The following is a 72089-nucleotide window of genomic DNA, read 5'->3' as shown; positions in this document are numbered from 1 at the left end:
CCTTTTCACCATAGTCCTCAATGAGCTCCCAAATATCACTTTGCAGAATCCACGACAACTGTGTTAGCAAACTGTTCCAAGAAGGGAAGGGTGGAACTTTGAGTGATGAAGTCACTCCTCAAAAAGCAATCTCTCAGAAAGGTTCTCTCTACTTATTATCTGAGGATATTTCCTTATTCACAATGGGACCCAATGGGCTCCCAAATATCACTTTGCAGATTCCACGAAAAGAGTGTTAGCAAACTGCTTCATGATGCCTAAGTTGAAACACCGTGATATGAATTCACAGATCACAAAGAAGTTTCTCAGAAAGCTTCTCTCACTTTTCGAACTGATGATATTTCCTTTATGAGCGTAGGTCTCATAGCGATCCAACGTAGCCCTTCTCAGATTCCTCAAAGACAGTGTTATTGGACTGTTCTAGGAAATATAAGTGTAACTCTGTGAGATGAATTCACACATCACCAAGAAGTTTCAAAGAAAGCTTCTTTCTCGTTTTCATCTGAGGATGTTTCCTTGTCACCGTAGGCTTCATTGCACTAAGAAATATGCCATTGCAGATTTCAAGAAAACTGTTAGGAAGCTGATCACTGAAGAGAAAGGTGTACCTCTGTGAGTTGCATTCATACTTCAAAGTGCATTTTCCCAGAAGGCTTCTTTCCAGTTTTCATCTGAAGTTACTTCCTTTTTCTCCAGAGCCCTCAATGAGCTCCCAAATACCACATTTCAGAATCCCGAACAACTGGGTTAGCAAACTGTTTCAAGAAGGGAAGGGTGGAAATCTGTGTGATGAAGTCACACATCAGAAAGCCATCTATCAGAAAGATTCTCTCTAGTTATTATCTGAGGATATTTCCTTTTTCACAATGGGCCCAAATGGGCTCCCAAATATCACTCTGCAGATTCCACGAAAAGAGTGATAGCAAACTGCTGCCTGAGGTGTAAGCTGTAACACTGTGAGATGAATTCACAGGTCACAAAGAATATTCTCACAAAGCTTCACTCACTTTTTGAACTGATGATATTTCCTTTGTCAGCGTAGACCTCAATGTGATCCAAAGTAGCCCTTCTTAGGTTCTTCAAAGACAGTGTTAATGGACTGTTCCAGGAAATATAAGTGTAATTCTGTGAGACAAATTCACACACCACCAAGAAGTTTCTAGTAAAGCTTCTTTCTACTTTTTATCTGAGGATATTTCCTTTGTCACCGTAAGCTTCATTGCGCTAAGAAGTATCCCATGGCAGATTTCAAGAAAACTGTCTTAACAAACTTATCACTGAAGAGGAAAGTGTAACTCTCTGAGTTGCATTCATACATCAAAGTGCATTTTCACAGAAGGCTTCTTTCCTGTTTTTACCTATAGATATTTCCATTTTGAACATAGCCCTCAATGAGCTCCCAATTATCACTTGGCAGAATCTACGACAATAGTGTTAACAAACTGTTCCAAGAAGGGAAGGGTGAAACTCTGTGTGATGAAGTCACACATCAGAGAGCAATCTCTCAGAAAGTTTCTCTCTAGTTATTATCTGAGGATATTTCCTTTTTCACAATGCGCCCCAAACGGCTCCAAAATATCACTGTGCAGATTCCATGAAAAGAGTGTTAGCAAACTGCTTCCTGCAGTCTCAGCTGTAACTCTGTGAGATGAATTCACAGATCACAAAGAAGTTTCTCAGAAAGGTCCTTTCACGTTTCGAACTGATGATATTTCCTTTATAAGCGTTGGCCTCAATGCCATCCACAGTAGCCTTTCTCAGGTTCCTCAAAGACAGTTTTAATGGACTATTCCTTGAAACATAAGTGTAACTCTGTGAGATGAATTCAATCATCTCCAAGAAGTTTCCAGGAAAGATTCTTTCTAGATTTCATTTGAGGAGATTTCCTTTGTCACCATAAGCTTCCTTGCGCAAAGTAGTGTCCCATTGCAGATTTCAAACAAATTGATAGGAAACTGATCAATAAGAGAAAAGTGTAACTCTGTGAGTTGCATTCATACATCGAAGTGCATTTTTCCAGAAGGCTCTTTCCAGTTTTTATCTGAAGATACTTCCTTTATCACCATAGGACTCAATGAATTCCCAAATATCACTTTGCAGAATCCACGACAACAGTGTTAGCAAACTGTTCCATGATTGGAAGGGTGGAAATCTGTGTGATTAAGTCACACATCAGAAAGCAATCTCTCAGAAAGCTTTTCTCTATTTCTTATCTGAGGATAATTCCTTTTTCACAATGGGGCCCAAAGAGCTCACAAATATCACTTTGCAGATTCCACGAAAAGAGTGTTAGGAAACTGCTTACTGAGGTGTAAGCTGTAACCCATTGACATGAATTCACAGATCACAAAGAAGTTTCTCAGAAAGCTTTTTGCACTTTTTGAACTGATGATATTTCCTTTATCAGCGTAGGCCTCAATGCGATCCAAAGTAGCCCTTCTCGGGTTCCTCAAAGACAGTGTTAATGGAGTGTTCCAGGAAACATAAGTGTAACTCTGTGAGATGAATTCACACATCACCAAGAAGTTTCTAAGAAAGCTTCTTTCTAGTTTTTATCTGAGGATATTTCCTTTGTCACCGGAATCTTCATTGCGCTAAGAAGTATCCCATTGCAGATTTCAAGAAAACTCTGTTGGCAAACTGATCACTGAACAGAAACGTTTAACTCTGTGAGTTGCATTCATACATCGAAGTGCAATTTCCCAGAAGGATTCTTTCCAGTTTTTATCTGAAGATATTTCGTTTTTCACAAAACCCCTCAATGAGCTCCCAAATATCACTTTGCAGAATCCACGACAACAGTGTTAGCAAACTGTTCGAAGAAGGGAAGGCTGAAATTCTGTGTGATGAAGTCACATAGAGGAAAGCAATCTCTCAAAAACCGTCTCTCTAGTTATTATCTGAGGATATTTCCTTTTTCACCATGGGCCCCAATGGGCTCCCAAATATCACGTTGCAGATTCCACCAAAAGATTTTTAGCAAAATGCCTCCTGAGGTCTAAGCTGCAACTCGGTGAGATGAACTCACAGATCACAAAGAAGTTTCTCAGAAAGCTTCTTTCACGTTTTGAACTGATGATATTTCCTTTATCAGCGTAGGTCTCCATGTTATCCAAAGTGGCCCATCTAAGATTCCTCAAAGACAGTGTTAATGGACTGCTCCAGGAAACATAAGTGTAACTCTGTGAGATGAATTCACACATCACCAAGATGTTTCAAGGAAAGCTTGTTTCTAGTTTTCATCTGAGGATATTTCCTTTGTCACCGTAAGCTTCATTGCGATAAGAAGTATCCCATTGCAGATTTCAAGAAAACTGTGTTACGAAACTGATCACTGAAGAGAAACGTGGAACTCTGTGAGTTGCATTAATACACCGAAGTGTATTTTCCCAGAAGGCTTCTTTCCAGTTCTTATCTGAAGATATTTCCTTTTTCACCACCGCCCTCAATGAGCTCCCAAATATCACTTTGCAGAATCCACGACCACAGTGTTAGCAAACTGTTCCAAGAAGGGAAGGGTGGAACTCTGTGTGATTAAGTCACACCTCAGAAAGCAATCTCTCCTAAAGCTTCTCTCTAGGTATTATCTGAGGATATTTTCTTTTTCACAATGGGCCCCAATGGGGTCCCAAATATCACTTTGCAGATTCCATGAAAAGAGTGTATGAAAACTGCTTACTGAGGTCTAAGCTGTAACACTGTAGGAAGTATACACAGATCACAAAGAGGTTTCTCAGAAAGTTTCTTTCACGTTTTGAACTGATGATATATCCTGTATCAGCGTAGTCCTCAATGCGTTCCAAAGTAGCCCTGTCAGGTTCCTCAAAACAGTGTTAATGGACTGTTCTAGGAAACATAATGTAACTCTGTGAGATGAATTCACTTATCACCGAGAGTTTTCCAAGAAGAGTCTTTCTAGTTTTCATCTGAGGATATTTCCATTGTCACCGTCAGCTTCATTGTGCTAAGAGGTGTACCATTTCAGATTTCCAGAAAACTGTGTTTGCAAACTGATCACTGAAGAGAAACGTGTAACTCTGTGAGTTGCATTCATATATCAAAGTGAATTTTCAAAGAAGACTTCTTTCCAGTTTTTGTCTGAAGATATTTCCTTTTTCACCATAGCCCTCAATGAGCTCTTAATATCACTTTGCAGAATCCCCGACAACAGTGTTAGGAAACTGTTCCAAGAAGGGAAGGGTGGAACTCTGTGTGATGAAGTCACACCTCAGAAAGCAATCTCTCAGAAAGCCTCTCTCTCGTTATTATCTGAGGATATTTCCTTTTTCACAATGTTCCCCAATGGGCTCCAAAATATCACTTTGCAGATTCCACGAAAAGAGTGTTAGCAAACTGCTTCCTGAGGTCTAAGCTGTAACTCTGTGAGATGAATTCACAGTTCACAAAGAAGATTCTCAGAAAGTTTCTTTCACGTTTTGAACTGATGATATATCCTGTATCAGCATAGGCCTCAATGAGTTCCAAAGTAGACCTTCTCAGGTTCCTTAAAGACAGTGTTAATGGGCTGTCCAGGAAACATAAGTGTAACTCTGTAAGATGAATTCACACATCATGAAGAAGTTTCTAAGAAAGCGTCTTTCTAGTTTTCATGGGAGGATATTTCCTTTGTCACCTTAAGCTTCATTGTGGTAACAAGTATCCCATTGCAGATTTCAAGAAATCTGTGTTAGCAAACTGATCACTGTACAGAAACGTGTAACTCTGTGAGATGCATTAATGCATCGAAGTGCATTTTCCCAGAAGGCTTCTTTCCAGTTTTTATCTGAAGATATTTCCTATTTCACCATAGCCCTCAATGAGCTCAGAGATATCACTTTGCAGAATCCACGACAACAGTGTTAGCAAACTGTTCCAAGAAGGCAAGGGTGGAACTCTGTTTGATGAACTCACACATCAGAAAGCAATCTCTCAGAAAGCTTCTCACTAGTTATTATCTGAGGATATTTCCTTTGTCACAATGGGCCCAAATGGGCTCCCAATAATCACTATGCAGGATCCACGACCACTGTTAACAGACTGTTCCAAGAAGGAAAGGGTGGAACTCTGTGTGATTAAGTCACACATCAGAAAGCAATCTCTCAGAAAGCTTCTCACTAGTTATTATCCTAGGACATTACCTTTTTCACAATGGGCCCCAATGTGCTCCCAAATATCACTGTGCAAATTCCACGAAAAGAGTGTTAGCAAACTGCTTCTTGAGGTCTAAGCTGTAACTCTGTGAGATGAATTTAGAGATCACAAAGAAGTTTCTCAGAAAGCTTCTTTCACGTTTGGTACTAATAATACTTCCTTTATCAGCATATGCCTCAATGCGATCCCAATTAGCCCTTCTCAGGTTCCTCAAAGACAGTGTTAATGGAGTGTTCCAGGAAACATAAGTGTAACCGTGTGATATGAATTCACACATCACCAAGAAGTTTGTAAGAAAGCTTCTTTCTAGTTTTCATCTGAGGATATTTCCTTTGTCACCGTAAGCTTTATTGCGGAAAGAAGTATCCCATTGCTGGCCGGACGCGGTGGCTCAAGCCTGTAATCCCAGCACTTTGGGAGGCCGAGACGGGCGGATCACGAGGTCAGGAGATCGAGACCATCCTGGCTAACAAGGTGAAACCCCGTCTCTACTAAAAACTACAAAAAACTAGCCGGGCGACGTGGCGGCGCCTGTAGTCCCAGCTACTCGGGAGGCTGAGACAGGAGAATGGCGTGAACCCGGGAGGCGGAGCTTGCAGTGAGCTGAGATCCGGCCACAGCACTCCAGCCTGGGTGACAGAGCGAGACTCCGTCTCAAAAAAAAAAAAAAAAAAAAAAAAAAAAAAAAGAAATATCCCACTGCAGATTTCAAGAAAACTATGTTATCACACTGATCACTGAACAGCAACGTGCAACTCTGTCAGTTGCATTCATGCATCGAAGTGCATTTTCCCAGAAGGCTTCTTTCCATTTTTTATCTGAAGATATTTCCTTTTTCACCATAGCCCTCAATGAGCTCCCAAATATCACTTTGCAGAATCCACGGCAACTGTGTTGCCAAACGGTTCCAAGAAGGGAAGTGTGAAACTCTGTGTGATGAAGTCACACCTCAGAACGCAATCTCTCAGAAAGCTTCTCTCTAGTTATTACCTGAGGATTTTTCCTTTTTCACAATGGGCCCCAAAGGGGTCCCAAATATCACTTTGCGGATTCCACGAAAAGAGTGTAATCAAACTGCTTCATGAGGACTAAGCTGTAACTCTGTGAGATGAATTCACACCTCACAAGGAAGTTTCTCAGAAAGCTTCTCTCTCTTTTTGAACTGATTATATTTCCTTTATCATTGTAGGCCTCAATGCTATCCAAAGTAGCCCTTCTCAGGTTCCTCAAAGACAGGGTTAATGGACTGTTCCAGGAAACATGAGTGTAACTCTGTGAGATGAATTCACACATCACCAGGAAGTTTCTAAGAAAGTTACTTTCTAGTATTCATCTGATTATATTTCGTTTGTCACCGTAAGCATCATTGCGCTAAGAATGATCCCATTCCAGATTTTTAGAAGACTGTGTTATCAAACTGATCACTGAAGAGAAACGTGTAACTCTGTGAGTTGCATTCATCCATCGAAGTGCATTTTCCCAGAAGGCTTCTTTCCAGTTTTTATCTGAAGATATTTCCTTTTTCACCATAGCCCTCAATGAGTTTCCAAATATCACTTTGCAGAATCCACGACAACTGTGTTAACAAACTGTTCCAAGAAGGGAAGGGTGGAACTCTGTGTGATGAAGTCACACCTCAGAAAGCAATCTCTCAGAACGTTTTTCTCTAGTTATTATCTGAGGATATTTCCTTTTTCACAATGGGCCCCAATGGGCTCCCAAATATCACTTTGCAGATTCCATGAAAAGAGTGTTAGCAAACTGCTTCATGAGGACTAAGTTGTAACTCTGTGAGATGAATTCACAGATCACAAAGAAGTTTCTCAGAAAGCTTCTTTCACGTTTTGAACTGATGATATATCCCTTATCAGCCTAGGCCTCAATGCGTTCCAAAGTAGCCCTTCTCAGGTTCCTCAAAGACAGTGTTAATGGACTGTTCAGGAAATATAAGTGTAACTCTGTGAGATGAATTCACACATCATCAAGAAGTTTCTAAGAAAGCTTCTTTCTAGTTTTCATCTGAGGATATTTTCTTTGTCACCGTAAGCTTCATTGCGATAAGAAGTTTCCCATTGCAGATTTCAAGAAAACTCTGTTAGCAAACTGATCACTGAAGAGAAACGTGTAACTCTGTGAGATGCATTCATACATCGAAGTGCATTTTCCCAGAAGGCTTCTTTCAAGTTTTTATCTGAAGATATTTCCTTTTTTACCATAGCCCTCAATGAGTTCCCAAATATCACTTTGCAGAATCCACGACCACAGTGTTGGCAGACTGTTCCAAGAAGGAAAGGGTGGAACTCTGTGTGATTAAGTCACACATCAGAAAGCAATCTCTCAGAAAGCTTCTCACTAGTTATTATCCTAGGACATTTCTTTTTTCACAATGGGCCCCAATGTGCTCCCAAATATCACTGTGCAAATTCCACGAAAAGAGTGTTAGCAAACTGCTTCTTGAGGTCTAAGCTGTAACTCTGTGAGATGAATTTAGAGATCAAAAAGAAGTTTCTCAGAAAGCTTCTTTCACGTTTTGTACTAATAATATTTCCTTTATCAGCATATGCCTCAATGCGATCCCAATTAGCCCTTCTCAGGTTCCTCAAAGACAGTGTTAATGGAGTGTTCCAGGAAACATAAGTGTAACTGTGTGATATGAATTCACACATCACCAAGAAGTTTGTAAGAAAGCTTCTTTCTAGTTTTCATCTGAGGATATTTCCTTTGTCACCGTAAGCTTTATTGCGCTAAGAAGTATCCCATTGCAGATTTCAAGAAAACTGTGTTATCAAACTGATCACTGAACAGCAACGTGCAACTCTGTCAGATGCATTCATGTATCGAAGTGCATTTTCCCAGAAGGCTTCTTTCCATTTATTATCTGAAGATATTTCCTTTTTCACCATAGCCCTCAATGAGCTCCCAAATATCACTTTGCAGAATCCACGGCAACTGTGTTGCCAAACGGTTCCAAGAAGGGAAGTGTGGAACTCTGTGTGATGAAGTCACACCTCAGAACGCAATCTCTCAGAAAGCTTCTCTCTAGTTATTACCTGAGGATTTTTCCTTTTTCACAATGGGCCCCAAAGAGGTCCCAAATATCACTTTGCAGATTCCACGAAAAGAGTGTAAGCAAACTGCTTCATGAGGACTGAGATGTAACTCTGTGAGATGAATTCACACCTCACAAGGAAGTTTCTCAGAAAGCTTCTCTCTCTTTTTGAACTGATTATATTTCCTTTATCATTGTAGGCCTCAATACTATCCAAAGTAGCCCTTCTCAGGTTCCTCAAAGACAGGGTTAATGGACTGTTCCAGGAAACATGAGTGTAACTCTATGAGATGAATTCACACATCACCAGGAAGTTTCTAAGAAAGTTACTTTCTAGTATTCATCTGATTATATTTCGTTTGTCACCGTAAGCATCATTGCGCTAAGAAGGATCCCATTCCAGATTTTTAGAAGACTGTGTTAGCAAACTGATCACTGAAAAGAAATGTGTAACTCTGTGATTTGCATTCATACATCGAAGTGCATTTTCCCAGAAGGCTTCTTTCCAGTTTTTATCTGAAGATATTTCCTTTTTCACCATAGCCCTCAATGAGTTCCTAAATATCACTTTGCAGAATCCACGACAACTGTGTTAACAAACTGTTCCAAGAAGGGAAGGGTGGAACTCTGTGTGATGAAGTCACACCTCAGAAAGCAATCTCTCAGAACGTTTCTCTCTAGTTATTATCTGAGGATATTTCCTTTTTCACAATGGGCCCCAATGGGCTCCCAAATATCACCTTGCAGATTCCACGGAAAGAGTGTTAGCAAACTGCTTCATGAGGACTAAGTTGTAACACTGTGAGATGAATTCACAGATCACAAAAATTTTCTCAGAAAGCTTCTTTCACGTTTTGAACTGATGATATTTTCTTTATCAGCGTAGACCCCAATGCAATCCAAAGTAGCCCTTCTCAGGTTCCATAAAGACAGAGTTAATGGACTGTTCCAGGAAACGTAAGTGTAACTGTGTGAGATGACTTCACACATCATCAAGAAGTTTCTAAGAAATCTTCTTTCTGGTTTTCATCTGAGGTCACTATAGCCCTCAATGAGCTCCCAAATATCTCTTGACAGAATACGCGACAACTGTGTTAGCAATCTGTTCTAAGAAGGGAAGGGTGGAACTCTCTGCGATGAACTCACACATCGGAAAGCAATTTCTCAGAAAGCTTCTCTCTAGTTATTATCTGAGGATATTTCCTTTTTCAAAAGTGGGCCACAAAGGGCTCTGAAATATCACTTTGCAGATTCCACGAAAACAGTGTTAGCAAACTGCTTCATGAGGACTAAGTTTTAACACTGTGAGATGAATTCACCGATCACAAAGAAGTTTCTCAGAAAGCTTCTCTCACTTTATGAACTGATGATATTTACTTTATCAGCGTAGGCCTCAATGCTATCCAAAGTAGCCCTTCTCATGTTCCTCAAAGACAGGGCTAATGGACTGTTCCAGGAAAGAAAAGTGTAACTCTGTCAGATGAATTCACACATAACGAAGACGTTTCTAAGAAAGCTTCTTTCCTGTTTTCATGTGAGGATATTCCCTTTTTCACCATAAGCTTCATTGCGCTAAGGAGTACCCCATTGCAGATTTCAAGAAAACTGTGTTAGCAAACTGATTACTGAAGAGAAAGGTGTAACTCTGTGAGTTGCATTCAGACATCCAAGTGCATTTTCCCAGAAGGCTTCTTTCCAGTTTTTATCTGAAGATATTTCCTTTTTCACCATTGCCCTCAATGAGCTCCCATATATAACTTTGCAGAATCCACGACAACTGTGGTAGCAAACTTTTCCAAGAAGGGAAGGGTGGAACTCTGTGTGATGAAGTCACACATCAGAAAGCAATCTCTCAGAAAGCTTCTCTCTAGTTATTATCTGAGGATATTTCCTTTTTCACAATGGGCCATATTGAACTCCAAAATATCACTTTGCAGTTTCCACAAAAAGAGTGTTAGCAACCTGCTTCATGAAGACTAATTTGTAAATCTGTGAGATGAATTCACAGATCACAGAGTAGTTTCTCAGAAAGCTTCTTTCACGTTTTGAACAGACGATATTTCCTCTATCATTGTAGGCCTCAATGAGTTCCAGGGTAGCCCGTCTCAGGTTCCTCAAAGACAGTGTTAATGGACTATTCCAGGAAACATAAGTGTAACTCTGTGAGATGAATTCACACATCACCAAGCAATTTATAAGAAAGCTTCTTTCTACTTTTCATCTGAGGATATTTCCTCTGTCACCGAAAGCTTCATTGCGCTAAGAAGTATCCCATTGCAGATATCAAGAAAACTGTGTTAGGAAACTGATCACTGAAGAGAAACGTGTAACTCTGTGAGTTGCATTCATACATCGAAGTGCATTTTCCCTGAAGGCTTCTTTCCAGTTTTTATCTGAAGATATTTCCTTTTTCACCGCAGCCCTCAATGGGCTCCCAAATATGAATTTGCAGATTCCATGAGAAGAGTGTTTGCAAACTGCTTCCTGAGGTCTAAGCTGTAACTCTGTGAGATGATTTCACAGATCACAAAGAAGTTTCTCAGAAAGCTTCTTTCACGTTTTGAACTGATGATACTTCCTTTATCAGCGTAGGCCTTAATGCCATCCAAAGTAGCCCTTCTCAGGTTCCTCAAAGACAGTGTTAATGGACTCTTCCAGGAAACATAAATGTAACTCTGTGAGATGAATTCACACATCACCAAGAAGTTTCCAGGAAAGCTTCTTTCTAGTTTTCATCTGAGAATATTTCCTTTGTCACCGTACGCTTCATGGAGCTAAGAGTTATCCCATTGCAGATTTCAAGAAAACTGTGTTAGGAAAGTGATCATTGAAGAGAACCGTGTAAATCCGTGAGTTGCATTCATACATAGAAGTGCATTTTCCCAGAAGGCTTCTTTCCAATTTTTATCTGAAGATATATCCTTTTTCACCATAGCACTCAATGAGCTCCCAAATATCACTAGGCAGAATCCACGATAACAGTGTTAGCAAACTGTTCTAAGAAGGGAAGGGTGGAACTCTGTGTGATGAAGTCACGCATCAGAAGGCAGTCTCTCAGAATGCTTCTCTCTACTTACTATCTGAGGATATTTCGTTTTTCACAATGGGCCCCAATTGTCTCCCAAATATCACTTTGCAGATTCCACGAAAAGAGTGTTAGCAAACTGGTTCCTGATATCTAAGCTGTACCTCTGTGAGATGAATTCACAGAGCACAGTGAAGATTCTCAGAAAGATTCGTTCAAGTTTTGAACTGATGATAATTCCTTTATCAGCGTAGGCCTCAATGCGATCCAAAGTAGCACTTTTCAGGTTCCTCGAAGACAGTGTTAATGGACTGTTCCCAGAAACATAAGTGTAACTCTGTGAGATGAATTCACACATCACCAAGAAATTTCTAAGAAAGCTTCTTTCTAGTTTTCATCCGAGGATATTTCCTTTGTCACCGTACGCTTCATTGAGCTAAGAGGTGTCCCATTGCAGATTTCAAGAAAACTGTGTTAGGAAACTGATTACTGAAGAGAAACGTGTAACTCTGTGAGTTGCATTCATACATCGATGTGCATTTTCCCTGAAGGCTTCTTTCCAGTTTTTATCTGAAGATATTTCCTATTTCACCATGGCCCTCCATGAACTGACAAATATCACTTGGCAGAATCCATGACAAAGGTGTTAGCAAAGTGTTCCAAGAAGGGAAGGGTGGAACATTGTGTGATGAAGTCACACATCAGAATGCAATCTCTCAGAAAGCTTCTCTCTTCTTATTATGTGAGGATATTTCCTTTTTCACAATGGGCCACAATGGGCTCCCATATATCACTTTGCAGATTCCACAAAAAGAGTGTTAGCAAACTGCTTCCTGAGGACTCAGCTGTAACTCTGTGACATGAATTCACAGATCACAAAGAAAATTCTCAGAAAGCTTGTTTCACGTTTTGAACTGATTATATTTCCTTTATCAGCGTAGGCCTCAACGTGAACCAAAGTAGCCCTTCTCAGGTTCCTGAAAGACAGTGTTAATGGATTGCTCCTGGAAACAAAAGTGTAACTCTGTGAGATGAATTCACATATCACCAAGAAGTTTCTGGGAAAGCTTCTTTCTAGTTTTCATCTGAGGACATTTCCTTTGTCACTGTAAGCTTCATTGCGCTAAGAAGTATCCCATTGCAGATTTCAAGAAAACTCTGTTAGGAAACTGATGACTGAAGAGAAACGTGTAACTCTGTGAGTTGCATTCATACATCAAAGTGCATTTTCCGAGAAGTCCTCCTTCCAGTTTTTATCTGAAGATATTTCTGTTATCCCCATAGCCATCAATGAGCTCCCAAATATCAGTTGGCAGAGTCCACAACAGTGATAGCATACTCTTCCAAGAAGGGAAGTGCGGACATCGGTGTGATGAAGTCACACATCAGAAAGCAATCTCTCAGAAAGATTCTCTCTAGTTATTATCTGAGGATATTTCCTTTTTCACAATGGGCCATAATTGGCTCCCAAATATCACTTTGCAGATCCCCCAAAAAGAGTGTTAAAAAACTGTTTCCTGAGGTCTAAGCTGTAACGCTGGGAGATGAATTCACAGATCAGAAAGAAGTTTCTCAGAAACTTTCTTTCACGTTTTGAACTGATGATATTTCCTTTAACAGCGAAGGCCTCAGTGGGATCCAAAGTAGCCCTTCTCACGTTCCTCAAAGACAGTGTTAATGGACTGTTCCAGGAAACATAAGTGTAACTCTGTGAGATGAATTCACACGTCACCAAGAAGTTTCTAAGAAAGGTGCTTTCTAGTTTTCATCTGAGGATATTTCCTTTGTCACCTTAAGCGTCATTGCGCTAAGAAGTATCCCATTGCAGATTTTTTTTTTTTATTTATTATACTTTAAGTTCTAGGGTACATGTGCATAACGTGCAGGTTTGTTACATATGTATACTTATGCCATGTTGGTGTGCTGCACCCATCAACTCGTCAGCACCCATCAATTCATCATTTATATCTTGTATAACTCCCCAATGCAAGCCCTCCCTCCTCCCCCCTCCCCCCTCCACATGATAGGCCCCAGTGCGTGATGTTCCCCTTCCCGAGTCCAAGTGATCTCATTGTTCAGTTCCCACCTATGAGTGAGAACATGCGGTGTTTGGTTTTCTGTTCTTGTGATAGTTTGCTAAGAATGATGGTTTCCAGCTGCATCCATGTCCCTACAAAGGACGAAAAACTCATCCTTTTTTATGGCTGCATAGTATTCCATGGTGTATATGTGCCACATTTTCTTAATCCAGTCTGTCACAGATGGACATTTGGGTTGATTCCAAGTCTTTGCTATTGTGAATAGTGCCGCAATAAACATAGGTGTACATGTGTCTTTGTAGTAGAATAATTTATAATCCTTTGGGTATATACCCAGTAGTGGGATGGCTGGGTCATATGGTACATCTAGTTCTAGATCCTTGAGGAATTGCCATACTGTTTTCCATAATGGTTGAACTAGTTTACAATCCCACCAACAGTGTAAAAGTGTTCCTATTTCTCCACATCCTCTCCAACACCTGTTGTTTCCTGACTTCTTAATGATTGCCATTCTAACTGGTGTGAGATGGTATCTCATTGTGGTTTTGATTTGCATTTCTCTGATGGCCAGTGATGATGAGCCTTTTTTCATGTGTCTGTTGGCTGTATGAATATCTTCTTTTGAGAAATGTCTGTTCATATCCTTTCCCCACTTTTTGATGGGGTTGTTTGTTTTTTTCTCGTATATTTGTTTGAGTTCTTTGTAGATTCTGGATATTAGCCCTTTGTCAGATGAGTAGGTTGCAAAAATTTTCTCCCATTCTGTAGGTTGCCTGTTCACTCTGATGGTAGTTTCTTTTGCTGTGCAAAAGCTCTTTAGTTTAATTAGATCCCATTTGTCAATTTTTGCTTTTGCTGCCGTTGCTTTTGGTGTTTTAGACATGAAGTCCTTGCCCATGCCTATGTCCTGAATGGTACTACCTAGATTTTCTTCTAGGGTTTTTATGGTATTAGGTCTAACATTTAAGTCTCTAATCCATCTTGAATTAATCTTCGTATAAGGGGTAAGGAAAGGATCCAGTTTCAGCTTTCTACTCATGGCTAGCCAATTTTCCCAGCACCATTTATTAAATAGGGAATCCTTTCGCCATTTCTTGTCTCTCTCAGGTTTGTCAAAGATCAGATGGCTGTAGATGTGTGGTATTATTTCTGAGGACTCTGTTCTGTTCCATTGATCTATATCTCTGTTTTGGTACCAGTACCATGCTGTTTTGGTGACTGTAGCCTTGTAGTATAGTTTGAAGTCAGGTAGCGTGACGCCTCCAGCTTTGTCCTTTTGACTTAGGATTGTCTTGGCAATGCGGGCCCTTTTTTGGTTCCATATGAACTTTAAAGCAGTTTTTTCCAATTCTGTGAAGAAACTCATTGGTAGCTTGATGGGGATGGCATGGAATCTATAAATAACCTTGGGGAGTATGGCCATTTTCACGATATTGATTCTTCCTATCCATGAGCATGGTATGTTCTTCCATTTGTTTGTGTCCTCTTTGATTTCACTGAGCAGTGGTTTGTAGTTCTCCTTGAAGAGGTCCTTTACATCCCTTGTAAGCTGGATTCCTAGGTATTTTATTCTCTTTGAAGCAATTGTGAATGGAAGTTCATTCCTGATTTGGCTCTCTGCTTGTCTGTTACTGCTGTATAAGAATGCTTGTGATTTTTGCACATTAATTTTGTATCCTGAGACTTTGCTGAAGTTGCTTATCAGCTTAAGGAGATTTTGGGCTGAGACGATGGGGTTTTCTAAATATACAATCATGTCATCTGCAAACAGGGACAATTTGACTTCTTCTTTTCCTAACTGGATACCCTTGATTTCTTTCTCTTGCCTGATTGCCGTAGCCAGAACTTCCAACACTATGTTGAATAGGAGTGGTGAGAGAGGGCATCCCTGTCTTGTGCCAGTTTTCAAAGGGAATTTTTCCAGTTTTTGCCCCTTCAGTATGATATTAGCTGTGGGTTTGTCATAAATAGCTCTTATTATTTTGAGGTACGTTCCATCAATACCGAATTTATTGAGCGTTTTTAGCATGAAGGGCTGTTGAATTTTGTCAAAAGCCTTTTCTGCATCTATTGAGACAATCATGTGGTTCTTGTCTTTGGTTCTGTTTATATGCTGGATTACGTTTATTGATTTGCGAATGTTGAACCAGCCTTGCATCCCAGGGATGAAGCCCACTTGATCATGGTGGATAAGGTTTTTGATGTGCTGCTGAATCCGGTTTGCCAGTATTTTATTGAGAATTTTTGCATCAATGTTCATCAGGGATATTGGTCTAAAATTCTCTTTTTTTGATGTGTCTCTGCCAGGCTTTGGTATCAGGATGATATTGGCCTCATAAAATGAGTTAGGGAGGATTCCGTCTTTTTCTATTGATTGGAATAGTTTCAGAAGGAATGGTACCAGCTCCTCCTTGTACCTCTGGTAGAATTCAGCTGTGAATCCATCTGGTCCTGGACTTTTTTTGGTGGGTAGGCTATGAATTATTGCCTCAATTTCAGAGCCTGCTATTGGTCTATTCAGGGATTCAACTTCTTCCTGGTTTAGCCTTGGGAGAGTGTAAGTGTCCAGGAATTTATCCATTTCTTCTAGATTTTCTAGTTGATTTGCGTAGAGGCGTTTATAGTATTCTCTGATGGTAGTTTGTATTTCTGTGGGGTCAGTGGTGATATCCCCTTTATCATTTTTTATTGCATCTATTTGATTCCTCTCTCTTTTCTTCTTTATTAGCCTTGCTAGCGGTCTGTCAATTTTGTTGATCTTTTCAAAAAACCAACTCCTGGATTCATTGATTTTTTGGAGGGTTTTTTGTGTCTCTATCTCCTTCAGTTCGGCTCTGATCTTAGTTATTTCTTGCCTTCTGCTAGCTTTTGAATGTGTTTGCTCTTGCCTCTCTAGTTCTTTTAATTGTGATGTTAGAGTGTCAATTTTAGATCTTTCCTGCTTTCTCTTGTGGGCATTTAGTGCTATAAATTTCCCTCTACACACTGCTTTAAATGTGTCCCAGAGATTCTGGTATGTTGTATCTTTGTTCTCATTGGTTTCAAAGAACATCTTTATTTCCGCTTTCATTTCGTTATGTACCCAGTAGTCATTCAGGAGCAGGTTGTTCAGTTTCCATGTAGTTGAGCGGTTTTGATTGAGTTTCTTAGTCCTGAGTTCTAGTTTGATTGCACTGTGGTCTGAGAGACAGTTTGTTATAATTTCTGTTCTTTTACATTTGCTGAGGAGTGCTTTACTTCCAATTATGTGGTCAATTTTGGAATAAGTGCGATGTGGTGCTGAGAAGAATGTATATTCTGTTGATTTGGGGTGGAGAGTTCTATAGATGTCTATTAGGTCCGCTTGGTGCAGAGATGAGTTCAATTCCTGGATATCCTTGTTAACTTTCTGTCTCGTTGTTCTGTCTAATGTTGACAGCGGAGTGTTGAAGTCTCCCATTATTATTGTATGGGAGTCTAAGTCTCTTTGTAAGTCTCTAAGGACTTGCTTTATGAATCTGGGTGCTCCTATATTGGGTGCATATATATTTAGGAGAGTTAGCTCTTCCTGTTGAATTGATCCCTTTACCATTATGTAATGGCCTTCTTTGTCTCTTTTGATCTTTGATGGTTTAAAGTCTGTTTTATCAGAGACAAGGATTGCAACCCCTGCTTTTTTTTGTTCTCCATTAGCTTGGTAGATCTTCCTCCATCCCTTTATTTTGAGCCTATGTATGTCTCTGCATGTGAGATGGGTCTCCTGAATACAGCAGACTGATGGGTCTTGACTCTTTATCCAGTTTGCCAGTCTGTGTCTTTTAATTGGAGCATTTAGTCCATTAACATTTAAGGTTAATATTGTTATGTGTGAACTTGTTTCTGCCATTATGATATTAACTGGTTATTTTGCTCGTTAGTCGATGCAGTTTCTTCCTAGCCTCGATGGTCTTTACATTTTGGCATGTTTTTGTGATGGCTGGTACCGGTTGTTCCTTTCCATGTTTAGGGCTTCCTTCAGGGTCTCTTGTAAGGCAGGCCTGGTGGTGACAAAATCTCTAAGCATTTGCTTATCTGTAAAGGATTTTATTTCTCCTTCACTTATGAAACTTAGTTTGGCTGGATATGAAATTCTGGGTTTAAAATTCTTTTCTTTAAGAACGTTGAATATTGGCCCCCACTCTCTTCTGGCTTGTAGAGTTTCTGCTGAGAGATCTGCTGTTAGTCTGATGGGCTTCCCTTTGTGGGTAACCCGACCTTTCTCTCTGGCTGCCCTTAAGATTTTTTCCTTCATTTCAACTTTGGTGAATCTGGCAATTATGTGTCTTGGAGTTGCTCTTCTGGAGGAGTATCTTTGTGGCGTTCTCTGTATTTCCTGAATTTGAATGTTGTCCTGCCCTACTAGGTTGGGGAAGTTCTCCTGGATGATATCCTGAGGAGTGTTTTCCAACTTGGTTCCATTTTCCCCCTCACTTTCAGGCACCCCAATCAGACGTAGATTTGGTCTTTTTACGTAATCCCATAAATCTTGCAGGCTTTGCTCATTTCTTTTTCTTCTTTTTTCTTTTGGTTTCTCTTCTCGCTTCATTTCATTCATTTGATCTTCAATCGCTGATACTCTTTCTTCCAGTTGATCGAGTCGGTTACTGAAGCTTGTGCATTTGTCACGTATTTCTCGTGTCATGGTTTTCATCTCTGTCATTTCGTTTATGATCTTCTCTGCATTAATTAGTCTAGCTGTCAATTCTTCCACTCTTTTTTCAAGATTTTTAGTTTCTTTGCGCTGGGTACGTAATTCCTCCTTTAGCTCTGATAAGTTTGATGGACTGAAGCCTTCTTCTCTCCTCTCGTCCAAGTCATTCTCTGACCAGCTTTGATCCGTTGCTGGCGATGGGCTGCGCTCCTTCGCAGGGGGAGATGCGCTCTTATTTTTTGAATTTCCAGCTTTTCTGCCCTGCTTCTTCCCCATCTTTGTGGTTTTATCTGTCTCTGGTCTTTGATGGTGGTGACGTACTGATGGGGTTTTGGTATAGGTGTCCTTCCTGTTTGATAGTTTTCCTTCTGACAGTCAGAAGGACTGTCTGTTGGTCTGTTCGAGATTGCTTGAGGTCCACTTCAGACCCTGTTTGTCTGGGTATCAGCAGCAGAGTTTGCCGAAGATAGAATATTGCTGAACAGCGAGTGTACCTGTCTGATTCTTCCTTTGGAAGGTTCCTCTCAGGGGTGTACTCCACCCCGTGAGGTGTGGGGTGTCAGACTGCCCCTAGTGGGGGATTTCTCCCAGCTAGGCTACTCAGGGGTCAGAGACACACCTGAGCAGGCAGACTGTCCGTTCTCAGATCTCAACCTCCGTGTTGGGAGATCCACGGCTCTCCCCAAAGCTGTCAGACAGAGTCGTTCGCGTCTGCACCGGCTCCTGATGCTTCCCCTGTTGGTCTTCAGCTGTGCGCTGTCCCCAGGGTGGAGACTACAGAGACAGGCAGGCTTCCTTGAGCTGCTGTGAGCTCCACACAGTTCGAGCTTCCCAGCGGCTTTGTTTACCTACTTAAGCCTCAGCAATGGCGGGCGCCCCTCCCCCAGCCTCGCTGCTGCCTTGCGGATAGATCGCGGCAGACTGCTGTGTTAGCAGTGAGGGAGGCTTCATGGGCGTGGGACCCTCCCGGCCAGGATTCGGATATATTCTCCTGGTGTGCCTGTATGCTTACAGCGCAGTATTGGGGTGGGAGTTACCCGATTTTCCAGGTGTTGTGTGTCTCAGTTCCCCTGGCTAGGAAAACGGATCCCCTTCCCCCTTGCGCTTCCAGGTGAGGTGATGCCTCGCCCTGCTTCAGTTCTCGCTGGTCAGGCTGCAGCAGCTGACCAGCACCGATTGTCCGGCACTCCCTAGTGAGATGACCCCAGTACCTCAGTTGAAAATGCAGAAATCACCGGTCTTCTGTGTCGCTCGCGCTGGGAGTTGGAGACTGGAGTTGTTCCTATTCGGCCATCTTGCTCCGCCCCCCCATTGCAGATTTTAAGAAAAATATGTTAGCAAACTGATCACTGAAGAGAAACGTGTAACTCTGTGAGTTGCATTCATACATCGAAGTACTTTTTCCCAGAAGGCTTCTTTCCAGTTTTTATCTGAAGATATTTCCTTTTTCACCATAGCCCTTAATGAGCTCCAAAATATCACTTGGCAGAATCCACAATAACAGTGTTAGCAAACTGTTTCACGAAGGGAAGGGTGGAACATTGTGTGATGAAGTCACACATCAGAAAGCAATCTCTCAGAAAGCTTCTCTCTCGTTATTATCTGAGGATATTTCCTTTTTCACAATGGGCCCCAATGGGCTCCCAAATATCACTTTGCAGATGCCAAGAAAGGAGTGTTAGCAAACCGTTTCATGAGGACTAAGTTGTAAATCTGACACGTGAATTCACAGCTCACAAACCAGATTCTCAGAAATCTTCTCTAACGTTTTCAACTGATGATATTTGCTTTTTCAGCGTAGGCCTCAATGCGATCCTAAGTAGCCCTTCTCAGTTTCCTCAAAGACAGTGTTAATGGACTCTTCTAGGAAACATGAGTGTAACTCTGTCAGATGAATTCACACATCACGAAGAAGGTTCTAAGAAACCTTCTTTCTAGTTTTCATCTAAGGATATTCCCTTTGTCACTGTGAGCTTCATTGAGCTAACAAGTATTTCATTGCAGATTTCAAGAAAAATGTGTGAGGAAACTGGTCACTGAAGAGAAAGGTTTACCTCTGTGAGCTGCATTCATACCTCGAAGTGCATTTTCCCAGAAGGCTTCTTTCCAGTTTTTATCTGAAGATATTTCCTTTTTCACCACAGCTCTCAATGACCTCCCAAATATCACTCTGCAGAATCCACGACAACAGTGTTAGCAAAGTGTTCCAAGAAGGGAAGTGTGGAACTCTGTGTGATGAAGTCACACATCAGAAAGCAATCTCTCAGAAAGCTTCTCTCTACTTATTATCTGAGGATATTTCCTCTTTCACAATGGGCCACAATGGGCTCCCAAATATCACTTTGCAGATTCCACGAAAAGAGTGTTAGCAAACTGCTTCCTGAGGTCTAAGCTGTAACTCTGTGAGATGAATTCACAGATCACAAAGAAGATTCTCAGAAAGCTTCTTTCACGTTTTGAACTGATGATATTTCCTTTATCAGCGTAGGCCTCAATGCAATCCAAAGTAGCCCTTCTCAGTTTCCTCAAAGATAGTGTTAATGGACTGTTCCAGGAAACAGAAATGAAACTCTGTGACCTGAATTCACACATCTCCATGAAATTTCCAGGAAAGCTTCTTTCTACTTTTCATCTGAGGATATTTACTTCGTCACCGTAAGCTTCCTTGCGCTAAGAAGTATCCCATTGCAGATAAAAAGATATCTGTCTTGGCAAACTGATCACTGAAGAGAAAGGAGTATCTCTGTGCGCTGCATTCATACATCGAAGTGCATTTTCCCAGAATGCTTCATTCCAGTTTTTAGCTGAAGATATATCCTTTTTCACCATTGCCCTCAACGAGCTCCCAAATATCACTTTGCAGAATCCACGACAACTGTGTTACCAATCTGTTCCAAGAAGGGAAGGATGGAACTCTGTTCGATGAAGTCACACATCAGAAAGCAATCCCTCAGAAAGCTTCTCTCTAGTTATTATCTGAGGACATTTCCTTGTTCACAATGGGCTCCACTGGGATCCCAAATATCACTTTAACGGTACCACGAAAAGAGTGTGAGCAAACTGTTTCATGAGGACTAAGTTGTAACACTGTGAGACGAATTCACAGATCACACAGAAGTTTCTCAGAAAGCTTCTCTCACGATTTGAACTGATGATATTTGCTTCATCAGCATAGGCGTCAATGCGATTCAAAGTAGCCCTTCTCAGGTTCCTCAAAGACAGTATTAATGGACTGTTCCAGGAAACATAAGTGTAACTCTGTGAGATGAATTCACACATCACCAAGAAGTTTCTGGAAAAGCTTCTTTCTAGTTTTCATCTGAGGATATTTCCTTTGTCACCGTAAGCTTCATTGCGCTAAAAATATCCCATTGCAGATCGCAAGAAAACTGTGTTAGCAAACTGATCACTGAAAGGTAACGTGTAATTCTGTGAATTGCATTCATACATCGAAGTGCATTTTCGCAGAAGGCTTCTTTCCAGTTTTTATCTGAAGATATTTCCTTTTTCAACATAGCCCTCAATGAGCTCCCAAATGTCACTTTGCAGAATCCAGGATAACTGTGTTAGCAAACTGTTCCAAGAAGGGAAGGGTGGAACTCTGTGTGATGAAGTCACACATCAGAAAGCAATCTCTCAGAAAGCTTCTCTCTAGTTATTATCTGAGGATATTTCCTTTTTCACAATGGGCCCCAATGGGCTCCAAATATCACTTTGCAGATTCCACGAAAATTGGGTTAGCAAACTGCTTCATGAGGACTAAGTTTTAACTCTGTGAGATGAATTCACACATCACAAAGAAATTTCTCAGAAAGGTTCTTTCACATTTTGAACTGATGATATTTCCTTTATCAGTGTAGGCCTCAATGCGATCCAAAGTAGCCCTTCTCAGGTTCCTCAAAGACAGTGTTAATGGACATTCCAGGAAACATAAATGTAACTCTGTGAGATGAATTCACACATCATCAAGAATTTTCTAACAAAAGTTCTTATACTTTTCATCTGAGGGTATTTCCTTGGTCACCGTAAGATTCATTGCGCTAAGAAATATCCCATTTCAGATTTCAAGAAAACTCTGTTAGCAAACTGATCGCTGAAGAGAAACGTGTAACTCTGTGAGTTGCATTCATACATCAAAGTGCATTTTCCCAGAAGGCTTCTTTCCACTTTTTATCTGATGATATTTCCTTTTTCACAATAGCCCTCGAAGACCTCCGAAATATAACTTTGAAGAATCCACGACAACTGTGTTAACACACTGTTCTAAGAAGGGAAGAATGGAACTCTGTGTGACGAAGTCACTCAATAGAAAGCAATCTCTCAGAAAGCTTCTCTCTAGTTATTATTCGAGGATATTTCCTTTTTCACAATGGGCCCCAATAGGCTCCAAAATATCAGTTTGCAGATTCCACGAAAAGAGTGTTTGCAAACTGCTTCATGAGGACTAAGTTGTAACTCTGTGAGATGAATTCACAGATCACAAAGAAGTTTCTCAGAAAGCTTCTTTTACGTTTTGAACTGATGATATTTGCTTTACCAGCGTAGGCTTCAATGCGATCCAACGTTGCCATTCTCATTTTCCTCAAAGACAGTGTTAATGGACTGTTCCTGGAAACATAAGTGTAATTCTGTGAGATGAACTCACACATCACCAAGAAGTTTCTGGGAAAACTTCTTTGTAGTTTTCATCTGAGGATATTTCCATTGCCTCATAAGCTTCATGGCTCTAGGAAATATCCCATTGCAGATGTCAAGAAAAGTGTGTTGGCAAACTGATCACTGAAGAGAAATGTGTAATTCTGTGAGTTGCATTCATAAATCTAAGTGCATTTTCCCAGAAGGCTTCTTTCCAGTTTTTATCTGAAGCTATTTCCTTTTTCACCATAGCCCTCAATGAGCTCCCAAATATCACTTGGCAGAATTCACGACAACAGTGTTAGCAAAGTATTCCAAGAAGGGAAGGGTGGAACTCTGTGTGATGAAGTCAAACATCAGAAAGCAATCTCTCAGAAAGCTTCTCTCTAGTTATTATCTGAGGTTATTTCCTTTTTCAGCATGGGCCCCAATGGGCTCCCAAATATCACTTTGCAGTTTGCACGAAAAGAGTGTTAGCAAACTGTTTCCTGAGGTCTAAGCTGTAACTCTGTGAGATGAATTCACAGATCACGAAGAATTTTTTCAGAAAGGTTCTTTCACGTTTTGCACTGATGATATTTCCTTTATCAGCGTAGGCCTCAATGTGATCCAAAGAAGCCCTTCTCAGGTTCCTCAAAGACAGTGTTAATGGACTGTTGCAGGAAACCTAAGTGTAAATCTGTGAGATGAATTCACGCATCACCAAGAAGTTTCCAGGAAAGTTTCTTTCTGCTTTACATCTGAGGATATTTACTTTGTCACCGTAAGCTTCCTTACTCTAAGAAGTATCCCATTGCAGATTTTAGGAAAACTGTCTTACCAAACTGATCACGGAAGAGAAACATATAACTCTGAGTTGTATTCATACATCGAAGTGCATTTTCCCAGAAGGCTTCATTCCAGTTTTTATCGGAAGATATTTCTTTTTTTACCATAGCCCTCAATGAGCTCCCAAATATCAATTTGCAGAATCCACGAAAACAGTGTTAGCAAAGTGTTCCAAGAAGAGAAGGGTGGAACTATGTGTGGTGAATTCACACATCAGAAAGCAATCTCTCAGAAAGCTTCTCTCTAGTTATTATCTGAGGATATTTCCTTTTTCACAATGAGCCCCAATGGGCTCCCAAATATCAGTTTGTAGATTCCACGAAAAGAGGGTTAGCAAACTGATTCCTGAGATCTAATCTGTAGCTCTGTGAGATGACTTCACAGATCACAAAGTAGTTTCTCAGAAACCTTCTTTCACGTTTTGAACTGATGATATTTCCTTTATCAAGGTCGGCCTCAATGCGATCCAAATTAGCCCTGCTCAGGTTCCTCAAAGACAGTGTTAATGCAATGTTCCCGGAAACATAAGTGTAAATCTGTGAGATGAATTCACACATCACTAAGAAGTTTCTAAGAAAGTTTCTTTGTAGTTTTCTTCTGAGGGTATTTCCTTTGTCACCATAAGCTTCATTGCGCTAAGAACTATCCTATTGCAGTTTTCAAGAAAGCGGTGTTAGCGAAGTGATCAACGAAGAGAAACGTGTAACTCTGTGAGTTGCATTCATACATCGAAATGCATTTTCCCAGAAGGCTTCTTTCCAGTTTTTATCTGAAGATATTTCCTTTTTCACCATAGCCCTCAATGAGCTCCTAAATATCACTTTGCAGAATCCACGACAACAGTGTTAGTAAAGTGTTCCAAGAAGGGAAATGTGGAACTCTGTGTGATGAAGTCACACATCAGAAAGCAATCTCTCAGAATGCTTTTCTGTAGTTATTATCTGAGGATATATCGTTTTTCACAATGGGCCCCAATGGGCTTCCAAATATCACTTTGCAGATTCCACAAGAAGCGTGTTAGCAAACTGCTTCATGAGGACTAAGTTGTAACTCTGTGAGATGAATTCACAGAACACAAAGAAGTTTCTCAGAAAGCTTCTATCACATTTTGAACTGATTATATTTCCTTTATCAGTGTAGGCCTCAATGCGATCAAATAAACCCTTCTCGGGTTCTCAAATACAGTGTTAATGGACTGTTCCCGGAAACATAAGTGTAACTCTGTTAGATGAATTCACACATCACCAAGAAGTATCTCAGAAAGTTCTTTCTACTTTTCATCTGAGGATATTTCCTTTGTCACTGTAAGCTTCGTTGAGCTAAGAAGTATCCCATTGCAGATTTCAAGAAAACAGTGTAAGAAAACTGATCACTGAAGAGAAAGGTGCCACTCTGTGAGTTGCATTCATGCATCGAAGTGCATTTTCCCAGAAAGCTTCTTTCCAGTTTTTAAGTGAAGATATTTCCTTTTTAAACATAGCCCTAATGAGCTCCCATACTTAACTGTGCAAAATCCACGAAAACTGTGTTAGCAAACTGTTCCAAGAAAGGAGGGTGGAATTTTCTGTGATGAAGTCACACATCAGAAAGCAATCTCTCAGAAAGCTTCTATCCAGTAATTATCTGAGGATATTTCCTTTTTCACTATGGGAACCAAAGACTCCCTAATATCACTTGGCAGAGTCAACGAAAAGAATGTTACCAAACTACTTCCTGAGATATAAGTTGTAACTCTGTGAGATGAATTCACAGATCACAAAGAAGTTTCTCAGAAAGCTTCTTTCACGTTTTGAGCTGATGATATTTCCTTTATCAGCCTAGGCCTCAATGCGATCCAAATTAGCTCTTCTCAGGTTCCTCAAAGATAGTGTTCATGGACTGTTCCAGGAAACATAACTGTAACTCTGTGAGATGAACTCACGCATCACCAAGAAGTTTCTAATAAAGCTTCCTTCTAGGTTTCATCTGAGGATATTTCCTTTGTCACCGTAAGCTTCATTGCACTAAAAGTATCCAATTGCAGATTTCAAGAAAACTGTGTTAGCAAACTGATCACTGAAGAGAAAGGTGTCAGTCTGTGAGTTGCATTCATTCTTCGAAATGCATTTTCCAGAAGGCTTCTTTCCAGATTTCATCTGAAGATATTTCCTTTTTCACCATAGCCCTCAATGAGCTCCCAAATATCTCTTTGCAGAATCCACGACAACAGTGTTAGCAAACTGTTCCAAGAAGGGAAGTGTGGAACTCTGTGTGACGAAGTCACACTTCAGAAAGCAATCTCTCAGAAAGCTTCTCCCTAGTTATTATGTGAGGATATTTCCTTTTTCACAATGGGCCCCAATTTGCTCCCAAATATCACTTTGCAGATTCCATGAAAAGAGTGTTAGCAAACTGCTTCCTGAGGTCTGTCTAATCTGCAAAACTGTGAGATGAATTCACAGATCACAAAGAAGTTTCTCAGAAAGTTCTCTCACGTTTTGAACTGATGATATCTGCTTTATCAGCGTAGGCCTCAATGCGACTCAAAGTAGCCCTTCTAAGTTTCCTCAAATATAGTGTTAATGGACTGTTCCAGCAAACATAAGTGTAACTCTGTGAAATGAATTCACACATCACCATGAAGTTTCTAGGAAAGCTTCTTTCTAGTTTTCATCTGAGGATATTTCCTCTGTCACCGTAAGCTTCATTGTGCTAAGAAGCATCCCATTGCAGATTTCAAGAAAACTGTGTTAGCAAACTGATCACTGAAGAGAAACGTGTTATTCTGTGAGTTGCAGTCATACATTCAAGTGCATTTTCCAGAAGGCTTCTTTCCAGTTTTTATCTTAAGTTATTTCCTTTTTCACCATAGCCCTCAATGTGCTCCCAAATATCACTTTTGAGAAACCACGACAACAGTGTTAGCAAACTGTTCCAAGAAGGGAAGGGTGGAAGTCTGTGTGATGAAGTCACACATCGGAAAGCAATCTCTCAGAAAGCTTCTCTCTAGTTATTGTCTGAGGATATTTCCTTTTTCACAATGGGCCCCAATGGGCTCCCAAACATCACTCTGCAGTTTCCACGAAAAGAGTGTTAACAAACTGCTTCCTGAGGTCTAATCTGTAAAACTGTGAGATGAATTCGCAGAACACAAAGAAGTTTCCCATTAAGCATCTTTCACGTTTTAAGTGATTATATTTCCTTTTTCAGCGTCAGACTCAATGCGATCAAAGCACCCCTTCTCAGGTTCCTCAAAGAGAGTGTTAATGGACTGTTCCAGGAAACATAGCGGTACCTCTTTGAGATGAATTCACACAACACGAAGAAGTTTCTGAAAAGCTTCTTTCTAGTTTTCATCTGAGGATATTTCCTTTGTCACCGTAAGCTTCATTGCGCAAAGAAGTATCCCATTGTAGAATTCAAGGAAACTGTTAGGAAACTGATAAGTGAAGAGAAACGTGTAAATCAGTGAGATGCTTTCATACAACGAAATGCATTTTCCCAGAAGGTTTCTTTCCATTTTTTATCTGAAGATATTTCCTTTTTCACCAAAGCCCTCAATGAGCTCCCAAATATCACTTGGCAAAATCCACGAAAACAGTGTTAGCAAACTGTTCCACGAAGGGAAGGGTGGAACTCTGTGTGATGAAGTCACACCTCAGAAAGCAACCTCTAAGAAAGTTTCTCTCTAGTTATTATCTGATTATATTTCCTTTTTCACAATGGAACCCAATGGGCTCCCAAATATCACTTTGCAGATCCTACGATAAGAGTGTTAGCAAACTGCTTCCTGAGATCTACGCTATAACTCTGTGAGATGAATTCACAGGTCACAAAGAAGTTTCTCAGAAAGCTTCTTTCACGTTTTAAACTGATGATATTTCCTTTATCAGCGTAGGCCTCAATGCGATCCAAAGTAGCCCTTCTCAGTTTCCTGAAAGGCAGTGTTAATGGACTGTTCCAGGAAACAAAAGTGTAACTCCGTGAGATGAAATCACATATCACCAAGAAGTTTCGAAGAAAGCGTCCTAGTAGTTTTCCTGAGAGGATATTTCCTTTGTCACTATAAGCCTCATTGCGCTAAGAAGTATCCCATTGCAGATTCCAAAAAAACTGTGTTAGCAAACTGATCACTGAAGAGAAAGTTGTCACTCTGTGAGTTGCATTCCTACATCGATGTGCATTTTCCCAGAAGGTTTCTTTGCAGTTTTTATCTGAAAATATTTCCTTTTGCACCATAGCAATCAATGAGCTCCCAAATATCACTTTGCAAGATCCACGAAAATAGTGTTAGCAAACGGTTCCAAGAAGGGAAAGGTGCAACCGTGTGTGATGAAGTCACACATCAGAAAGCAATCTCTCAGAAACCTTCTCTCTAGTTTTTGTCTGTGGATATTTCCTTTTTCACCACGGGATTCCAAATATCACTTTGCAGATTCCACGAAAAGAGGGTCAGCAAACTGCTTCCTGAGATCAAAGCCATAACTCTGTGAAATGAATTCACAGATCACAAAGAAGTTTCTCAGAAAGCTTCTTTTACGTTTTGAACTGATGATGTTTCCTTTATCAGCAGAGGCCTCAATGCGATCCAAAGTAGCCCTTCTCAGGTTCCCCAAAGACAGTGTTAATGGACTGTTCCAGGAAACATAAGTGTAACCCTGTGAGATGAATTCACATGTCCCCAAGAAGTTTCGAAGAAAGCTTCTATCAAGTTTTCATCTGTGGATATTTCCTTTGTCACCGTAAGCTTCATCGCGCTAAGAAGTATCTCATTGCAGATTTCAAGAAACTGTGTTAGCAAACAGATCACTGAAGACAAAGGTGTCACTCTGTGAGTTGCATTCATAACTCGAAGTACATTTTCACAGAAGGCTTCTTTCCAGATTTTATCTGAAGATATTTCCTTTTTCACCATAGCGCTCATTGAGCACCCAAATATCACTTTCCAGAATCTATGACAACAGTGTTCGCTACCTGTTCCAAGAAGGAAAGTCTGAAACTCTGTGTGATGAAGTCACACCTGAGAAAGCAATCTCTTAGAAAACTTCTCTCTAGTTATTATCTGAGGATATTTCCTTTTTCACAATGGGCCCCAATGGGCTCCCAAATATCACTTTGCAGATTCCACGAAAAGAGTGATAGCAAACTGCTTCCAGAGATCTAAGCTATAACTCTGTGAGATGAATTGACAGATCACAAAGAAGTTTCTCAGAAAGCTTCTTTCACGTTTTAAACCGATGATATTTCCTTTATCAGAGTAGGCCTCAATGCGAATCAAAGTAGCCCTTCTCAGGCTCCTCAAAGACAGTGTTAATGAACTGTTCCAGTAAACATAAGTGTAACTCTGTGAGATGAATTCAACCATCACAAAGAAGTTTCTGGAAAAGCTTCTTTCTAGTTTTCATCTGACTATATTTCCTTTGTCACTGGAAGCTTCATTGCGTTAAGAAGTATCCCATTGCAGATTTCACCAAAACTGTCCTAGCAAACTGATCACTGAAGAGAAAGGTGTAACTCTGTAAGTTGCATTCATACATCGAAGTGCATTTTCCCAGAATGCTTCTTTCCTGTTTTCATCTGAAGATATTTCCTTTTTCTCCATAGCCCTCAATGAGCTCCCAAATATCACTTTGCAGAATCCACGACAATAGTGTTAGCAAACTGTTCCAAGAAGGGAAGGGTGGATCTCTGTGTGATGAACTCATACATCAGAAAGCAATCTCTCATAAAGGTTCTCCCTAGTTATTATCTGAGGATATTTCCTTTTTCACAATGGGCCCCAATGTGCTCCCAAATATCATTTTGCAGATTCCACGAAAGGAGTGTTATCAAAATGCTTCCTGAGGTCTAAGCTGTAACTCTGCGAGATGAATTCACAGATCACAAAGAAGTTTATCAGAAAGCTTCTTTCACGTTTTCCACTGATGATATTTCCTTTATCAGGGTAGGCCTCAATGCGATCCAAAGTAGCCCTTCTCAGGTTCCTCAAAGACAGTGTTAATGGACTGTTTCCGGAAACATAAGTGTAACTCTGTGAGATGAATTCACACATCACCAAGAATTTTCTAAGAAAGCTCCATGTAGTTTTCATCTGAGCATATTTCCTTTGTCACCATAAGCTTCCTTGCGCTAAGATGTATCCCATTACAGATTTCAAGAAAACTGTTAGGAAACTGATCACTGAAGAGAAACGTGTAACTCTGTGAGTTGCATTCATACATCGACGTGCATTTACCCAGAAGGCTTCTTTCCAGTTTTTATCTGAAGATATTTCTTTTTTAACCATTGCCCTCAATGAGCTCCCAAATATCACTTTACAGAATCCATGCCAACTGTGTTAGCAAACTGTTCAAGAAGGGAAGGGTGGAACTCTGCGTGATGAAGTCACACCTCAGACAGCAATCTCTCCGAAAGCTTCTCTCTAGTTAGTATTTGAGGATATTTCCTTTTTCACAATGGGCCCCAGTGGGCTACCAAATATCAATTTGCAGATTCCACAAAAAGCTTGTTAGCAAACTCCTTCATGACGACTAAGTTGTAACTCTGTGAGATGAATTCACAGATAAGAAGGAAATTACTCAGAAAGCTTCTTTCACGTTTTGAACTGATGATATTTCCTTTATCAGCGTAGGCCTCAATGCAATGGAAAGTATCCCTTCTCAGTTTCCTCTAGGCAGTGGTAATAGACTGTTCCAGGAAACATAAGTGTAACTTTGTGAGATGAATTCACACATCACCAAGAAGTTTCTAACAAACCTCTTTCTAGTTTTCATCTGAGGATATTTCCTTTGTCACCATAAGCTTCCCTGCACGAAGAAGTATCCCAGTGCAGATTTCAAGCAAATTGAGAGGAAACTTATCACTGAAGAGAAAGGTGTAACTCTGTGAGTTGCATTGATACGTGGAAGTGCATTTTTCCAGAAGGCTCTTTCCAGGTTTAATCTGAAGATATTTCCTTTTTCACCATAGGACTCAATGAATTCCCAAATATCACTTTGCAGAATCCACGACAACAGTGTATGCAAACTGTTCCAATAATGGAAGAAGGGAACGCCGTGTGATGAAGTCACACATCAGAAAGCAATCTCTGAGAAAGCTTCTCACTAGTTATGATCTGAGGATATTTCCTTTTTCACACTGGGCTCCAGTGGGCTCCCAAATATCACTTTGCAGATTCCACGAAAAGAGTGTTAGCAAACTGCTTCACGAGGACTAAGTTGTAACTCTGGGAGATGAATTCAGAGATCACAATATAGTTTCTCAGAAAGCTTCTTTCAGTTTTGAACTGATGATATTCCGTTAATCAGCGTAGGCCTCAATGCGATCCAACACAGCCCTTCTCAGGTTCCTCAAAGACAGTGTTAATGGACTGTTCCAGGAAACATAAGTGTAATTCTGTGAGGTGAATTCATACATCACCAAGAAGTTTCTGGGAAAGCTTCTTTCTAGTTTTCGTCTGAGGATATTTCCTTTGTCTCCATAAGCTTCATTGCGCTAAGATGTATCCCATTGCAGATTTCAAGAAAACTGTGTTAGCAAACTGATCGCTGAAGAGAAACCTGTAACTCTGTGAGTTGCATTCATACATCGAAGTGCATTTTCCCAGAAGTCTTTTTGCCAGTTTTTATCTGAAGATATTTCCTTTTTCACCATAGTCCTCAGGGAGCCGCCAAATATCACTTTGCAGAATCCACGACAGCAGTGTTAGCAAACTGTTCCAAGAAGGGAAGTGTGGAACTCTGTGTGATGAAGTCACACCTCAGAAAGCAATGACTCAGAAAGATTCTCTCTAGTTATTATCTGAGGATACTTCCTTTTTCACTATGGGCCCCAATGTGCTCCCAAGTATCACCTTGCAGATTGCACGAAAAAACAGTTAGGAAACTGCTTCTTGAGGTCTATGCTGTAACTCTGTGAGATGAATTCATAGATCACTAAGGAGTCTCTCGGAAAGATTCTTTCACGTTTTGAACTGATGATATTTCCTTTGTCACCGTAGGCCTGACTGCGATCCAAACTAGCCCTTCTCAGGTTCCTCAAAGACAGTGTTAATGGACTGTTCCAGGAAGCATAAGTGTAACTCTGTGAGATGAATTCACACATCACGAAGAAGTTTCTAAGAAAGCTTCTTTCTAGTTTTCGTCTGAGGATATATCCTTTGTCACCGTAAGCTTCATTGCACTAAAAAGTATCCCATTGCAGATTTCAAGAAAACTGTGTTAGCAAACTGATCACTGAAGATAAAGGTGTAACTCTGTGAGTTGTATTAATACATCGAAGTGTATTTTCCCAGACGAGTTCTTTCCAGTTTTTATCTGAAGTTGTTTCCTTTTCCTCCATAGCCCTCAATGAGGTCCCAAATACCACATGGCAGAATCCACGAAAACTGGGTTAGCAAACTGTTTCAAGAAGGTAAGCGTGAAACTCTGTGTGATGAAGTCAAACATCAGAAAGCAATCTCTCAGAAAGCTTCTCTCTACTTATTATCTGAGGTTATTTCCTTTTTCACAATGGGCCCCAAAGTGCTCACAAATATCACTCTGCAGATTCCACGAAATGAGTGTTAGCAAACTGCTTCCTGTGATCTAAGCTGTAACTCTGTGAGAGGAATTCACAGAACACAAATAAGATTCTCAGAATGCTTCTTTCACGTTTTGAACTGATGATATTTCCTTTATCAGTGTAGACCTCAATGCGATCCAAAGTAGCCCTTCTCAGCTTCCTAAAAGTCAGTGTTAATGGGCTCTTCCAGGAAATATAAGTGTAACCCTGTGAGATGAATTCACACATCACCAAGATGTTTCTGAGAAAGCTTCTCTCTACTTTTCATCTGAGGATATTTCCTTTGTCACCGTAAGTTTATTGCGCTAAGAAGTATCCCAATGCAAATTTCAGTAAAACTGTTAGGAAACTGATAACTGAAGAGAAACGTGTAACTCTGTGTGTTGCATTCGTACATCGAAGGGCATTTTCCCAGAGGGCTTCTTTCCAGTTTTTATCTGAATATATTTCCTTTTTCAGCATCGCCCTAAATGAGCTTCCACTTATCACTTGGCAGAATCCACGACAACTGTGTTAGGAAAGTGTTCCAAAAAGGGAAGGGTGGAAGTCTGTGCGATGAAGTCACACATCAGAAAGCAATCTCTCAGAAAGCTTCTCTCTAGTTATTATCTGATGACATGTCCTTTTTCACCATTGGCCCCAAAGGGCTCCCAAATTTCACTTTACACATATCACGAAAAGCATGTTAGCAAGCTGCTTCATGATGACTAAGTTCTAAATCTGTGACATGAATTCACAGATCACAAGGAAATTACTCAGAAAGCGTCTCTCACGTTTTGAACTGATGATATTTCCTTCATCAGCGTAGGCCTCAGTGCAATGGAGTGTAGACCTTCTCAGGTTCCTCTAGGCAGTGGTAATGGACTGTTACAGGAAATATAAGTGTAACTCTGTGAGATGAATTCACACATCACCAAGAAGTTTCTAAGAAACCTCTTTCTAGTTTTCATCTGAGGATATTTCCTTTGTCACCATAAGCTTCCTTGCGAAAAGAAGTATCCCATTGCAGATTTCAAACAAATTGATAGGAAACTGATCACTGAAGAGAAAAGTGTAACTCTGTGAGTTGCATTCATACATCGAGTGCATTTTTCCAGAATGCTCTTTCCAGTTTTTATCTGAAGATATTTCCTTTTTCACCATAGGACTCAATGTATTCCCAAATATCACTTTGCAAAATCCACGACAACAGTGTTAGCAAACTGTTCCATGAATGGAAGGGTGGAACTCTGTGTGATGAAGTCACACATCAGAAAGCAATCTCTCAGAAAGCTTTTCTCTAGTTATTATCTGAGGATATTTCCTTTTCCACCATGGGCCCCAATGTGCTCCCAAATATCACACTGCAGATTCCACGAAAAGAGTGTTAGCAAAATGCTTCCTGAGGTCTAAGCTGTAACTCTGTGAGATGAACTCACAGATCACAAAGAAGTTTCTCAGAAAGCTTCTTTCACGTTTTGAACTGATGATATTTCCTTTATCAGCGTAGGTCTCCATGTTATCCAAAGATGCCCTTCTAAGATTCCTCAAAGACAGTGTTAATGGACTGCTCCAAGAAACATAAGTGTAACTCTGTGAGATGAATTCACACATCACCAAGAAGTTTCAAAGAAAGCTTGTTTCTAGTTTTCATCTGAGGATATTTCCTTTGTCACCGTAAGCTTCATTGCGCTAAGAAGTATCCCACTGCAGATGTCAAAACTGTGTTACGAAACTGATCACTGAAAAGAAACTTGTAACTCTGTGAGTTGCATTCATACATCGAAGTGTAGTTTCCCGGAAGGCTTCTTTCCAGTTTTTATCTGAAGATATTTCCTTTTTCACCATAGCCCTCAATGAGCTCCCAAATATCACTTTGCAGAATCCAGGACCACAGTGTTAGCAAACTGTTCCAAGAAGGGAAGGGTGGAACTCTGTGTGATGAACTCACACCTCAGAAAGCAATCTCTCCGAAAGCTTCTCTCTAGGTATTATCTGAGGATATTTCCTTTTTCACAATGTGCCCCAATGGGCTCCCAAATATCACTTTGCAGATTCCATGAAAAGAGTTTAAGCAAACTGCTTCCTGAGGTCTAAGCTGTAACTCTGTAGGAAGTATGCACAGATCACAAAGAGGTTTCTCAGAGAGCTTCCTTCACTTTTTGAACTGATGATATATCCTTTATCAGCATAGGCCTCAATGCGTTCCAAAGTAGCCCTCTCAGGTTCCTCAAAACAGTGTTAATGGACTGTTCCAGGAAACATAATGTAACTCTGTGAGATGAATTCACTTATCACCAAGAATTTTCCAAGAAGCGTCTTTCTAGTTTTCATCTGAGGATATTTCCTTTGTCACCGTAATCTTCATTGCGCTAAGAAGTATCCCATTGCAGATTTCCAGAAAATTGTGTTTGCAAACTGATCACTGAAGAGAAACGTGTAACTCTGTGAGTTGCATTCATACATCGAAGTGCATTTTCAAAGAAGACTTCTTTCCAGTTTTTATCTGAAGATATTTCCTTTTTCACCATAGCCCTCAATGAGCTCCTAAATATCACTTTGCAGAATCCACGACAACAGTGTTAGGAAACTGTTCCAAGAAGGGAAAGGTGGAACTCTGTGTGATGAAGTCACACCTCAGAAAGCAATCTCTAAGAAAGCTTCTCTCTCGTTATTATCTGAGGATATTTCCTTTTTCACAATGTTCCCCAATGGGCTCCCAAATATCACTTTGCAGATTCCACGAAAAGAGTGTTAGCAAACTGCTTCCTGAGGTCTAAGATGTAACACTGTGAGATGAATTCACAGTTCACAAAGATGTTTCTCAGAAAGTTTCTTTCACGTTTTGAACTGATGATATATCCTGTATCAGCATAGGCCTCAATGCATTCCAAAGTAGCCCTTCTCAAGTTCCTCAAAGACAGTGTTAATGGACTGTTCAAGAAACATAAGTGTAACTCTGTGCAATGAATTCACATATTATCAAGAAGTTTCTAAGAAAGCGACTTTCTAGTCTTCATCTGAGGATGTTTCCTTTGTCACCTTAAGCTTCATTGTGCTAAGAAATATCCCATCGCAGATTTCAAGAAAACTGTGTTAGAAAACTGATCACTGTAGAGAAACGTGTAACTCTGTGAGATGCATTAATGCATTCGAAGTGCATTTTCCCAGAAGGCTTCTTTCCAGTTTTTATCTGAAGATATTTCCTTTTTCACCGTAGCCCTCAATGAGCTCCCATATATCACTTTGCAGAATCCACGACAACAGTGTTAGCAAACTGTTCCAAGAAGGCAAGGGTGGAACTCTGTGTGATGAAGTCACACATTAGAAAGCAATCTCTCAGAAAGCTTCTCACTAGTTATTTTCTGAGGATATTTCCTTTGTCACAATGGGCCCCAATGGGCTACCAATAATCACTTTGCAGAATCCACGACCACAGTGTTAGCAGACTGTTCCAAGAAGGAAAGGGGGGAACTCTGTGTGATTAAGTCACACATCAGAAAGCAATCTCTCAGAAAGCTTCTCACTAGTTATTATCTGAGGATATTTCCTTTTTCACAATGGGCCCCAATGGGCTCCCAAATATCACTTTGTACATTCCACGAAAAGAGTGTTAGCAAACTGCTTCCTGAGGTCTAAGATGTAACTCTGTGAGATGAATTCACAGATCACAAAGACGTTTCTCAGAATGCTTCTTTCACGTTATGAACTGATGATATATCCTTTATCAGCCTAGGCCTCAATGCGTTCCAAATTAGCCTTTCTCAGGTTCCTCAAAGACAGTGTTAATGGACTGTTCAGGAAATATAAGTGTAACTCTGTGAGATGAATTCAAACATCATCAAGAAGTTTCTAAGAAAGCTTCTTTCTAGTTTTCATCTGAGGATATTTGCTTTGTCACCGTAAGCTTCATTGCCCTAAGAAGTTTCCCATTGCAGATTTCAAGAAAACTGTGTTAGCAAACTGATCACTGAAGAGAAACGTGTAACACTGTGAGATGCATTCATACATCGAAGTGCATTTTCCCAGAAGGCTTCTTTCCAGTTTTTATCTGAAGATATTTCCTTTTTCACCATAGCCCTCAATGAGTTCCCAAATATCACCTTGCAGAGTCCACGACAACAGTGTTAGCAAACTGTTCCAAGAAGGGAAAGGTGGAACTCTGTGTGATGAAGTCACACCTCAGAAAGCAATCTCTCAGATAGCTTCTCTCTCGTTATTATCTGAGGATATTTCCTTTTTCACAATATTCCCCAATGGGCTCCCAAATATCGCTTTGCAGATTCCACGACAAGAGTGTTAGCAAACTGCTTCCTGAGGTCTAAGATGTAACTCTGTCAGACGAATTCTCAGATCACAAAGAAGTTTCTCAGAAAGTTTCTCTCACTTTTTAACTGATGATATTTCCTTTATCAGCATAGGCCTCAATGCTATCCAAAGTAGCCCTTCTCAGGTTCCTCAATGACAGTGTTAATGGACTGTTCCAGGAAACGTAAGTGTAACTGTGTGAGATGAATTCACACATCACCAAGAAGTTTCCAAGAAAGCTTCCTTCAACTTTTCACCTGGGGATATTTCCTTTGTCACCGTAAGCTTCATTGCACAAAGGAGTATCCCATTGCAGATTGCAAGAAAAATGTGTTTGCAATCTGATCCCTGAAGAGAAACATGTAACTCTGTGAGTTGCATTCATACATAGAAGTGCATTTTCCTAGAAGGCTTGTTTCCAGTTTTTATCTGAAGATATTTCCTTTTTCACCATAGACCTCAATGAGCTCCCAAATAACACTTTGCGGAATCAAGACAACTGTGTTAGCAACTATTCCAAGAAGAGAAGAGTGGAACTCTGTGTGATGAAGTCACACATCACAAAGCAATCTCTCAGAAAGCTTCTCTCTAGTTATTATTTGAGGATATTTCCTTTTTCACCATGGGCCCCAAAGGGCTCCCAAATATCACTTTGCAGATTCCACAAAAAGAGTGTTAGCAAACTGCTTCATGAAGACTAATTTGTAACTCTGTGAGATGAATTCACAGAATACAAAGAAGTTTCTCAGAAAGTTTCTTTCACGTTTTGAACTGATGATATTTCCTTCATCAGGGTAGGCCTCAATGCGACCCAAAGTAGCCCTTCTCGGGTTCCTCAAAGACAGTGTTAATGGACTCTTCCAGGAAACATAACTGTAACTCTGTGAGATGAATTCACACATCACCAAGAAGTTTCTAGGAAAGCTTTTTTCTAGTTTTCATATCAGCATATTTCCTTTGTCTCCATAAGCTTCTTTGCGCTATGAAGTATCCCATTGCAGATTGCAAGAAAACTGTGTTAGGAAACTGGTCACTGAAGAGAAACGTGTAACTCTGTGAGTTGCATTCATACTTCGAAGTGCATTTTCCTAGAAGGCTTGTTTCCAGGTTTTATCTGAAGATATTTCCTTTTTCACCATAGACCTCAATGAGCTCCGAAATCTCACTTGGCCGAATCCACGACAACTGTGTTAGCAAACTGTTCCAAGAAGTGAAGGTTGCAACACTGTGTGATGAAGTCACATATCAGAAAGCAATCTCTCAGAAACCTTCTCTCTAGTTATTATCTGATGATATTTTCTTTTTCACCATGGGACCAAATGGGGTCTCAAATATCACATTGCAGATTCCACGAAAAGAGTGTAAGCAAACTGCTTCCTGAGGTCTAAGCTGTAACTTTGTGAGATGAATTCAGAGATCACAAACAAGATTCTCAGAAAGCTTCTTTCACGTTTTGAACTGATGATATTTCCTTTATCAGCGTAGGCCTCAATGCGATGGAAAGTAGCCCTTCTCACGTTCCTCAAGGCAGTGTTAATGGATTGTTCCAGGAAACATAAGTGTAACTTTGTGCGATGAATTCACTCAGCCCCAAGAAGATTTTAAGAAAGATTCCTTTTGTTTTTCATCTGAGGATATTTCCTTTGTCACTGTAAGCTTCATTGTGCTAAGAAGTATCCCATTGCAGATTTCCAGAAAACTGTTAGGAAACTGATCACTGAAGAGAAACGTGTAACTATGTGAGTTTCATTAATACATCGAAGTGCATTTTCCCAGAAGGCTTCTTTCGAGTTTTTCATCTGAAGATATTTCCTTTTTCACCATAGCCCTCAATGAGCTCCCAAATATCACTTGGCAGAATCCACGACAACTGTGTTAGCAAACTGTTCCAAGAAGGGAAGGGTGGAACTCTGAATGATGAAGTCACACCTCAAAAAGCAATCTCTCAGAAAGCATCTCTCTTGTTATTATCTGAGGATATTTCCATTTTCACAGTGGGCCCCAATCGGCTCCCAAATATCACTTTGCACATTCCACGAACAGAGTGTTAGCAAACTGCTTCATGAGGACTAAGTTGTAACTTTGTGAGATGAATTCACAGATCACAAAGAAGTTTCTCAGAAAGCTTCTTTCACATTTTGTACTGATGATATTTCCTTTTTTGGCGTAGGCCTCAATGCGATACAAAGTGGCCCTTCTCAGGTACCTCAAAGACAGTGCTAATGGACAGTTCCTGGAAACATAAGTGTAACTCTGTGAGAAGAATTAACACATCACCAAGAAGTTTCTAAGAAAGCTTCTTTCTAGTTTTCATCTGTGGATATTTCCTTAGTCACCGTAAGCTTCATTGCGCTAAAAAATATCCCATTGCAGATTTCACGAAAACTGTGTTAGCAAACTGATCACTGAAGAGAAAGGTGGAACCCTGTGAGTTGCACTCATACACGAAGTGCATTTTAACAGGATGCTTCTTCACAGTTTTTATCTGAAAATATTTCCTTTTTCACCATAGCCCTCAATGAGCTCCAAAATATCACTTTGCAGAATCCAAGACAACAGTGTTAGCAAAGACTTCCAAGAAGGGAAGGGTGGAACTCTGTGTGATGAAGTCACACATCAGAAGGCAATCTCTCACAAAGCTTCTCCTTAGTTGTTATGTGAGGATATTATCTTTTTCACAATTGGCCCCAATGGGCTCCCAAATATCAGTTTGCAGATTCCACGAAAAGAGTGTTAGCAAACTGCTTCATGAGAACGATGTTGAAATACTCTGAGATGAATTCCCAGATCACAAGGAAGTTTCTCAGAAAGATTCTTTCACCTTTTGAACTGATGATATTTCCTTTAAGAGCGCAGGCCTCAATGGGATCCAAAGTAGCCCTTCTCAGGTTCCTCAAAGACAGGGTTAATGGACTGTTCCAGGAAACATAAGTGTATCTCTGAGAGGTGAATTCACACATCACCAAGAAGTTTCTAAGAAAAGTTCTTTATAGTTTTCATCTGAGAATATTTCCTTTGTCACCTTAAGCTTCATTGCGCTAAGAAGTATCACATTGCAGATTTCAAGAAAAATGTGTTAGCAAACTGATCACTGAAGAGAAACCTGTAACTCTGTGAGTTGCATTCATCCATCGAAGTGCATTTTCCCAGAAGGCTTCTTTCCAGTTTTTATCTGAAGATATTTCCTTTTTCACCATCCCCTCTAAGAGTTCCCAAATATCACTTTGCAGAATCCACGACAACAGTGTTAGCAAACTGTTCCAAGAAGAGAAATGTGGAAGTCTGTATGAAGAAGTCACACATCAGAAAGCAATCTTTGAGAAAACTTCTCTCTAGTTATTATCTGAGGATATTTCCTTTTTCACAGTGGGCCCCAAAGGGCTCCCAAATATCAATTTGCAGATTCCACGAAAAGAGTGTTAGCAAACTGCTTCATGAGGACTAAGTTGAAACACTCTGAGATGAATTCACAGATCACAAAGAAGTTTATCAGAAAGCTTCTCTCACTTTGTGAATTGATTACATTTCCTTTATCAGCGTGTGCCTCAATGCGATGGAAAGTAGCCCTTCTCAGGTTCCTCAAAGACAGTGTTAATGGACTGTTCCAGGAAACATAAGTGTAACTCTGTGAGATGATTTCACACCCCACCAAGAAGTTTCACAGAAAGCTTCTTTCTAGTTTTCATCTGAGGTTATTTCCTTTGTCACCGTAAGGTTCATTGCGCTAAGAATTATCCCTTTGCAGATTTCAAGAAAACTGTCTTTGGAAACTGATCACTGAAAAGAAACGTGTAACTCCTTAAGTTGCATTCATACATCGAAGTGCATTTTCCCAGAAGGCTTCTTTCCAGTTTTATCTGAAGCTATGTCCTTTTTCACCACAGCCCTCAATGAGTTCCCAAATATCACCTTAAAGAATCCACGACAACTGTGTTAGCAAACCTTTGCAAAAAGGGAAAAGTGGAAATCTGTGTGATGAAGTCACACATCAGAAAGCAATCTCTCATAAACCTTCTCTCTAGTTATTATCTGAGTATATTTCCTTATTCACAACGGGCCCCAGTGGGCCCCCAAATATCACTTTGCAGATCCCACGAAAAGGGTGTTTACAAACTGCTTCATGAGGACTAAATTGTAACTTTGTGGGTTGAATTCACAGATCACAAACAAGTTTCTCAGAAAGCTTTTTTCACGTTTTGAACTGATGATATTTCCTTTATCAGGGTAGGCCACAATGCGATCCATAGTAGCCCTTCTCAGGTCAGTGTTAATGAACTGGTCCGGGAAACATAAGTGTTATTCTGTGAGATGAATTCACACATCACAACGAAATTTTGAAGAAAGTTTCCTTCTAATTTTCATCTGAGGATATTTCTTTTGTCACCGTGATTTTCATTGCACCTAGAAGTATCCAATTGCATATTTCAAGAAAAGTGTTAGGAAACTGATCACTGAAGAGAAACGTAACTCTGTGATTTGCATTCATACATCGAAGTGCATTTTCCCAGAATGCTTCTTTCTAGTTTGTAACTGAAGATATTTCTTTTTTCACCATAGCCCTCAATGGGCTCCCAAATATCACTTTGCAGAACCCTCGACAACTGTGTTAGCAAACTGTTCCAAGAAGGGAAGGGTGGAACTCTGTGTGATGAAGTCACACATCAGAAAGCAATCTCTCAGAAAGCTTCTCTCTAGTTATTATCTGAGGATATTTCCTTTTTCACCCTGGGCCCCAGTGGGCTCCCAAATATCACTTTGCAGATTCCACGAAATGTGTGTTAGCAAATTGCTTCCTGAGGACGCAGCTGTAACACTGTTAGATGAATTCACAGATCACAAAGAAGTTTATCAGAAAGCTTCTTTCACGTTTTGAAATGATGATATTTCCTTTATCAGCGTAGGCCTCAATGCGATCCAAAGTAACCCTTCTCAGGTTCCTCAAAGACCGTGTTAATGAAGTGTTCCAGAAAACATAAGTGTAACTCTGTGAGATGAATTCACACATCACCAAGAAGTTCCGACGAAAGCTTCTTTCTAGTTTTCATCTGAGGATATTTCCTTTGTCACCGTAAGCTACATTGCGATAAGAAGTATCCCATTGCAGATATCCAGAAAACTGTGTTAGCAATCTGATCACTGCAGAGAAACGTGTATCTCTGTGAGTTGTATTCATGCATCGAAGTGCATTTTCACAGAATGCTTCTTTCCAGTTTATATCTGAAGATATTTCCTTTTTCACCATAGCCCTCAATGAGCTCCCAAATATCACTTTGCAGAATCCATGCAACAGTGTTAACAAACTGTTTTAAGAAGGGAAGGGTGGAACGCGGTGTGATGAAGTCACACCTCAGAAAGCCATCTCTCAGAAAGCTTCTCTCTAGTTATTATCTGAGGATATTTCCTTTTTCACAATGTGCCCCAATGGGCTCCCAAATATCACTTCGCAGATTCCATGAAAAGAGTGTTAGCAAACTGCTTCCTGAGACTAAGTTGTAACACTGTGAGATGATTTCACACAGAACAAAGAAGTTTCTCAGAAAGCTTCCCTCACGTTTTGAACTGATGATATATCCTTTATCAGCCTAGGCCTCAATGCGTTCCAAATTAGCCCTTCTCAGGTTCCTCAAAGACAGTGTTAATGGAGTGTTCCAGGAAACATAAGTGTAACTCTGTGATATGAATTCACACATCACCAAGAAGTTTCTAAGAAAGCTTCTTTCTAGTTTTCATCTGAGGATATTTCCTTTGTCACCGTAAGCTTCATTGAGCTAAGAAGTATCCCTTTGCAGATTTCAAGAAAACTGTGTTACGAAACTGATCACTGAAGCGAAACGTGTAACTCTGTGAGTAGCATTCATACATTGAACTGCATTTTCCAGAAGGCTTCTTTCTAATTTTATCTGAAATTATTTCCTTTTTCACCATGGCCATCAATGAGCTCCCAAACACCACTTGGCAACTTCCACGACAACAGTGTTAGCAAACTGTTCCAAGAAGCGAAGGGTGGAACTCTGTGTGATGAAGTCACACCTCCGAAAGCAGTCTCTCAGAAAGCTTCTCTCTAGTTATTATGTGAGGATATTTCCTTTTTCACAACGGGACCCAATGGGCTCCAAAATGTCACTTTGAAGACTCCGAGAAAAGAGTGTTAGCAACTGATTCCTGAGGTCTAAGCTGAAACTCTGTGAGATGAATTCACAGAACACAAAGAAGTTTCTCAGAAAGCTTCTTTTACGTTTTGAACTGATGATATTTCTTTTCTCAGCGTAGGCCTCAATGCGATCCAAAGTAGCCCTTCTCAGGTTCCTCAAAGACAGTGTTAATGGACTGTTCCAGGAAACATGTGTAACTCTGTGAGATGAATTCACCCATCACCAAGAAGTTTCTAAGAAAGCTTCTTTCTAGTTTTCATCGGAGGATATTTCCTTTGTCACCGTAAGTGTCATTGCGCTAAGAAGTATCCCATTGCTGATTTCCAGAAAACTGTGTTAGCAAACTGAACCCTGAAGAACAACGTGTAACTCTGTGAGTTGCATTCATACATCGAAGTGCATTTTCCCAGAAGGCTTCCTTCCAGTTTATATCTGAAGATTTTTCCATTTTCACCATAGCCCTCAATGAGCTTCCAAATATCAATTTGCAGAATCCAAGACAACAGTGTTAGCAAAGAGTTCCAAGAAGGGAAGGGTGGAACTCTGTGTGATGAAGTCACACATCAGAAAGCAATCTCTCACAAAGCCTCTCCTTAGCTATTATGTGAGGATATTATCTTTTTCACAATTGGCCCCAATGGGCTCCCAAATATCAGTTTGCAGATTCCACGAAAAGAGTGTTAGCAAACTGTTCCAAGAAGGGAAGTGTGGAATTCTGTGTGATGAAGTCACATATCAGAAAGCTATCTCTCAGAAAGCTTCTTTCAAGTTATTATCTGAGGATATTTCCTTTTTCACAATGGGCCCCAATGCTCTCCCAAATATCACTTTCCAGATTCCACAAAAAGAGTGTTAGCAAACTGATTCCTGAGGTCTAAGCTGTAACTCTGTGAGATGAGTTCACAGATCACAAGGAAGTGTCTCAGAAAGCTTCTTTCACGTTTTGAACTGATGATATTTCCCTTTTCAGTACAGGCCTGAGTGCAATCCAAAGTAGCCCTTCCCAGGTTCCTCAAGAACAGTGTTAATGGACTGCTCCAGGAAATATAAGTGTGACTCTGAGAAATGAATTCACACATCACCAAGAAGTTTCTAAGAAAGCTTCTTTCTATTTTTCATCTGAGGATATTTCCTTTGTCACCGTCAGCTTCATTGCGCTAAAAATACCCCATTGCAGATTTCAAAAAACTGTGTTAGCAAACTGATCACTGAAGAGAAACTTGTAACTCTGTGAGTTGCATTCATACATCAAAGTGTATTTTCCCATACGGCTTCTTTCCAGTTTTTACCTGAAAATATTTCCTTTTTCACCATAGCCCTCAATGAGCTCCCAAATATCAATTTGGAGAATCCACGACAACTGTCTTAGCAAACTGTTCCAAGAAGGGAAGGGTGGATTTCCGTGTGATGAAGTCACACCTCCAAAAGCAATCTCTCAGAAAGCTTCTCTCAAGTTATTATCTGAGGATATTTCGTTTTTCACAATGGGCCCCTATGGGCTCCCAAATATCACTTTGCAGATTCCACGAAAAGAGTGTTAGCAAAGTGCTTCATGAGGACTAACTTGTAACTCTGTGAGATGAAATAACAGATCACAAAGGAGTTTCTCAGAGCTTCTCTCAGTTTTTGAATTGGTGATATTTCCTTTTTCTGCGTAGGCCTCAATACTATCCAAAGTAGCCCTTCTCACCTTCCTCAAAGACAGTGTTAAGGACTGTTCCAGGAAACATAAGTGTAACTCTGTGAGATGAATTCTCACATCAGGAAGAAGTTTCTAAGAAACCTTCTTTCTAGTTTTCATCTGAGGATATTTCCCTTGTCACCGTAAGCTTCATTGCGTTAAGATGTATCCCATTGCAGATTTCAAGAAAACGGTTAGGAAACTGATCACTGAAGAGAAACGTTTAACTCTGTGAGTTGCATTCATACATCGAAGTGCATTTTCCCAGAAGGCTTCTTTCCAGTTTTTATCTGAACATATTTCCTTTTTCACCATAGACTTCTATGAGCACACAAATATCACTTTGTAGAATCCACGACAACTGTGTTAGTAAACTGTTCAAAAAAAAAAAAGGGAAGGGTGGAAATCTGTGTGATGAAGTCACATATCAGAAAGCAATCTCTCAGAAAGCTTCTCTCTAGTTATTATCTGAGGATATTTCCTTTTTCACAATGGTCCCCAAAGGGCTCCCAAATATCACTTTGCAGATTCCATGAAAAGAGTGTTAGCAAACTCCATCATGTGGACTAAGTTGTAACACTGTGAGATGAATTCACACCTCACAAAGAAGTTTCTCAGAAAGCTTCTCTCACTTTTTCAACTGATTATATTTCCTTTATCAGCGCAGGTCTCAATGCAATCCATAGTAGCCCTTCTCGGGTTCCGCAAAGACAGTGTTAATGGACTGTTTCAGGAAACATAAGTGTAACTCTGTGAGATGAAGACACACATCACCAAGAAGTTTCTAAGAAAGATTCCTTCTCGTTTCCATCTGAGGGTATTTCCTTTGTCAACGTTAGCTTCCTTGCGCTAAGAAATATGGCATTGCAGATTTTAAGAAAACTGTGTTAGCAACATGATCATTGAAGAGAAAGGTGTAACTCTGTGAATTGCATTCATATATCGAAGTGCATTTTCTCAGAAGTTTTCTTTCCAGATTTATTTTCAAGATATTTCCTTTTTCACCATAGCCCTCAATGAGCTCCCAAATATCACTTTGCAGAATCCACGACAACTGTGTTAGCAAACTGTTCCAAGAATGGAAGGGTGGAACTCTGTGTGTTGAAGTCACACCTCCGAAAGCAATCTCTAAGAAAGCTTCTCTCTAGTTATTATCTGAGGATGTTTCCTTTTTCACAATGGGCCCCAATGGGCTCCCAAATATCACTTTGCAGATTCCACGAAAAGAGTGTTAGCAAACTGCTTCATGAGGGCTAAGTTGTAATTCTGTGAGATGAATTCACAGATCACAAAAAGTTTCTCAGAAAGCTTCTTTCAAGTTTTGAACTGATGATATTTTCTTTATCAGCGTAGAGCCCAATGCGATCCAAAGTAGCCCTTCTCAGGTTCCACAAAGACAGAGTTAATGGACTGTTCCAGGAAACATATGTGTAACTGTGTGAGATGAATTCAAACAGCACCAAGAAGTTTCTAAGAAGTCTTCTTTCTGGTTTTCATCTGAGGATAGTTCCTTTGTCAATGTAAGCTTCATTGCGCTTAGAAATATCCCATTGCAGATTTCAAGAAATCTGCGTTAGCAAACCGATCACTGAAGAGAAAGGTGTAAATCTCTGAGTTGCATTCATACATCGAAGTGCGTTTTCTCCAAAGGCTTCTTTCCAGTTTTTGTCGGAAGATATTTCCTTTTTCACTATAGCCCTCAATGAGCTCCCAAATATCTCTTGACAGAAGACGCAACAACTGTGTTAGCAATCTGTTCTAAGAAGGGAAGGGTGGAACTCTGTGTGATGAATTCACACCTCTGAAAGCAGTCTCTCAGAAAGCTTCTCTCTAGTTATTATCTGAGGATATTTCCTTTTTCACAATGGGCCCCAATGGGCTCCCAAATATCACTTTCCGGATTCCACGAAAAGAGTGTTAGCAAACTGCTTCATGAGGACTAAGTTGTAACACTATGAGATGAATTCACAGACCACAAAAAGTTTCTCGGAAAGCTTCTCTCACTTTTTGAACTGATGATATTCCCTTCTCAGCGCAGGTCTTAATGCAATCCAAAGTAGCCCTTCTCAGGTTCCTCAAATACAGTGTTAATGGACTCATCCAGGAAAAATAAGTGTAACACTGTGAGATGAATTCACACATCACCAAGCAGTTTATAAAAAAGCGTCTTTCTAGTTTTCATCAGAGGATATTTCTTTGTCACCGTAAGCTTCATTGTGCTAAGAAATATCCCATTGCAGATTTCAAGAGAAATGTTTTAGCAAACCGATCACTGAAGAGAAAGGTGTAACTCTCTGAGTTGCATTCATACATCGAAGTGCATTTTCTCAGAAGGCTTCTTTCCAGTTTTTGTCGGAAGATATTTCCTTTTTCACTAGAGCCCTCAATGGGCTCCCAAATATCACTTGACAGAATCCGCAACAACTGTGTTAGCAAGCTGTTTTAGAAGGGAAGGGTGGAACTCTCTTTGATGAACTCACACATCAGAAATCAATCTCTCAGAAAGCTGTTCTCTAGTTATTATCTGAGGATATTTCCTTTTTCACAGTGGGCTACAAAGGGCTCCGAAATATCACTTTTCAGATTCCACGAAAAGTGTGTTAGCAAACTGCTTCATGAGGACAAAGTTGTAACTCTGTGAGATTAATGCACAGATCACAAAGTAGTTTCTCAGAAAGCTTCTCTAACTTTTTGAACTGATGATATTTCCTTTATCAGCATAGGCCTCAATGCTATCCGAAGTAGCCCTTCTCAGGTTCCTCAAAGACAGGGTTAATGGACTGTTCCAGGAAACATGAGTGTAATTCTGTGAGAAGAATTCACACATCACCAGGAAGTTTCTAAGAAAGTTACTTTCTAGTATTCATCTGATTATATTTCCTTTGTCAGTGTAAGCATCATTGCGCAAAGAAGTATGCCATTCCAGATTTCAAGAAGACTGTGTTAGCAAACTGATCACTGAAGAGAAACGTGTAAGTCTGTGAGTTGCACTCATACATCGAAGTGCATTTTCCCAGAAGGCTTCTTTCCAGTGTTTATATGAAGATATTTCCTTTTTCACCATAGCCCTCAATGAGCTCCCAAATATCACTTTGCAGAATCCACGACAACTGTGTTGGCAAACGGTTCCAAGAAGGGAAGGGTGGAACTCTGTGTGATGAAGTCACACCTCAGAACGCAATCTCTCAGAAAGCTTCTCTCTAGTTATTATCTGAGGATAATTACTTTTTCACAATGGGCCCAAAGGGCTCCCAAATATCACTTTGCAGATTCCACGAAAAGAGTGTTAGCAAACTGCTTCATGAGGACTAAGTTGTAACTCTCTGAGATGAATTCACACATCACAAAGAAATTTCTCAGAAAGCTTCTCTCACTTTTTGAACTGATTATATTTCCTTTATCAGCTTAGGTCTCAATGCAATCCATAGTAGCCCGTCTCGGGTTCCGCAAAGACAGTGTTAATGGACTGTTTCAGGAAACATAAGTGTAACTCTGTGAGATGAAGACACACATCACCAAGAAGTTTCTAAGAAAGATTCCTTCTAGTTTTCATCTGAGGGTATTTCCTTTGTCAACGTAAGCTTCATTGCGCTAAGAAATATCGCAATGCAGATTTTTAGAAAACTGTGTTAGCAACCTGATCACTGAAGAGAAAGGTGTAACTCTGTGAATTGCATTCATATATCGAAGTGCATTCTCCAAGAAGGCTTCTTTCCAGTTTTTTTCTGAAGATATTTCCTTTTTCATCATAGCCCTCAATGATCTGACAAATATCACGTTGCAGTATCCACGACAACAGAGTTAGCAAACTGTTCCAACAAGGGAGGGTTGAAACTCTGTGTTATGAAGTCACACATCAGAAAGCAATCTCCCAGAAAGCTTCTCTCTAGTTTTTATCTGAGGATGTTTCCTTTTTCACAATGGGCCCCAATGGGCTCCCAAATATCACTTTGCATATTCCACGAGAAGAGTGTTAGCAAACTGCTTCCTGATGTCTAAGCTGTAACTCTATGAGATGAATTCACAGATCACAAAGAAGTTTCTCAGAAATCTTCTTCCACGTTTTGAACTGATGATATTTCCTTTATCAGCATAGGCCTTAATGCGATCCAAATTAGCCCTTCTCAGATTCCTCAAAGACAGTGTTAATGGACTGTTGCGGGAAAGATAAGTGTAACTCTGTTAGATGAATTCACACATCACCAAGAAGTTTCTTTTTTTTTTTTTTTACAGACATTGGAGATATTTATTTGAATTTTCAGTTTCTTTTTTATTATTATACTTAAGTTCTAGCATACATATGCATAACGTGGAGGTTTGTTACATATGTTTACTTATGCCATGTTGGTGTGCTGCACCCATCAGCTCGTCAGCACCCTTCAATTCATCATTTATATCATGTAAAACTCCCCAATGCAATCCCTCCCTCCTCCCCCCTCCCCATGATAGGCCCCAGTGTGTGATGTTCCCTTTCCCGAGTCCAAGTGATCTCATTATTCAGTTCCCACCTATGAGTGAGAGCATGCAGTGTTTGGTTTTCTCTTCTTGTGATAGTTTGCTAAGAATGACGGTTTCCAGCTGCATACATGTCCCTACAAAGGACGCAATCTCATCCTTTTTTAAGGCTGCATAGTATTCCATGGTGTATATGTGCCACATTTTCTTAATCCAGTCTGTCACAGATGGACATTTGGGTTGATTCCAAGTATTTGCTATTGTGAACAGTGCCGCAATAAACATACGTGTGCATGTGTCTTTGTGTAGAATAATTTATAATCCTTTGGTTATATACCCAGTAGTGGGATGGCTGGGTCATATGGTACATCTAGTTCTAGATCCTTGAGGAATTGCCATACTGTTTTCCATAATGGTTGAACTAATTTACAATCCCACCAACAGTGTAAAAGTGTTCCTATTTCTCCGCAACTCCAAGACACATAATTGCCAGATTCACCAAAGTTGAAATGAAGGAAAAAATCTTAAGGGCAGCCAGAGAGAAAGGTCCAGTTACCGCAAAGGGAAGCCCATCAGACTAACAGCAGATCTCTCGGCAGAAACTCTAAAAGGCAGAAGAGAGTGGGGGCCAATATTCAACGTTCTTAAAGAAAAGAATTTTCAACCCAGAATTTCATATCCAGCCAAACAAAATTTCATAAGTGAAGGAGAAATAAAATCCTTTACAGATAAGCAAATGCTTAGAGATTTTGTCACCACCAGGCCTGCCTTACAAGAGACCCTGAAGGAAGCCCTAAACATGGAAAGGAACAACCGGTACCAGCCATTGCAAAAACATGCCAAAATGTAACGACCATTGAGGCTAGGAAGAAACTGCATCAACTAACGAGCAAAATAAACAGTTAATATCATAATGACAGGATCAAGTTCACACATAACAATATTAACCTTAAATTTAAATGGACTAAATGCTCCAATTAAAAGACACAGACTGGCAAACTGGATAAAGAGTCAAGACCCATCAGTCTGCTGTATTCAGGAGACTCATCTCATATGCAGAGATATACATAGGCTCAAAATAAAGGGATGGAGGAAGATCTACCAAGCAAATGGAGAACAAAAAAAAGCAGGGGTTGCAATCCTAGTCTCTGATAAAACAGACTTTAAACCATCAAAGATCAAAAGAGACAAAGAAGGCCATTACATAATGGTAAAGGGATCAATTCAACAGGAAGAGCTAACTCTCCTAAATATATATGCACCCAATACAGGAGCACCCAGATTCATAAAGCAAGTCCTTAGAGACTTCCAAAGAGACTTAGACTTTCATAGAATAATAATGGGAGACTTCAACACTCCACTGTCAACATTAGACAGATCAACGAGACAGAAATTTAACAAGGATATCCAGGAATTGAACTCATCTCTGCACCAAGCGGACCTAATAGACATCTATAGAACTCTCCACCCCAAATCAACAGAATATACATTCTTCTCAGCACCACATCGCACTTATTCCAAAATTGACCACATAATTGGAAAAAAAGCACTCCTCAGCAAATGTAAAAGAATAGAAATTATCACAAACTTTCTCTCAGACCACAGGGCAATCAAACTAGAACTCAGGACTAATAAACTCAGTCAAAACTGCTCAACTACATGGAAACTGAACAACCTGCTCCTGAATGACTACTGGGTACATAACGAAATGAAAGCAGAAATAAAGATGTTCTTTGAAACCAATGAGAACAAAGATACAACATACCAGAATCTGTGGGACACATTTAAAGCAGTGTGTAGAGGGAAATTTATAGCACTAAATGCCCACAAGAGAAAGAAGGAAAGATCTAAAATTGACACTCTAACATCACAATTAAAAGAACTAGAGAGGCAAGAGCAAACACATTCAAAAGCTAGCAGGAGGCAAGAAATAACTAAGATCAGAGCAGAACTGAAGGAGATAGAGACACAAAAAAACCCTCCAAAAAATCAATGAATCCAGGAATTAGTTTTTTGAAAAGATGAACAAAATTGACAGGCCGCTAACAAGACTAATAAAGAAGTTTCTAAGAAAGCTTCTTTCTAGTTATCATCTGAGGATACTTCTTTTGTCACTGTAAGCTTCATTGCGCTAAGACATGTCCCATTGCAGATTTCAAGAAAACTGTGTTAGCAAACTGATCACTGAAGAGAACCGTGTAACTCTGTGAGTTGCATTCATACATTGAAGTGCATGTTCCCAGAAGGATTCTTTCCAATTTTTATCTGAAGATATTTCCTTTTTCACCACAGCCCTCAATGAGCTCCCAAATATCACTTTGCAGAATCCCCGACAACTGTGTTAGCAAACTGTTACAAGAAGGGAAGGGTGGAACTCTGTGTGATGAAGTCACATATCAGAAAGCAATCTCTCAGAAAGCTTCTCTCTAGTTATTATCTGAGGATATTTCCTTTTTCACCATAGCCCTCAATCAGCTCCCAAATATCACTTTGCAGAATCCACGAAAAGAGTGTTAGCAAACTGCTTCCTGTGGTCTAAGCTGTAACTATGTGAGATGAATTCACAGATAACAAAGAAGTTTCTCAGTAAGCTTCTTTCACGTTTTGAACTGATGATATTTCCTTTATCAGAGTTGGCCTCAATGCGATCCAAAGTAGCCCTTCTCCGGTTCCTCAAAGACCATGTTAATGGACTGTTCCAAGAAACATAAGTGTAACTCTGTAAGATGGATTCACACATCACCAAGAAGTTTCTAAGAAACTTTCTTTCTAATTTTCGTCTCAGGATATTTCCTTTGTCACCGTAAGCTTCATTGCGCGAAGAAGTATCCCATTGCAGATTTCAAGAAAACTGTGTAAGCAAACTGATCACTGAAGAGAAAGGTGTAACTCTGTGAGCTGCATTCATACATCTAAGTGCATTTTCCCAGAAGGCTTCTTTCCAGTTTTTATCTGAAAATATTTCCTTTTTCACCATCGCCCTCAATGAACTTGAAAACATCACGTTGCAGTATTCACGTCAACAGTGTTAGCAAACTGTTCCAAGAAGGGAAGGTTGGAACTCTGTGGGATGAAGTCACACCTCAGAAAGCCATCTCTCAGAAAGCATCTCTCTAGTTATTATGTGAGGATATTTCCGTTTTCACAATGGTCCCCATTGGGCTTCCAAATATCACTTTGCAGATACCACGAAAAGAGTGTTATCAAACTACTTCAGGAGGACTAAGTTGTAACTCTGTGAAATGAATTCACAGTTCACAAAGAAGTTTCTCAGAAACCCTCTTTCACGTTTTGAACTGATGATATTTCCTTTATCAGTGTAGGCCTCAAAGCGATCCAAAGTAGCCCTTCTGAGGTTCCTCAAGGACTGTGTTAATGGACTGTTCCAGGAAACATAAACGTAACTCTGAGAGATGAATTCACACATCATCAAGAAGTTTCTGAGAAAGCTTCTTTCTAGTTTTCACCTGAGGATATTTACTTTGTCATCGTAAGCTTCATTGCGCTAAGATGTATCCCATTGCAAATTTCAAGAACACTGTTAGGAAACTGATCATTGAAGAGGAACGTGTAACTCTGTGAGTTGCATTCATACATCGAAGTGCATTTTCCCAGAAGGCTTCTTTCCAGTTTTTATCTGAAGATATTTCCTTTCTCACCATTGCCCTCAATGAGCTCCCAAATATCACTATGCAGAATCCACGACAACAGTGTTAGCAAACTGTTCCAAGAAGGGAAGTGTGGAATTCAGTGTGATGAAGTGACACATGAGAAAGCAATGTCTCAGAAAGCTTCTCTCTAGTTATTATCTGAGGATACTACCATTTTCACAATGGGCCCCAATGGGATCCCAAATATCACTTTGCAGATTCCACGAAAAGAGTGTTAGCAAACTGCTTCCTGAGGACTCAGCTGTAACTCTGTGAGATGAATTCACAGATCACAAAGGAGTTTCTCGGAATGCTTCTTTCACCTTTTGAACTGATGATATTTCCTTTATCAGTGTAGGCCTCAATGTGATCCAAAGTAGCCGATCTCAGGTTCCTCAAAGAGAGTGTTAACGGACTGTTCCAGGAAACATAAGTGTAGCTCTGTGAAATGAATTCACACGTCAACAAGAAGTTTGTGAGAAAGCTTCTTTCTAGCTTTCACCTGAGGATATTTTCTTTGTCACCGTAAGCTTCATTGTGCTAAGAAGTATAACATTGTAGATTTCAAGAAAACTGTGTTAGCAAACTGATCACTGAAGAGAAAGGTGTAACTCTGTGAGTTGCATTCATACATGGAAGTGAATTTTCCCCGAAGGCTTCTTTCCAGTTTTTATCTAAATATATTCCCTTTTTCACCATTGCCCTCAATGAGATCGCAAATATCACTTTGCCGAATCCACGACAACTGTGTTAGCAACCTGTTCCAAGAAGGGAAGGGTGGAAATCTTTTGATGAAGTCACACATCAGAAAGCAATCTCTCAGAAAGCTTCTCTGTAGTTATTATCTGAGGATATTTCCTTTTTCACCATGGGCCCAATTGGGCTCCCAAATATCATTTGCAGATTCCACGAAAAGAGTGTTAGCAAACTGCTTCATGAGGACTAAGTTGTAACTCTGTGAGATGAATTTACAGATCACAAGGAACTTTCTCAGAAAGCTTCTTTCACGTTTTGAACTGATGATATTTCCTTTGTCAGTGTAGGCCTCAAAGCGAGCCAAAGTAGCCCTTCTCAGGTTCCTCAAAGACAGTGTTATTGGACTGTTCCAGGAAACATAAATGTAACTCAGTGAGATGAATTCACACATCACCAAGAAGTTTCTAAGAAAGCTTCTTTCTAGTTTTCATCTGAGGATATTTCCTTTGTCACCGTAACCTTCATGGCGATAAGAAGTATACCATTGTATATTTCAAGAAAACTGTTAGGAAACTGATAAATGAAGAGTAACGTGTAATTCTGAGAGTTGTATTCATACATCGAAGTGCATTTGACCAGAAGGCTTCTTTCCAGTTTTTATCTGAAGATATTTCCTTTTTTCACCATCAGTCTCAATGTGTTCCCAAATATCACTTTGCAGAATCCACGACAACAGTGTTAGCAAACATTTCCAAGAAGGGAAGGGTGGAACTCTGCGTGATGAAGTCACATCTCAGAAAGCAATCACTCAGAAAGCTTCTCTCTAGTTATTATCTGAGGATATTTTCTTTTTCACAATGGGCCCCAATGGGCTCCCAAATTTCGATTTGCAGATTCCACGAAAAGAGTGTTAGCAAACTGCTTCCTGAGGACTCAGGTGTAACTCTGAGAGATGAATTCACAGATCACAAAGGAGTTTCTCAGAAAGCTTCTTTCACGTTTTGAACTTATGATATTTCATTCATCAGTGTAGGCCTCAATGTGATCCAAAGTAGCTCTTCTCAGGTTCCTCAATAAGAGTGGTAATGGAATGTTCCAGGAAACATAAGTGTAACTCTGTGAGGTGAATTCACACTTCACCAAGAAGTTTCTAGGTAAGCTTCTTTCTAGTTTTCATCTGAGGTTATTTCCTTTCTTACCATAATCTTTACTGAGCTAAGAAGTATCCCATTGTAGATTTCCAGAAAACTGTTAGGAAACTGATCACTGAAGAGAAACATTTAACTCTGTGAGTTGCATTCATACATGGAAGTGCATTTTCCCAGAAGGCTTCTTTCCAGGTTTTAACTGAAGATATTTCCTTTTTCAACATGGCCCTCAATGAGCTCCCAAATATCACTTGGCAGAATCCACGATGACAGTGTTAGCAAACTGTTCCGAGAAAGGAATGGTGCAACTCTGTGTGATGAAGTCTCACATCAGAAAGCAATCTCTCAGAAAGCTTCTCTCTAGTTGTTATCTGAGGCTATTTACTTTTCACAATGGGCCCCAAAGGGCTCCCAAATATCACTTTGCAGATTCCACGAAAAGAGTGTTAGCAAACTGCTTCCTGAGGTCTAAGCTGTAAATCAGAGAGATGAATTCACAGATCACAGAGAAGTTTCTCGCAAAGCTTCCCTCACGATCTGAACTGATGATATTTCCTTTATCAGCATAGACCTCAATGCGATCCAAAACTAGCCCTTCTCAGGTTCCTCCAAGACCGTTTTAATGGACTGTTCCAGGAAACATAAGTGTAACTCTGTGAGATGAATTCACACTTCACCAAGAAGTTTCTAGGTAAGCGTCTTTCTAGGTTTCATCTGAGGGTATTTCCTTTCTTACCATAATCTTTACTGAGCAAAGATATATCCCATTGTAGATTTCAAGAAAACTGTTAGGAAACTGATCACTGAAGAGAAACATTTAACTCTGTGAGTTGCATTCATACATGGAAGTGCATTTTCCCAGAAGGCTTCTTTCCAGGTTTTATCTGAAGATATTTCCTTTTTCAACATAGCCCTCAATGAGCTCCCAAATATCACTTGGCAGAATCCATGACGACAGTGTTAGCAAACTGTTCCAAGAAGGGAATGGTGGAACTCTGTGTGATGAAGTCACACATCAGAAAGCAATCTCTCAGAAAGCTTCTCTCTAGTTGCTTTCTGAGGCTATTTCCTTTTCACAATGGGCCCCAAAGGGCTCCCAAATATCACTTTGCAGATTCCACTAAAAGAGTGTTAGCAAACTGCTTCCTGAGGTCTAAGCTGTAAATCAGTGAGACGAATTCACAGATCACAAAGAAGTTTCTCGGAAAGCTTCCCTCACGTTCTGAACTGATGATATTTCCTTTATCAGCATAGACCTCAATGCGATCCAAAACTAGCCCTTCTCAGGTTCCTCAAAGACAGTTTTAATGGACTGTTCCAGGAAACATAAGTGTAAGTCTGTGAGATCAATTCACACATCACCAAGAAATTTCTAAGAAGCTTTCCAGTTTCTAGTTTTCATCTGAGGATATTCCCTTTGTCACCGTAAGCTTCATTGCGCTAAGAAGTATCCCATTGCAGATTTCAAGAAATGTGTTAGGAAACTGATCACTGAAGAGAAACGTCTAACTCTGTGAGTTGCATTCATACATCGAGGTGCATTTTCCCAGAAGGATTCTTTCCAGTTTTTATCTCAAGGTATTTCCTTTTTCACCATAGCCCTCAATGAGCTCCCAAATATCACTTTGCAGAATCCACGACAACTGTTTTAGCAAACTGTTCCAAGAAGGAGAGGTTGGAACTCTGTGTGCTGAAGTCACACATCAGAAAGCAATCTCTCTGAAAGCTTCTCTCTAGTTATTATCTGAGGATATTTCCTTTTTCACAATGGGCCCCAATGGGATCCCAAATATCACTTTGCAGATTCCACGAAAAGAGTGTTAGCAAACTGCTTCATGAGGATTAAGTTATAACTGTGTGAGATGAATTCACAGAACACAAAGAAGGCCATTACATAGTGGTAAAGGGATCAATTCAACAGGAAGAGCTAACTATCCTAAATATATATGCACCCTATACAGGAGCACCCAGATTCATAAAGCAAGTCCTTAGAGACTTACAAAGAGACTTAGACTCCCATACAATAATAATGGGAGACTTCAACACTTCACTGTCAACATTAGACAGATCTACGAGACAGAAAGTTAACAAGGATATCCAGGAATTGAACTCATCTCTGTACCAAGCGGACCTAATAGACATCTATAGATCTCTCCACCCCAAATCATTAGAATATACACTCTTCTCAGCACCACATCGCACTTATTCCAAAATTGACCACATAATTGGAAGTAAAGCACTCCTCAGCAAATGTATAGGAACAGAAATCATCACAAACTGTCTCTCAGACCACAGCGCTATCAAACTAGAACCCCAGACTAAGAAACTCAGTCAAAACCCCTCAACTACATGGAAACTGAACAACCTGCTCCTGAATGACTACTGGGTACAAAACGAAATGAAAGCGGAAATAAAGATGTTCTTTGAAACCAATGAGAACAAAGATACAACGTATCAGAATCTCTGAGACACATTTAAAGCAGTGTGTAGAGGGAAATTTATAGCACTAAATGCCCACAAGAGAAAGCAGGAAAGATCTAAAATTGACACTCTAACATCACAATTAAAAGAACTAGAGAGGCAAGAGCAAACACATTCAAAAGCTAGCAGAAGGCAAGAAATAACTAAGATCAGAGTCGAACTGAAGGAGATAGAGACAGAAGAAACCCTCTAAAACATCAATGAATCCAGGAGTTGGTTTTTTGAAAAGATCAACAAAATTGACAGACTGCTAGCAAGGCTAATAAAGAAGAAAAGAGAGAGGAATCAAATAGATGCAATAAAAAATGATAAAGAGGATATCACCACTGACAACACAGAAATACAAACACCCATCAGAGAATACTATAAACACCTCTACGCAAATCAAGTAGAAAATCTAGAAGAAATGGATAATTTCCTGGACACTTACACTATCCCAAGACTAAACCAGGAACAAGTTGAATCCCTGGATAGACCAATAGCAGGCTCTGAAATTGAGGCAATAATTAATAGCCTACCCACCAAAAAATGTCCAGGACAAGATGGATTCACAGCTGAATTCTACCAGAGGTACAAGGAGGAGCTTGTACCATTCCTGCTGAAACTATTCCAATCAATGGAAAAGGAGGGAATCCTCCCTAACTCATTTTATGAGGCCAACATCATCCTGATACCAAAGCCTGGCAGAGACACAACAAAAAAAGAGAATTTTAGACCAATATCCCTGATGAACATCGATGCAAAAATTCTCAATAAAATACTGGCAAACCGGATTCAGCAACACATCAAAAAGCTTATCCACCATGATCAAGTGGGCTTCATCCCTGGGATGCAAGGCTGGTTCAACATTCGCAAATCAATAAACGTAATCCAGCATATAAACAGAACCAAAGACAAGAACCACATGATTATCTCAATAGATGCAGAAAAGGCTTTTGACAAAATTCAACAGCCCTTCATGCTAAAAACGCTCAATAAATTCGGTATTGATGGAACGTACCTCAAAATAATAAGCGCTATTTATGACAAACCCACAGCTAATATCATACTGAATGGGCAAAAACTGGAAAAATTCCCTTTGAAAACTGGCACAAGACAGGGATGCCCTCTCTCACCACTCCTATTCAACATAGTGTTGGAAGTTCTGGCTAGGGCAATCAGGCAAGAGAAAAAAATCAAGGGTATCCAGTTAGGAAAAGAAGAAGGCAAATTGTCCCTGTTTGCAGATGACATGATTGTATATTTAGAAAACCCCATCGTCTCAGCCCAAAATCTCCTTAAGCTGATAAGCAACTTCAGCAAAGTCTCAGGATACAAAATTAATGTGCAAAAATCACAAGCATTCTTATACAGCAGTAACAGACAAGCAGAGAGCCAAATCAGGAATGAACTTCCATTCACAATTGCTTCAAAGAGAATAAAATACCTAGGAATCCAGCTTACAAGGGATGTAAAGGACCTTTTCAAGGAGAAATACAAACCACTGCTCCGTGAAATCAAAGAGGACACAAACAAATGGAAGAACATACCATGCTCATGGTTAGGAAGAATCAATATCGTGAAAATGGCCATACTGCCCAAGGTTATTTATAGATTCAATGCCATCCCCATCAAGCTACCAATGAGTTTCTTCACAGAATTGGAAAAAACTGCTTTAAAGTTCATATGGAAACAAAAAGAGCCCGCATTGCCAAGACAATCCTAAGTCAAAAGGACAAAGCTGGAGGCGTCACGCAACCTGACTTCAAACTATACTACAAGGCTACAGTAACCAAAACAGCATGGTACTGGTACCAAAACAGAGATATAGACCAATGGAACAGAACAGAGTCCTCAGAAATAATACCGCACATCTACAGCCATCTGATCTTTGACAAACCTGAGAGAAACAAAAAATGGGGAAAGGATTTCCTATTTAATAAATGGTGCTGGGAAAATTGGCTAGCCATAAGTAGAAAGCTGAAACTGGATCCTTTCCTTACCCCTTATATGAAGATTAATTCATGATGGATTAGAGACTTCAATGTTAGACCTAATGCCATAAAAACCCTAGAAGAAAATCTAGGTAGTACCATTCAGGACATAGGCATGGGCAAGGACTTCATGTCTAAAACACCAAAAGAAATGGCAGCAAAAGCCAAAATTGACAAATGGAATATGATTAAACTAAAGAGCTTCTGCACACCAAAAGAAACTGCCATCAGAGAGAACAGGCAACCTACAGAATTGGAGAAAATTTTTGCAACCTACTCATCTGACAAAGGGCTAATATCCAGAATCTACAAAGAACTCAACCAAATACAGAAGAAAAAAACAAACAACCCCATCAAAAAGTGGGGAAAGGATATGAACAGACATTTCTCAAAAGAAGACATTCATACAGCCAACAGACACATGAAAAAAGGCTCATCATCACTCGCCATCAGAGAAATGCAAATCAAAATCACAATGAGATACCATCTCACAACACTTAGAATGGCAATCATTCAAAAGTCAGGAAACAACAGGTGTTGGAGTGGATGTGGAGAATTAGGAACAATTTTACACTGTTGGTGGGATTGTAAACTAGTTCAACCATTATGGAAAATAGTATGGCAATTCCTCAAGGATCTAGAACTAGATGTACCATATGACCCAGCCATCCCACTACTGGGTATATACCCAAAGGATTATAAATTATTCTACTAAAAAGACACATGCACATGTATGTTTATTGCGGCACTATTCACAATAGCAAAGACTTGGAATCAACCCAAATGTCCCTCTGTGAAACACTGGATGACGAAAATATGGCACATATACACCATGGAATACTATGCAACCATAAAAAACGATGAGTTTGTGTCCTTTGTAGGGACATGGATGCAGCTGGAAACCATCATTCTTAGCATACTATCACAAGAAGAGAAAACCAAACACCGCATGTTCTCACTCATAAGTGGGAACTGAACAATGAGATCACTTGGACTCGGGAAGGGGAACAACACACATTGGGGCCTATCATGGGGAGGGGGGAGGAGGGAGGAATTGCATTGGGGAGTTATGCATGATATAAATGATGAATTGATGGGTGCTGACGAGTTGATGGGTGCAGCACACCAACATGGCATAAGTATACATATGTAAGAAACCTGCACGTTATGCACATGTACCCTAGAACTTAAAGTATAATAAAAAAAAGAAAAGAAAAAAAAAGAAAAATAGAAAAAAAAAAAAGAAAACTGTGTTAGCAAACTGATCACTGAAGAGAAAGGTGTAACTCTGTGATTTCCATTCATACATCGAAGTGCATTTTCCCAGCAGGCTTCTTTCCAGTTTTTATCTGAAGATATTTCCTTTTTCACCATAGCCCTCAATGAGCTCCCAAATATAACTTTGCAGTATCCACGATAATGGTGTTAGCAAACGGTTTCAAGAAGGGAAGGGTGGAACTCTGTGTGATGAAGTCACGCATCAGAAAGCAATCTCTCAGAAAGCTTCTCTCTAGTTATTATCTGAGGATATTTCCTTTTTCACAATGGGCCCCAATGGGCTCCCAAATATCACTTTGCAGATTCCACGAAAAGAGTGTTAGCAAACTGCTTCATGACGAGTATGTTGTAACTCTGTGAGATGAATTCACAGATCACAAAGAAGTTTCTCAGAAAGCTATTCTCACGTTTTGAACTGATGATATTTGCTTTATCAGCGTAGGCCTCAATGCGATCCAAATTAGCCCTGCTCAGTTTCCTCAAAGACAGTGTTAATGGACTGCTGCAGGAAACATAAGTGTACCTCTGTGAGAGGAATTCACACATCACCAAGAAGTTTCTGGGAAAGCTTCTTTCTAGCTTTCACCTGAGGATATTTCCTTTATCACCGTAAGCATCATTGTGCTAAAAAGCATCCCATTGCAGATTTCAAGAAAACTGTGTTTGCAAACTGTTCACTGAAGAGAAACGTGTAACTCTGTCAGTTGCCTTCATACATAGAAGTGCCTATTACCAGAAGGCTTCTTTCCAGTTTTTATCTGAAGATATTTCCTTTCTCACCATAGCCCTCAATGAGTTTCCAAATATCCCTTTGCGGAATCCACGACAACAGTGTTAGCACACTGTTCCAAGAAGGAAAGGGTGGAACTCTGCGTGATGATGTCATACACCAGAAAGCAATCTCTCAGAACGCTTCTCCCTAGTTATTATCTGAGGATATTTCCTTTTTCACAATGGGCCCCAAAGGGCTCCCAAATATCACTCTGCATATTCCACGAAAAGAGGGTAAGCAAACTGCTTCATGAGGACTGGGTTGTAACTCTGTGAGATGAACTCACAGATCACAAAGAAGTTTCTGAGCATGCTTCTTTCACGTTTTGAACTGATGATATTTCCTTTATCAGCCTAGGCCTCAATGCGATCCAAAGTAGCCCTTGTCAGGTTCCTCAAAGACAGGGTTAATGGACTGTCCCAGGAAACATAAGTGTAACTCTGTGAAATGAATTCACACTTCACCAAGAGTTTCTAAGAAAGCTACCTTCTAGTTTTCATCTGAGGATATTTCCTTTGTCACCGTAAGCTTCACTGTGCTAAGAAGTATCCTATTGCAGATTTCAAGAAAACAGTGTTAGCAAAACTAATCACTGAAGAGAAAGGTGTCACTCTGTGAGTTGAATTCATACATCGAAGTGCATTTTCCGAGAAGGCGTCTTTCCATTTTTTATCTGAAGAAATTTCTTTTTTCACCATAGCCCTCAATGCGCTCCCAAATATCACTTTGCAGAATTCACGACAACAGTGTTAGCAAACTGTTCATAGAAGGGAGGGGTGGAACTCTGTGTGATGAAGTCATACCTGAGAAAGCAATCTCTCAGAAAGCTTCTCTCTTGTTATTATCTGAGGATATTTCCCTTTTCACAATGGTCCCCAATGGGCTCCCAATTATCACTTGCAGTTTCCATGAAAAGAGAGCTAGCAAACTGCTTCATGAGGACTAATTTGTAACTCTGTGAGATGAATTCACAGATCGCAAAGAAGTTTCTCAGAAAGCTTCTTTCACGTTTTGAAGTGATGATATTTCCTTTAACACCGTGTCCTCAATGCGAACCAAAATAGCCCTTCTCAGGTTCCTCAAAAACAGTGTTAATGGACTGTCCCAGGAAACATAACTGTAAGTCTGTGAGACGAATTCACACTTCACCAAGAGTTTCTAAGAAAGCTACCTTCTAGTTTTCATCTGAGGATATTTCCTTTGTCACCGTAAGCTTCACTGTGCTAAGAAGTATCCTATTGCAGATTTCAAGAAAACAGTGTTAGCAAACTAATCACTGAAGAGAAAGGTGTCACTCTGTGAGTTGAATTCATACATCGATGTGCATTTTCCGAAAAGGCGTCTTTCCAGTTTTTATCTGAAGAAATTTCTTTTTTCACCATAGCCCTCAATGCGCTCCCAAATATCACTTTGCAGAATTCACGACAACAGTGTTAGCAAACTGTTCAAAGAAGGGAAGGGTGGAACTCTGTGTGATGAAGTCACACACCAGAAAGCAATCTCTCAGAAAGCTTCTCTCTAGTTATTATCTGAGGATATTTCCTTTTTCACAATGGACGTCAATGGACTCCCAAATATCAGTTTGCAGATTCCACGAGAAGAGTGTTAGCAAACTGCTTCCTGAGCTGTAAGCTGTAACTCTGTGAGATGAATTCACAGATCACAAGGAAGTTTCTCAGAAAAATTCTTTCACGTTTTGAACTGATGATATTTCCTTTATCAGCATAGGCATCAATACGATCCAAAGTGGCCCTTCTCAGGTTCCTCACAGACAGTGTTAATGGACTGTTCCAGGCAACATAAGTGTAACTCTGTGAGATGAATTCACACATCACCAAGAAGTTTCTAAGAAAGCTTCTTTCTAGTTTTCATCTGAGGATATTTCGTTTGTCACTGTAAGCTTCATTGCGCTAAGAAGTATCCCATTGGAGATATCAAGAAAAGTGTGTTAGCAAACGGATCACTGAAGAGAAACGTGTAACTCTGTGAGTTGTATTCATATATCGAAGTGCATTTTCCCAGAAAGCTTCTTTCTAGTTTTTATCTGAAGATATTTCCTTTTCCACCGTAGCCCTCAATGAGCTCCCAAATATCACTTTGCAGAATCCACGAAAACTGTGTTAGCAAACTGTTCCAAGCAGCCCTTCTCAAGTTCCTCAAAGACACAGTTAATGGACTGTTCCAGGAAACATAAGTGTAACTCTGTGAGATGAATTCACACATCACCACGAAGTTTCTAAGAAAGCTTCCTTCTAATTTTCATCTGAGGATATTTCCTTCGTCACCATGAGATTTATTGCGCCTAGAAGTATCCCTTTGCAGATTTCAAGAAAACTGTGGTAGCCCACTGATCACTGTAGAGAAAGGTGTAACTCTGTGATTTGCATTCATACATTGACGTGCATTTTCCCTGAAGCCTTCTTTCCAGTTTTTATCTGAAGATATTTCCTTTTTCACCATAGCCCTCAATGAGCTCCCAAATATCACTTTGCAGAATCCATGACAACTGTGTGAGCAAACTGTTCCAAGAAGGGAAGAGTGGAACTCTGAGTGATGAAGTCACACCTCAGAAAGCAATCTCTCAGAATGCTTCTCTCTACTTATTATCTGAGGATATTTCCTTTTTCACAATGGGCCCCAAACGGCTCCCAAAATTCACTTTGCAAATTCCACGAAAAGAGTGTTAGCAAACTGCTTCATGAGGACTAATTTGTAACACTGTGAGATGAATTCACAGATCACAAAGAAGTTTGTCAGAAAGCTTCTTCCACGTTTTGAACTGATGATATTTCGTTTATCAGTGTAGGCCTCAATGAGATCCAAACTAACCCTTGTCGTTTTCCTCAAAGATAGTGTTAATTGACTGTTGCAGGAAACATAAGTGTCACTCTGTGAGATGAATTCACACATCACCAAGAAGTTTCTAAGAAAGCTTCTTTTAAGTTTTCATCTGAGGATATTTAATTTGTCACCGTGAGATTCATTGTGCTAAGAAGTATCCCATTGCAGATTTCAAGAAAACTGTGTTAGCAAAGTGATCACTGAAGGGAAACATGTTACTCTGTGAGCTGCATTCATAATCGAAGTGCAATTTCCCAGAAGACTTCTTTCCAGTTTTTACCTGAAGATATTTCCTTTTTCACCATAACCCTCAATGAGCTCCCAAATATCACTTGGCAGAATCCAGGACAACAGTATTAGCAAACTGTTCCAAGAAGGGAAGAGTGGAACTCTGTGTAAGGAAGTCACATCTCAGAAAGCAATCTCTCCGAAATCCTCTCTCTAGTTTTTATCTGAGGATATTTCCTTTTACACAATGGGCCCCAATGGGCTCCCTAATATCCCTTTGCACATTCCACGAAAAGAATGTTAGCAACCTGCATCATGAGGACTAAGTTGTAACATTTTGAGATTAATTCACAGATCACAAAGAAGTTTCTCAGAAAACTTATTTCACGTTTTGAACTAATGATATTTCCTTCATCAGCGTAGGACTCAAAGCGTTCCAAAGGATCCCTTCTCAGGTTCCTCAAAGACAGTGTTAATAGACTGTTCCAGAAAACATAAGTGGAGCTCTGTGAGATGAATTCACAAATCCAAAGAAGTTTCTAAGGAAGCTTCTTTCTAGTTTTCATCTGAAGATATTTCCTTTGTCACCGTAAGCTTCTTTATACTAAGAAGTATCCCATTGCAGATTTCAAGAAAACTGTTAGGAAACTGATCACTGAAGGGAAACGTGTAACTCTGTGAGTTGCATTCATACATCAAAGTGCATTTTCCCAGAAGGCTTCTTTCCAGTTTTTATCTGAAGGTATTTCCTTTTTCACCATAGCCCTCAATGAGCTCCAAAATATCACTTTGCAGAAACCACGACAACTGGGTTAGCAAACTGTTCCAAGAAGGGAAGGGTGGAACTCTGTGTGATGAATCCACACCTCAGAAAGCAATCTCTCTGAAAGCTTCTCTGTAGTTATTAGCTGAGGATATTTCCTTTTTCACAATGGGCCCAAATGGGCTCCCAAATATCACTTTTCAGATTCCATGAAGAGTGTTAGCAAACTGCTTCATGAGGACTAACCAATAACTCTGTGAGATGAATTCACAGATCACCAGGAAGTTTCTAAGAAAGCTTCTTTCACGATTTGAACTGATCATTTTTCCTTTGTCAGTGTAGGCCTCAATGTGATGGAAAGTATCCCTTCACTGGTTCCTCAAAGACAGTGTTAATTGACTGTTCCAGGGAACATAAGTGTAACTCTGTGAGATGAATTCACACATCACCAAGAAGTTTCCAGGAAAGTTTCATTTTAGTTTTCATTTGAGGATATTTAATTTGTCACCATAAGCTTTATTGCGCTAAGAAGTTTCCCATTGCAGAGTTCAGGAAAACTGTGTTAGCAAACTGATCAGTGAAGAGAAACGTGTAACTCTGTGAGTTGCATTGATACATCGAAATGCATTTTCCCAGAAGGCTTCTTTCCAGTTTTTATCTGAAGATATTTCCTTTTTCACCGTAGTCCTCAATGAGCTCCCTAATATCAATTTGCAGTATCCACGACAACAGTGTTAGCAAACTGTTCCAAGAAGGGAAGGGTGGAACGCAGTGTGATGAAGTCACACCTCAGAAAGCAATCTCTCAGAAAGCTTTTCTCTAGTCATTATCTGAGGATATTTCCTTTTTCACAATGGACCCCTATGGGCTCCCAAATATTACTTTGCAGATTGCCACGAAAAGAGTGTTAGCAATCTGCTTCATGAGGACTAAGTTGTAACTCTGTGAGATGAATTCACAGATCACAAAGAAGTTTCTCAGAAAGCATCTTTCACGTTTTGAACTGTCAATATTTCCTTTATCAGCGTAGGCCTCAATGCGTTCCAAAGTAGCCCTTCTCATGTTACTCCAAGACAGTGTTAATGGACTGTTCCAGGAAACATATGTGTACCTCTGTGAGATAAATTCACACATCACAAAGAAGTTTCTAAGAAAGCTTCTTTCTAGTTTTCATCTGAGGATATTTCCTTTGTCACCGTAAGCTTCATGGCGCTAAGAAGAATTTCATTGCAGATTTCAGGAAAACTGTGTTAGCAAACTGATCACTGAAGACAAACTTATGACTCTGTGAGTTGCATTGATACATCAAAGTGCTTTTTCGCAGAAGGCTTATATCCCGTTTTTATCTGAAGATATTTCCTTTTGCACATAGCCCTCAATGAGATCCCAAATATCACTTTGCAGAATATACGACAACAGTGTTAGCCAACTGTTCCAAGAAGGGAAGGGTGGAACTCTGCGTGATGAAGTCATGCATCAGAAAGCAATCTCTCAGAAAGCTTGTTTCTAGTAATTATCTGAGGATATTTCCTTTTTCACAATGGGCCTGAAAGTGCTCCCAAATATCACTTTGCAGATTCCACGAAAAGAGTGTTAGCAAACTGCTTCATGAGGACTAAGTTGTAAATCTGTGAGATGAATTCAGAGAGCTCAAAGAAGTTTCTCAGAAAGCTTTTTTCACGTTTTGAACTGATGACATTTCCTTTATCAGCGCAGGCCTCAATGCAATCCAAAGTAGACCTTCTCAGGTTCCTCAAAGACAATGTTAATGGACTGTTCCTGGAAACATAAGTGTAACTCTGTGAGATGAATTCACACATCACCAAGAAGTTTCCAAGAAAGCTTCTTTCTAGTTTTCATCTGAGGTTATTTCCTTTGTCACAGTCATCTTCATGGAGCTAAGAAGTATCCCATTGCAGATTTCAAAAAAACCGTCAGAAAACTGATCACTGAAGAGAAACGTGGAAATCTGTTAAGTGCATTCATACATCGAAGTGCATTTTCCCAGAAGTCATCTTTGCAGTTTTTATCTGAGGATATTTCCTTTTCACCATAACCCTCAGTGAGCCACCAAATATCACTTTGCAGAATCCACGACAACGGTGTTAGCAAACTGTTCCAAAAAAGGAAGGATGGAACTCAGTGTGATGAAGTCACACATCAGAAAGCAATCTCTCAGAACGCTTCTCCCTAGTTATTATCTGAGGATATTTCCTTTATCACAATGGACCCCAGTACTCTCCCAAATATCACTTTCCAGATTCCACGAAGAGTGCTAGCAACCTACTCCCTGAGGTCTAAGTTGTAACTCTGTGAGATGAATTCACAGAGCACAGAGAAGTTTCTCCGAAAGCTTCCTTCACTTTTTGAACTGATGATGTTTCCTTTACCAGCGTAGGCCTCAATGCGATCCAAAGTATCCCTTCTCAGGTTCCTCAAAAACTGTTAATTGACTGTTCCAGGAAACATAAGTGTTACTCGGTGACATGAATTCACAAATCACCAAGAAGTTTCTGAGAAAGCTTCTTTCTAGTTTTCATCTGAGGATATTTCCTTTGTCACCATCAGCTTCCTTGCGGTAAGAAGTATCCCATTGCAGATTTCAAGAAATGTGTTAGCAAACTGATCACTGAAGAGAAAGGTGTAACTCTGTGAGTTGCATTCATACATCGAAGTGCATTTTCCCAGAAGGATTTTTTCCTATATCTATGTGAAGATGTTTCCTTTTTCACCACAGATCTCAAGGAACTCCCACATATCACTTGGCAGAGTCCAGGACAACTGTGTTAGCAAACTGTTCCAAGAAGGGAAGGGTGGAACTCTGTGTGATGAATTCGCACATCAGAAAGCAATCTCTCAGAAAGCTTCTCTCTAGTTATTATCTGAGGATATTTCCTTTTTCACAATGGGCCCCTATGGGCTCCCAAATATCACTTTGCAGATTCCACGAAAATAGTGATAGCAAACAGCTTCATGAGAACTAACTTATAACACTGTGAGATGAATTCACAGATCACAAAGAAGTTTCTCAGAAAGCTTCTTTCATGTTTTGAACTGATGATATTTCCTTTATCAGCACAGGTCTCAATACGATCCAAAGTAGCGCTTCTCAGTTTCCTCAAAAACAGTGTTAATGGACTGTTCCAGGACACATAAGTGTAAATCTGCGAGATGACTTTACATATCACCAAGAAGTTTCTGGGAAAGTTTCTTTCTAGTTTTCATCTGACGATATTTCCTTATTCACCATAAGCTTCATTGCGCTAAGATGTATCCCATTGCAGATTTCAAGAAAACTGTTAGAAAAAGGTCACTGAAGAGAAACGTGTAACTCTGTGAGTTGCATTCATACTTCGAAGTGCATTTTCCCAGAAGGCTTCTTTCCAGTGTTTATCTGAAGATATTTCAATTTTCACCATAGCCCTCAATGAGCTCCCAAATATCACTTTGCAGTACTACGGAAACTGTGTTATCAAAAGGTTCCAAGAAGGGAAGGGTGGAATTCTGTGTTGTAAAATCACGCATCAGAAAGCAATCTCTCTGATAGCTTCTCTCTAGTTATTATCTGAGGATATATCCTTTTTCACCACAGACCCCCAAGGGCTCCCTTATGTCACTTTGCAGATTCCACGAAAAGAGTGTTAGGAAACTGCTTCATGAGGACTAAGTTGTAACTCTGTGAGGTGAATTCACAGATCACAAAGAAGTTTCTCAGAAAGCGTCTTTCACGTGTTGAACTGATGATATTTCCTTTATCAGTGTAGGCCTCAATGCGCTGGAAAGTAGCCCTTCTCAGGTTCCTCAAAGACAGTATTAATGGACTGTTCAATTAAACATAAGTGTAACTCTGTGAGATGAATTCACACATCACCAAGAAGTTTCTACGAAGGCTTCTTTCTAGTTTTCCTCTGAGGATATTTCCCATGTCACCGAAAGCTTCATTGCTCTAAGAAGTATCGCATTGCAGATTTCAAGAAAACTGTTAGGAAACTGATCAGTGTAAAGAAACGTGTAACTCTGTGAGTTGCATTCATACGTCAAAGTGCGTTTTCTCAGAAGGCTTCTTTCCAGTTGTTATCTGAAGATATTTCCTTTTTCACCGTAGACCTCAATGAGCTCCCAAATATCACTTGACAGATTCCACGATAACAGTGTTAGCAAACTGCTTCCTGAGGTCTAAGCTATAACTCTGTGAGATGAAATCACAGATCACAAAGAAGTTTCTCAGAAAGCTAATCTCACGTTTTGAACTGATGATATTTTCTTTATCAGCGTAGGCCTCAATGCAATCCAAAGTAGCCCTTCTCAGGTTCCTCAAAGACGGTGTTAATGGACTCGTCCAAGTAACATAAGTGTAACTCTGGGAGATGAATTCACCCATCACCAAGAAGTTTCTAAGAAAGCTTCTTTCTAATTTTCATCTGAGGATATTTCCTTTGTCACCGTGACCTTCATTGCGCTAAGAAGTATCACAATGCAGACTTCAAGAAAACTGTGTTACAAAACGGATCACTGAAGAATAACGTGTAACTCTGTGAGTTGCATTCATACATCGAAGTGCATATTCCCAGAAGGCTTCTTTCCAGTGTTTATCTGAAGATATTTGCTTTTTCAACATAACCCTCAATGAGCTCCCAAATTTCACTTTGCAGAATCCTCGACAACAGTGTTAGCAAACTGTTCCAAGAAGGGAAGAGTGGAACTCTGTGTGATGAAGTCACACATCAGAAAGCAATCTCTCAGAAAGCTTCTATCTAGTTATTATTTGAGGATATTTCCTTTTTCACAATGGGCCCCAATGGGCTAACAAATATCACTTTGCAGATTCCACGAAGAGAGTGTTAGCAAACTGCTTCCTGAGGTCCAAGCTGTAACTCTGTGAGATGAATTCAGAGATCAGAAAGAAGTGTCTCAGAAAGCTTCTTTCACGTTTTGAACTGATGATATTTCCTTTATCAGCGTAGGCCTCAATGCGATCCAAAGTAGCCCTTCTCAGTTTCCTCAAAAACAGTGTTAATGGACTGTTCCAGGAAACATAAGTGTAAATCTGCGAGATGACTTGACATATCACCAAGAAGTCTGGTAAAGTTTCTTTCTAGTTTTCATCTGACGATATTTCCTTATTCCCCATAAGCTTCATTGCGCTAAGATGTATCCCATTGCAGATTTCAAGAAAACTGTTAGAAAAAGGTCACTGAAGAGAAACGTGTAACTCTGTGAGTTGCATTCATACTTCGAAGTGCATTTTCCCAGAAGGCTTCTTTCCAGTGTTTATCTGAAGATATTTCAATTTGCACCATAGCCCTCAATGAGCTCTCAAATATCACTTTGCAGTACTATGGAAACTGTGTTATCAAAAGGTTCCAAGAAGGGAAGGGTGGAATTCTGTGTTGTAAAATCACGCATCAGAAAGCAATCTCTCTGAAAGCTTCTCTCTAGTTATTATCTGAGGATATATCCTTTTTCACCACGGACCCCCAAGGGATCCCTTATGTCACTTTGCAGATTCCACGAAAAGAGTGTTAGGAAACTGCTTCATGAGGACTAAGTTGTAACTCTGTGAGGTGAATTCACAGATCACAAAGAAGTTTCTCAGAAAGCGTCTTTCACGTGTTGAACTGATGATATTTCCTTTATCAGCGTAGGCCTCAATGCGCTGGAAAGTAGCCCTTCTCAGGTTCCTCAAAGACAGTATTAATGGACTGTTCAATTAAACATAAGTGTAACTCTGTGAGATGAATTCACACTTCACCAAGAAGTTTCTACGAAGGCTTCTTTCTAGTTTTCCTCTGAGGATATTTCCCATGTCACCGAAAGCTTCATTGCGCTAAGAAGTATCACATTGCAGATTTCAAGAAAACTGTTAGGAAACTGATCAGTGTAAAGAAACGTGTAACTCTGTGAGTTGCATTCATAAGTCAAAGTGCGTTTTCTCAGAAGGCTTCTTTCCAGTTGTTATCTGAAGATATTTCCTTTTTCACCGTAGACCTCAATAAGCTCCCAAATATCACTTGGCAGATTCCACGATAACAGTGTTAGCAAACTGCTTCCTGAGGTCTAAGCTATAACTCTGTGAGATGAAATCACAGATCACGAAGAAGTTTCTCAGAAAGCTAATCTCACGTTTTGAACTGATGATATTTTCTTTATCAGCGTAGGCCTCAATGCAATCGAAAGTAGCCCTTCTCAGGTTCCTCAAAGACGGTGTTAATGGACTCTTCCAGGAAACATAAGTAAAACTCTGTGAGATGAATTCACACATCACCAAGAAGTTCTAAGAAAGCTTCTTTCTAGTTTTCATCTGAGGATATTTCCTTTGTCACCGTGACCTTCATTGTGCTAAGATGTATCCCATTGCAGATTTCAAGAAAACTGTGTTACGAAACTGGTCACTGAGGAGAAACGTGTAACTCTGTGAGTTATATTCATACATCGAAGTGCATTTTCGCAGAACGATTCTTTGCAGTGGTTATCTGAAGATATTTCCTTTTTCACCATAGCCCTCAATGAGCTCCCAAATATCACTTTGCAGGACACACGACAACAGTGTTAGCAAACTGTTCCAAGTATGGAAGGATGGAACTTTGTGTGATGAAGTCACACATCAGAAAGCAATCTCTCAGAAAGCTTCTCTCTGGTTATTATGTGAGGATATTTCCTTTTTCACAATGGGCGCCAATGGTCAGTGTTAATGGACTGGTCCAGGAAACATAAGTGTAACCCTGTGAGATGAATTCACACATCTCCAAGATGTTTCTAAGAAAGCTTCTTTCCAGTTTTCATCTGAGGATATTTCCTTTGTCACCGTAAGCTTCATTGCGCTAAGAAGTATGCCATTGCAGATTTCAAGAAAACTGTGTTAGCGAACTGATCACTGAAGAGAAACGTGTAACTCTGTGAGTTGCGTTCATATATCGAAGTGCTTTTTCCCGGAATGTTTCTTTCCAGTTTTTATTTGAAGATGTATCCTTTTTCACCATAGCCCTCAATGAGCTCCCAAATATCACTTTGCAGAATCCAAGACAACAGTGTTAGCAAACAGTTCCAAGAAGGGAATGGTGGAACTCTGTGTGATGAAGTCACACATCAGAAAGCAATCTCTCAGAGAGATTCTCTCTAGTTATTATCTAAGGATACTTCCTTTTTCACAATGGCCCCAAAGGACTCCCAAATATCACTTTGCAGATTCCACCAGAAGAGTATTAGCAAACTGCTTCCTGAGGTCTAAGCTGTAACTCTGTGAGATGAATTCACAGATCACAAAGAAGTTTCTCAGAAAGCTTCTTTCACGTTTTGTACTGATGACCTTTCCTTTATCAGCATAGACATCAAGGTGATCCAAAGTAGCCCTTCTCAGGTTCCTCAAAGACAGTGTTAATGTACTGTTGCAGGAAACGTAAGTGTAACTCTGTGAGATGAATTCAAAAATCACCAAAAAGTTGCATTTCAGATTTCAAGAAAACTGTGTTACGAAACTGATCACTGAAGAGAAAAGTGTAACTCTGTGAGTTGCATTCATACATCGAAGTGCATTTTCCCAGAAGGCTTCTTTCCAGTGTTTATCTGAAGATATTTCTTTTTTCACCATAGCCCTCAATGAGCTCCCAAATTTCACTTTGCAGAAGCCTCAACAACAGTGTTAGCAAACTGTTCCAAGAAGGGAAGGGTGGAACTCTGTGTGATGAATTCACACATCAGAAAGCAATCTCTCGGAAAGCTTCTCTCTAGTTATTATTTGAGGATATTT

The sequence above is a fragment of the Rhinopithecus roxellana genome, chromosome 16 (genome assembly GCF_007565055.1).
Source record: "Rhinopithecus roxellana isolate Shanxi Qingling chromosome 16, ASM756505v1, whole genome shotgun sequence".
Lineage (NCBI taxonomy): Eukaryota > Metazoa > Chordata > Mammalia > Primates > Cercopithecidae > Rhinopithecus > Rhinopithecus roxellana.
The sequence above is the reverse complement of the archived record's forward strand: the minus strand, read 5'-3'. Positions refer to the sequence as shown.